At 37.7% G+C, this 72,089-nt stretch overlaps 3 protein-coding genes and 1 non-coding gene across 5 annotated transcripts; 2 read left to right on the top strand and 2 right to left on the bottom strand.

Moving 5' to 3' along the window:
* Positions 1-4,726: 4,726 nt before the first annotated feature.
* Positions 4,727-8,222, top strand: PRPL35 (Ribosomal protein L35). The gene is made up of 3 exons (XM_010267204.3): positions 4,727-5,045; positions 5,166-5,282; positions 7,966-8,222. Exons 1-3 carry the CDS (start codon positions 4,797-4,799, stop codon positions 8,041-8,043), a joined length of 444 nt encoding a protein of 147 aa, XP_010265506.1. The 5' UTR covers positions 4,727-4,796; the 3' UTR covers positions 8,044-8,222.
* Positions 8,223-14,558: 6,336 nt separating this feature from the next.
* Positions 14,559-14,747, bottom strand: LOC148802085 (U2 spliceosomal RNA). The gene has a single exon (XR_016083213.1). It is a non-coding gene; the product is annotated as a U2 spliceosomal RNA (small nuclear RNA).
* A 10,902-nt stretch (positions 14,748-25,649) lies between these two features.
* LOC104603230 (putative folate-biopterin transporter 2) lies at positions 25,650-66,252 on the top strand. Of its 2 annotated transcripts, none has more exons than XM_010267205.3 (5): positions 25,650-26,409; positions 64,450-64,715; positions 64,869-64,964; positions 65,056-65,226; positions 65,322-66,252. In XM_010267205.3, exons 1-5 carry the CDS (start codon positions 26,046-26,048, stop codon positions 65,901-65,903), a joined length of 1,479 nt encoding a protein of 492 aa, XP_010265507.1. In that variant the 5' UTR covers positions 25,650-26,045; the 3' UTR covers positions 65,904-66,252. The 2 variants fall into 2 exon arrangements, with proteins under 2 accessions (XP_010265507.1, XP_010265508.1); XM_010267206.3 differs by having other exon boundaries at positions 25,652-26,409; positions 64,456-64,715.
* A 1,309-nt stretch (positions 66,253-67,561) lies between these two features.
* Positions 67,562-69,803, bottom strand: LOC104603231 (aspartyl protease family protein At5g10770-like). Its single transcript, XM_010267207.3, has 2 exons — positions 69,503-69,803; positions 67,562-69,018 (listed from the first exon to the last, which is right to left on the bottom strand). Exons 1-2 carry the CDS (start codon positions 69,666-69,668, stop codon positions 67,751-67,753), a joined length of 1,434 nt encoding a protein of 477 aa, XP_010265509.1. The 5' UTR covers positions 69,669-69,803; the 3' UTR covers positions 67,562-67,750.
* Positions 69,804-72,089: the final 2,286 nt, after the last annotated feature.

Here is a 72,089-nt window from a genome sequence, read left to right as displayed (position 1 = left end):
ATTTGGTCTTTTTTTATTCAATTCATGAATTGCATGCAAAAGTCCCAAAGCGTAGTAAACCCAAGTTGCAATAAAAAATCCCAAAGTATAGTTCTAGGAATTGTTTGGTCAGTTCAGCTCTGAACTCCATTGCTGAAGTAATAAACCTTGGTTTTGCTTTTAGAAACTATAATGTCTCTTGTTGTTCTGATTGAATTAGCTAGACAGTCTTGTCCATGCAAAAACCCTTTCAAACATGGAATAAACTACTCATAAAAGATTATGAAAGGTGTGGGAATGCCTGTAAGGTGTTTGATACTCGTTCATAAAGGCACAAGTTTTGGGTCTTCAGTCACTTTGTCATTCAAACTAGACTAAGGCCCCGTTTGGTTCGCGGGAATAGGGGTTTGGAATCAGAATTGGAATTGGATATTTTGATTCCAACTGTTTGGTTGGGTAGAATTGGAATCTCATTCCCATTTCTGTTGAAATGGCATTCCCCCGTTTGAGGGGATGTCCATTCCCTGCTCCTCCCTTGGGAATGAAATCTCATTCCTGCTGATTTTAATTCCCATTCCCATTCCTATCTGAACCAAAGAGATTATGGAAGTGGACCATTCTGATTTCGATTCCAGAGAATTTCGATTCCGATTCCAAATATAAACCAAACGGACCTTAAGTCTAATCTAGATAAAGTTTGTAATTTGGTTTGATTTTCAAAGGGGGATTCGTTATTGTCATAGGTTGAAAGTGAAAGCTTTTAATTATTATAAGGGTAAACTTGTTGATAGTTTTCTAAGGAAGAATTCTCTGTTTCAGTTGAACTAGGGTGGAAATGGATTTGAGTTGAGGACTCTTCATAAAAATGATTTTCTGTAGCTTTGTTTAAAAAGAAAGTTCTTTGGTAAGGGGAGTATTATAAAGTTTTCTATTGAAAACCATGGTACTTCTCTAAAGAAGTGGTTTTTGGTGACTATCTTGGAACAATCACTAGTGTACCCATGAAGATAATCAATTAGAATTATCAGGATTTGGGGACTATACTCCCTAACAGTTCATGCATCTCAAGAGGTCATCCATAAGTAAAAACCTAATATAGTCTTCCTTATTTGAAACAAAAAAAAAAAAAACTCTTATGGATCCTTTAGGTTGGGCAGGTGGCATGACTCTACGAGTATTTTATCATACTAAAATTAACGATCATCAGAATGGTAAATGGGCTTGTTCTTTTACGTATGGGGAGTCAAAAAGGAAAAAAAAATGAAGAAATTTACGGATGATTAGGGTATTTTAGCTGTTGACTATGTAACATTGGGGATTTCAAATTAAATTTTTTGAAAGAAAAAAGGAGGAAGAGCTCGTAGGAATTAAGAGCTAAAACAGAACATAAGTTACGGTCTCAATTTAGTAAGGGAGATACTTGGTGTACCAAAAGAGAAGAAAGTGAGACTATTCAATAAGTGTTGGACAAAGCTTTATGTAATCTTGGGTGGATGTGGATTTTTAGTGAAGCCTATGTTTTCCACATTGTGTCAGGTGGCTTTTGACCGATCCTATAGCACTTTAAACTCATCCTCTTGTGTAGGAAATCCTTTTAGATTTGATAAAATGTGAATGGAACATGAAGATTGCCATAGGATGATTGGAAGTTCTTGGCAAGAGGTAGCTAGAGGTAACTCTCAAGGTCAGTTTTGTAGGAAAAGTAGGAATCTTAGATTTGAGTTGAACAAATGGAATAGAGAGGTGTTTGGTAAAGTTCAAACAAGAATAAAAGAATCCATAGAAAGGATGAATGTAAATGTGAACTCTGGTTAAAAGGGGATCAGAGGAATCAAAATAATATAGATGAATTAGAAAAGGAGTTAATCGAATGGCTTAAAGGGGGAATGAAATACATTGGGCCCAAAAGTCGAACGGTTGAGGTGGGGAGATAAAAATACAAAGTACTTCTATAAGTAGAAGACCCAGAGAGCAAGGAATGGGATCATAAAATTGAAAAATAATGATAGAAATTGGATTGAGGACCCAAACGATATTGAGAAGGCAATTGTTGATTATTTTCAGTTAATTTTCAAATTACCCTACCAAAGTAACACTGACGAGGAAATAGATTATATATCAAGGGTGATAATAGACGAGGATAACAATGATCTTGATGAGAAGGTTACTAATGAAGAGATTGAGCTTGCTCTGAGGCAAATGAACCCTCACAAGGCCAGATGGCTTTCCAATTTTCTTTTTCCAAAGATTCTAGGGATTGTTGGAGAATATGTTAGAAATGTAGTGAAAAGTTTTTTGTAGGAAAATCACTTGAAAAGTGATCTTAATTTCACCTGCATCATCTTAATTCCCAAGGTCAAATATCCAAAAGAAATTAGACAATTCAAGCCCATTAATTTCTACAATACCACCTATAAAATTAGGGGAAATTTCTTAAAGTACCCTTATGATTTAGTAAATTGACTTATTCACCCCTAATGTTTAAAAATTGACTTGAAATATTCCCAAATTTTCTAACAATTGACTAAATCCCAATGGAAAAGACTATTTTACCTAAGATGGGCAGAATAGTTCTGAGAGTAAGAGCATGTCTTAAGTGGTTGGCGGGCAAACACACTCTCACAGATGGGCAAAATAGTTCTGATTAATAGTGTGTTGTCAGTCATTCCCTCCTATACAATGTCAGTTCACTCTTTTGCCTGTTCAAACTTGTGACCAAATTGAAAGTATCCTTCTTGACTGGGAAATCTCGGTTGGGGAAGGATTTAAAGGCTTGTAAGCCTAAAGATATGAAGGAGGTTTGGGTATAAGGAGAATTAAAACAACCAATAATTCTTTTTTCACCAAAATTGGTTGGCGTATATTGACTGAAAAGGAGTATCATCATTTTGGAGAAAGCTACTAATACAGAAATATATCAAACATTCTAATTTCTTATCAGCATTAGTTACTAGCACTTGCTCTCCTTTATGGAAGGTTCTTGGCAAAGTTAGAGGGATTTTGTGAAGTGGATGATGCAAGAGAGTGGTTATTGGGAGAATTATCAAAATATGGGATGATCCATGGGTTCCAGATATTGATAGGTTTTGTGGTGCAAATCCACCTTTATTTCTACAGATAATGTTTATTTTGTTGCAGATCTAATATTGGATACTAGACAAGGAATGAACTACTCAACTTAATTTTTATGCCCAAGGAGCAACAGGCCATTAGGAGAATTGGTTTACTTGTTGAAGTGTTTGAAAGAGGATGGCTGGAAATGGGTGCACTCCAATCTAACTGTCAAATCTGTTTATAAAAAGCTACTGATGGATGGAGCAGGGCAACATAATGTAGTTCGGTGGAGAAAATTCTGGAAGTTAAACCTTCTATGCCCGAATTAAGCTATTTGTTTGGAAGTTAATACATGGTTTGTATTCACAAAAAGTAGATGGTGAGGGGAACATGTTGATAGGAAGTGTGTGTGTTGTGTGGGGAGGAGGATGAATTTGCGGAGCATTTATTTTGGTGGTGTAATTTTTCCAAGGTAGTGTTGGTTTGAAAGTATTGGGTGGAGGCCAGAAGGACTTCAAGAAGATATAGTGGCAAAATGGCTTCAACAAATCATTCAACAGTTAAATATTCATGATGATTCATCTCTTTTTGTGTTGCAGATGCAAGCTACTGTGGGTGCTTTGGTTAACAAGGAATGAAATACCATTGAATGGAGGGAGTCCTTCACCTAATGCTGTGATTGAGAAGGTTCGAAGGATTGGAAGGGAACTAAAAGGCTTGCAAGTTAATTTAGGTGATGTTCGGCATCAATGCCGTTTTCTAAGAAAATTGCGCCAAGTAGGCATCACATCAAAGAAAGTGGTGCTTCAGAAAATGCCCAGCACCAAACAAGACCAATGTTGTTTACTTAAAAAACAGCCTATGTGACAGCATCAATTCCAAACAAAAAATAAGCACCATTTTTTTACATCTCCACATGCCCAGCACCATTTTTATAAGAACACTGGTGCACTATTCCCATCCCTAATGCCAAACACCTATTTACAAGATGAAAATACGGTATCACAGGTCAGATATCAATGGTGAATGGATTCTTACCCCATCTAAACTTTTAATGAAATAATTTTCCTTTTACAGCAAAACAACAAAGGGTTCAAGATATAGAAAAAATATGATATCCGAAAAACACCTAACCAACTGGAATCATAGATTGGGTATGAAATAATTTGAATCTTTCATACCATATTTTTTCCATATCATAGATTTTCCCAAAAAAAAAAGATATGTCACGGTCTGACCTGTTCGATCAGATGATCGAACCGATGAATCAGTGACTCGCGACCAGAGGCAAAACACTTCAGTTCCGGTTCGGTTATTAAAACACCGTCGTATTCCTGAGATTCTTTTCCATAGTCCAGATACATTATTTCAAGACGGAATAACCAATCCGTATCAGCAATAGTTTGGAGATCATCGAGAATCTTGGCCGCACGTCAGACGTCCAGACTCCAGACCAACTTTAGAAGAGCCAGAAAGCATGAAATGATGAAATAGTTAAGAAATCTTGATAATCCAGTTTCGACCATTTCTGAGCATAGGATTAGGATTTCCAAGATGGGATCCGTTGAATGGTAAAGTTTTTTTTTTTTCATCTCTCTCCGTGCATCGTGTATAGGACTGTAGTCCATGATTCGTCATAGACATCCTCCACTGGGAACATTGAAGAAAGCTTGGTGATCCCATCCTCGTCCCTTTTATCCACACAGTAGCTTTATGTTACGAAAGGGAGCAAATGAACGGATAGAATTCTTAGGGAAGAGAATATGGCCTCTGCAACAATGATGTCCATCGGTTTGAGGTTCTCCCTATCGTTTCCTTCGCTTCGGAGCTCCAATGGCGTTAGTCTTGCTTCCTTCAACAAGGCAACTTCCTTGAAGCTTAGTTCGTCGCAAAACATTTCTGGGTTTCTTTCAGTTCTTCCAAGCAGGCTCTGCACAATCACCTCTCGGCCTCAAAACCCTCAATCTCTGACTGTCTTCGCTGCAAAAGGTTACAAAATGAAAACCCACAAGGTATTTCTCCCAAATTTTCGTTTTTCTTTCCTCTAATCTCTGCTAACTACCTTTAGTGATTTGGGTGTTAATGAAGACCTGTCTTTTTTGAAGATTTTCTGTTGATTTTTTGGTTCTTAGGCTTCAGCAAAACGATTCCGAGTGACGGGTACTGGAAAGATAGTGAGGAGGAGAGCCGGAAAACAGCATTTACTTGCTAAGAAGAACAGCAAGAGGAAACTAAGACTGTCGAAAATGGTGAGTTCTCTTGAATTATCTGGGTTCCAAGAAAAGTATTATTGAGTTCCTTTTGTAATAATCCCCCTGTTTCCTAGTTAGTAATATTGCCTGATGCAATTTTAGAGGTACAGTTTTCTAAGTGTTATATTTGCAGTTAGAAAGCAGGTGTAGGTCTCGAAGCATCCATTGAGGAGAATAAGAGATGTGCAGAGCTTTGCAAAGAGGAAAAGAAAATCCTACTAGGAGGGAAAAGAGCTATCAATTCTAGGAATCCTTTAATTATATTCAGGGAGAAGCTTATTTCTAATCTCATTAAGTTAATACGCCAGCCTCCATGGGCCTGAGCTAGCTATCCTAGCCCACCAACATTGCCAATTCACCCCTCACAATTAATAGATGCTAAAATCCTTACTGACTACCGAGGTTTCCACAGAAAGGTTTAACTATAATCAGTTTAAGAACATGTTATCCGGATGTAGGATGGTAGCAGCAGTTCATTTTTAATAATGGTCAGATAGGATTTTTTTTTTTGTAATTTTTTGAGGTTGTGGTGGTTTAGGAAGATGATGTTAATGGTATCATTATATCTTACCTTTTGATTCAGTGTCTTCTAGTTTCTTTGTTATATTTTTACTGTTCTCTTCCAATGCTAGTAAAACTTGATCAATGCCTTGTTTCTTGTCCCTAGAAAGGGAGATTTTGATGTTTTGAAATTATAAACTCCAATTAGAGCCCTGGGGAAATTCTTGTTCTCCCATGTTCTTTCTGAGAAAGATTTAGTTTTTTTTTTTTTTAATGTTTTGTCAACAAGACTTGGCTTGTGATATGTTACCCGAACATACCATGGACACATGACCCATGCATGTGCCCAACTGCCCATGCAGCATAGCTAATTAGATTTTGGTCCTTCATATATGGTAACATTGTGCACATGTAAAAAATATATGCACAGGTGCATCTGACATGTTGGCTATCTTTGAGGAATACTTAGAATGTCAATCTAATACCACTTATTCGAATTATTCAACCTAGAGAGCAACAGCTCAACATGTAATGATCTCTACCCAGATTGTGTAGTTTATGTTTTGATTGTCAAATAAAAATAAATAAATTTTTGTATGGTGAATTACTGACTAAACTCATAATTTGAGTAGAGATCATTACATGTTGAACTGTAATGAGGAAATCCCAAAATGGGAGAAAATAAAAAGCAGAAATTCATGTTGAACATGATTTTGTGTTAAAAAAGAAGCTCAGCTCCAAGAAATTCTGTGTTGTACTATGTTGATGCTATTGCCTTATTGGTCTACATGTTTTGGAATATCTTTACATTTTTTTCTTCTAATAATCTTCTATTACTTGCATATTTCCTTTGAGATATGCTACCACTAAGATCAGATAAAAATCTTACAACTTTTGTTCATTTTTGGAATTTTATTACATGAAAAGGAAAGTAGCCTGTTCATCTTTTTTCTATTTAATTTGTCGCTACCAAATTCACATCGGAAGCTAAACATTTTTTTTCTTTTCCTGGAACTTTATTTCATGTAAAGGGTGCAACCTAATAGCATCTTCTTCTTAGTTATCTGTAATATAGTCTTTTCAATATAATCAGATTGGTTAAAATCTCTCTTTCATAACGTCCTCTTCGTATATGTTTCTCTTGTCAGGACCAATTTCCCCTTGTTATGAATGCTTTTCTGATATCTAATTCTTAACTCATTTTAGCATCCATTTTGTAGTAAAAGTAAAATTTCAATGACAAAACATTGGATCTATTAGATTTTTTCTATTTCTAATTTTTATTTTTTACTACCCTTGTTTTCTTGTAACCTCTCCACTGTTGCACGGACCATGTCATTGCTAATTTTGCCTTTCTCATTCAACCTATCAGAATGAACCTTCACTCTCAGTGGCATATCATATGGGACATCAGTCATCAAAGGGTAATCTTTTCCAATTGAGAGTCAAAAGGTTAATTGGCTTTAGAAAATCTATGAAGGAGTGATAAAGGAAGATGGATTAGGAGATTGAAAGGTTTGGTGGGAGGCCTAGAGAAAATGGTGTATTAGAAGGTCGATTTGAAAATTGAAATGACCAGCAGAAATTTGGGTCTGAGACTGAGTTTTGCAATGGGTAAGAAGTCCTCACCTAGATCTACATGGGGATAGAAAGAATCGAACTGAAAATCTGACTCAGGCCCAATGAACTCTTTCTTCCAATTGAATACAAAAAACAAAATTTTTAAGTGTAAAATCTTTCTTTTGCCTTTTTATCTTGTCTCAAGTGTTTCAGATTCTATGCCAAGAACCAAGACAGTTTTTTTCCCTTGATAGAGAAAGTGTCCCTAGCATAATAACCTTTATGATTTTGCATGCTTTGCATAGTGGTTCTTTATTTTTATATTCATTTTTTTAGCTGGGCTTTTCTAGTGCATGCTTGAGGTTTCTACTCTCTACTAGTATGGGGATCTTTATGTAAGTAAATTTCCTGGATGTTGTATCAAGAACTGCAATTGTATGGACCATGGACAGAAATACACTTGCATATCTAATTGCACTGTAAGACAAGTTTCAATGTCTGATTAATATGTGAATTTCAATATTTCCATTCAAGATCTGCCAGTGCCATGCTATCTTCTTTGTTAGGGCAAGTTCATAACCTATTTTTCTTACATGTATGTGATTTATATTATCCACAGCACCCAGTTAGCCGGAGTGACTATGACAATGTTATTGGTGCATTGCCGTATCTAAAAGTGAATCGACAAGCAAACTGAGCTAATTGTTCTCTTTTGGGATAAGTTTGGTGGAAGGATTCTTCTATATCCTTTTTTATTTTATGTTTCTTATTCTTTCCTCTCTCTTTTTATTTTTAATGACATGCTTTTTTTGTAATTAAAACGTTCACTTGAAGCATCTGCTGTTTATCTATCAGCATCAACATTCAAGAATGCAATTACTCTCTCTCTCTGTTTGTCTATTGCAAAATGCAAGTTTTCGTGCTTTCCTATTTTGGATAAATGGTTGTATGTTTTTTCCCTAATCTATATCCGCCTTTAGGTTTTCTCTTAAATCTATGTTTTGTTTTGCCGCAATAGGGGCCAGGAATTTTTCAATCTAAATATTTCAGCTTCCCCTTTATGGCCAAAATGAAGATTGGTGTGCGTAAAGACTGAAAAGGCCGAAAATTGGGAAGCTCAAATGAAGCTTTTGGTCTTTCTACATTGAAAATAGCCTTCCCAGTTAGGAATGGCAACGGGGCGGGGCCCCATCCCCGTCCCCATCCCAGCTAATGGGGACAAGGTTATATCTCCATTGCCATCCCCATGGGGATCTTCATTCCCCGTAAATTTGTATAATGTTAATAATTTTATTTTTGCTTTTGTTTTTTATTTTATTTAAAAAATAAAAATAAAATAATTAAAATTTACAATCTATTAAAAAAGATTCAAACATATTCAATTATATTTTTAAAACATTAATATATAAACGTATTTGTACATATATAACGTATACATATATACATATATATTAGTGGGGATCCCACGGGCAGGGATCGGGGTCCCCGCGGGGCGGGGAGTGTTCTCCCCGTCCCCACTAACGAGGATGAAAATTTCCCCATCCCTGTCCCCGTGGGGGGGAAATCATCTCCATCCCAGCCCCATTTGTGGCGGATCCCTACGAGGATCGGGGAAATGGGGAAAATTGCCATCACTATTCCCAGTTGTTTTAACAGCCCGGTATATCATGATGCAAACCAAACAGTCTTTGTCTTTAAAGACAGAACCCCAAAAGCTCAGTGCGTCTTCTTGTCTATTGGTCTGTTGAAAGATCTACTTAGAAAGACTTGTTAAACGGCTCTTAAGTTTTCCAATCCTTTTACGTTGAAACAACACAACTTAGGGAATGTTCTACAGCATGAATGCCTTTTGTTTTAATTTGTTTTTGGAATCGCCACATCAACAAAAAAAAAAACATTTTCTTGAACTCTGTTTTTGTTTTCAAAATGAAAAACAAGTTGTCTTTGTTGTAAAAAATAATACATATTTTTGAAACCAAAAAAATATTGGTTTTTAAAATGAAAACAAATCTTTTTAGTATGGAAATTATATAATTATAGAACATGATGCTGAATAATAAGATGAAAACATGTTTTTTAAACCAGATTCAAGAACATGTTTTTGGTTTCAGTTTTGAAAACAAAAAACATGCACACAACCAATAATATGTTTCTTATGTTTTTGTTTTAAGAAACAATATGTTTTCAAACAAGATCATTTTGATTTGTTTTTAGAACCGGCAATAAGAAAAGCAATTCACATTGTAGAATGCCCCCTTAAAGTTGCCTCATGATATAATTGGTAAAGAAAGGTTTTTGAAGCCCTTTTGATGCTATAGGAAGAGCAATGAGAGGTAAGGTTGCCAATCAGATTGGATTTGGTCTAATCCAATATTGGTCCATTTACAAATGGCTAGACCAAATCCATTCCAACATGAGAAATCCAGAAAATAAAAATAAAAAAACAAAGAACAAAAAATAAAACAACACCTACTACAATCCAATCCAATTAAAATGCAAATGGACCACCAATTTGGTCCAATTAAAATGTAAATGACTAGATTGGGTCCAAATCCAATCTAAAGTGAATAAATAAAAGTATTTTTATAAAAGTGTTTTAGTAAAAGTACTTTTGTAAAAGTGCTTCACAAAAGTGTTTTCTTAAAAGTACTTTTGTATAAGTACTTTTGTATAAGTGCTTTTATAAAAGTAATTTCATAATTGTTTTTGTAAAAGTGCTTTCATAAAAGTAATTTCATAAAAGTGCTTTCATAAAAGTAATTTCATAAAAGTGCTTTTGTAAAATGATTTCTATAAAAGTGATTTTATAATAGTACTTTCGTGTAAAAGTACTTTCACAAAAGTTTTTATAAAAATAATTTCATAAAAGTACTTTCACAAGGGTACTTCTGTGAAAGTACATAAAGATAATTTCATAAAATTACTTTCATAAAAATGCTTTTATAAAAATAATTTCATAAAAGTGATTTTATAAAAATACTTTCGCAAAAGTTCTTTTACAAAAGTGATTTCGTAACTTTTGAGTGTTTTTATAAAAGTAGTTTCATAAAAATAGTTTTATATTAAACTTGATCAAATCAAACCGCTTTCATTGTGATTCACATATTTAATGACTTTGGAATCAGTTTTGTCCAAATTCAGTCCACTATGTGTACAAACCATTTATATTTAGACTGGCTCGAGTCCATATAATCTTTTGGACCGTTTAACCCATCCAAAAGACATTTGGACTGGATGGGGTCCAACTTGAATCCAGTTCATTGTAGGAATGGCAACAGGGTAGGTTCGAGGCGGGGATAATATTCCCCGTTCCCAATCCCCACCGGGGATAAAATTTGTCCTCCATCCCCAATCCCTAACGGGGACCCAAATCCCCAAAATTTTTTAGATAATAGTATTATTTCAAAAAATAAGTTTACTTAAAATAAATAAAAATTTTAAATTATAAATAATGCTTTAAATATGTTTTGGTATATATATAATCGAGGACCTCAATCCTTATCCCCGACCCCATCGGGTCGGGGTGAGATATGTTTTGTGATATACTTTGTATATGCATTTACATTGTGGAAAAATTAAGATGTACATAAATGCACATGAACATTCAGGTGTAAATTGGGCCATGTCGGGCCAGCATAACACGACCTACGCGTAGCTTGTGCAAAGTGCAGGCCGAATTGGGTTGTACTTCCTTCCCTTTGGATACTTCAAGGGGTCGGCTCGGCACAGCCCATAGCCCAAGCCTGTGCGGGCCCATGCCGAGCCAGGTCATGCCGCGGAGCTGGGCTGGGCGGGTTGCAGGTCGTGTAGTAAGTATGGCCCGTGTTAGGTTGGGCTATGGGTTAGGCCTTAGGCCTAGGCCGAACCAAGCCAAACTTTGTTTTTTGTTTTTTTTTTTTTACATTTTGATTTTTGTTTTGCTAAAATACTTAACTTTCCTGAATTCAATAATTCCTTTGATCTTTGGGAACAAAGTGGAAAAATAGAAAACCTAACAAAGAAATTAAAAAAAAAAAAACTTAAATACTTAACAAAACACAAAATGAACAACAAATTGGAAAAATAGGAATTTTATTTCTTGACTTTGAACAATACGATGGTCAATGGACAATGGATGAATGAAATATAGAAAATGGAATAAAATATAAAAAATATAATACAATTATAAATTGGAAATAAAAATTGCATTGTTGAAAAATAAGAACTAATATAAATAAATTGAAAATATTTACAATAATTTTAAAAATTGAAAAAAAAATAAAACGATTGAAATAATGAAATATTAAGCATACAAAAGAATAAGAAATATTGACTTCATCATTTTTCTGCAAGTTCCACCTCCACCGGCATCTTCATCTAATCAATCATCTCCTTGATTGTCATCATCTGCTTTAGGTGAAACATTAGGTGTAATGTCATGCCCTCCTTTGTCTTGTAATCTATCTTTAGCATCCAACCAATCTTTAAGGTAGATGCACATCTCCAGACTTTCATTCAACCGTGTCGGGCCATGGCACGACCTTAAACTATCGGGCTGGGCCGGCTTAAAATCATGCTAGGCCACAGGCAGCCCAACTCGATTTACACATCTAAACATTCTATGAAAATTTAAATAAAGCTCAAAAATGCATCATCATCATTTATATTGGGTCAACTAAAATATTAAAAATAATGCATCAATTAAATTAAATCTAAATCTGAGATTGACTCATACTTCAATATTTTATTAATAAAATAATGATGATTTATTGAAAAATCCACTAAAAATTCTGAAATTAGAAAAAAAAAATCATAGACCAAAATTTTGAGATATTTTACCTGAAATTTCAGAATATTATTAAAAATAATATAACAACAACAATATTCAAACCAAAAAATAACAATAATATAAATATTGATAAAACAATGAAATTTTATAAAAAAGGCTTTTACCCCAAATTTCAGATATCAAAAGAAATTCATCATAGACCAAGTGGCCAAAATTAGCTAAAACCTATCATACTTAAATCCTTCTATATTGGTGCGCTCGGGATGCGTCGCCAAACACCCGGGTCACCAGTTTAATAATTTATATATTTCCAATCCTCAAAACTAAATAAAGAACATAGCTTAGTGGTGAGGAAGGGGGTCGAATCCTCAAGGAAGCAAGGTTAAAAATTATTATTTTGTTTCAGACAAATAAGAAAAAGAAAACAGATTTTGGGATTTGCAGAAAATAAGAAAATAAAATTTATTAAAGCTGAAATTAAATATTCAAAATTGAAAAAGACAAGAAATTAAATAAAACTGGAATTAACAAGAAAATAAATAAAAATATGCTGAAATTCGGATCTAGTGGCGGTAGCTTTTCGAGAAGACAAACTCCGAGTCGTCCACCTCCGTTCAACCCTCGAACCCCTCGAGACACCTTAGTCTTGAACTGGGCGAATTTAAATCTGCAAAAGACAAAGAAAAACAGAAATTAAATCAAACCAAAATCGAAAATTGCAGAAATTAAATTGATAGAAAAAACTAAATAACAAAAGGAAAGAAAATAAAACAAAATAAAAATGGTGGATCAGCTCCAGTGGCGGTAGTTGCAGGTTGGACAAACTATTTGCAGGAACCCCTCCTGACAAAAATTGGGCGTCATCCTTCCTATAACCCTTGAACCCCTCAAAAAGCCTTGGCCTTGTGAACTGGGCTAACCAACCCCTTCTCTAGGGCCCTTGGGGTCCTTCTTATAAAGAAGGGTGGACAAAATTGGGATTAGAGAGAAAGAGAGGGGCAGCTAGTGGGTTTATGCAGAAAATGGGTGCCCCTAGGGTTTAGGAATGAAGGGTTAGGATTAAACTAGAGGGATCCTACAGCTAGAGTAAATAGGAGAGAGCGCTTATAAGTATGGAGGGTTGGGATTTAAACTCCTAGGACTGAATGGTGGAGATTTGGGTGCTTAGGACTGAAAGATGGAGATTAAAAGGAGTGGGTGGTGCCCTAGGGTGAGTGGCTAAGATAGAGAGTGAAATAGAGGGCTGAGATGTAGTGGCTAAAGACTGAATGGTGGGGATTAGGAGTTAGGTGGCGGCTAGGGTTTGTTAGAGGTGAAAAGAATGAGTAGGAAGGCATCCTAGGGTTTGTTAAGGAGAGGGAAGTATGCTAATACAGTAAGAGGGGCGCCTTTCTGGGTTTAGCAAATAGGAGGCACTCTCCTGTGCACAGTTTTTCACAGAAACACCCCCTTTCTCAGCTGGAATTTTCACCAACTTCCCAAAATCTACAAAAAACTCTATAAATTTCCCAGTTTTTACTCAGAATTTGCACAGGGACCCTCAAAGGTCACAACATTGAATTTAACCGAAAAATTATGAGCCAAATGTTTTATAAACATAAAAAATTATATATATATATATATAATATTTTTTATTTGAAATTTAAAAAAAATAAGAATTATAAAAACTAGTTGTTATTATTATTATATATAAAAATAAAATATTATATTAAACATTTTTATTTTTTATTTTTTATTTAGACATATGCATATTATTTTCTATATGTATAATATTTTTATACTAGTATGTATGTATGTATGTATGTATGTATGTATGTATGTATGTATGTATGTATGTATGTATGTATGTATGTATATAAAAGCTTGATTAAGCTCGCGAGCCTCACAAGCTAAACTTTATTAGGCTCATGCTCATCTCAAAACTCGATTTAGAATGAGCCAAATCTATATTTCCATGAGTCAAGCTCGAATAGCTCATGAAAAGCTTAACTTGTGGTGACCCCTAGGGAGATGTTTCAAATGCACGATTGAAACATGCTATGTGGTCAGTGTGAGGTGCACTTTATAAGGAGCATATCCAAATTCAAGACAACAATGCATATATTTTGGGAAAGAATAAATGCTTGTCCTCATAAGTGGGCCCATGTGTATGATGCTCGGCCAATTGTAATAGGCCACATCAGCCTCATAGATGGATTCATACATCTCTAGACCTAGTTTTTATAGAGAAAACCTATGATGCCATAAAGACATGATTTCGAAAAGGTTTGATCAATTATAACCCCGTGAATTTTGATGAAAACCCTTGTGACTGAAAGTTTTTCCGGTATCATGTCTTTCCAACACCGAACCCTTGTTTCTGTTAGATAAAAAAGAATTTTATTGTATCTACTCAAGTCAACCAGAATGATTTTGTGAGGCCGACTAATATAAATCTACAAAATCAAGAATACAAAACTAATTTAGCAATTAGATTTGATAGGGTGTGCCAGGCCATAGCAAGCTATTGTCAAGGATCCTCACCCAAGAAAAGTTAATTTAATATCATGTGAGCCAATTGCCCACGTATTAGATATTAAACTGATAAGAACATATACCACACTTTATCTTAGCCAAAAGGTTGAGAAATGTATGATTTGTCTAGAGTCTCCAGTTCGCTTATATAGCCTTCTCTCCATTGCATCCTTTTATTCCTTTCCAATGTGGGATTAAAATTTAAAACTATCTACATGCCTGCACTGATTGAAATAAGGGTCTGTTTGGTTGTCTATAATAGGTGCCTGAAATTGGCCATTCCAATTCCCAATCGTTTGTTTGACAGGAATGGGACTTTGGTTCCCATTCTAGAGTTTGTCAAGAAGTAAAAAAGTCATGACCAATCCTCCAAATCCTAATATTAATATAATAATAAAATATTATTAAATTAGTAATAATAATAGAGTATTAATATATTCATAATAAAATAATTAATTATTAAAAATACTGGTATAATAGTAAGATAATATTAATAAAGTATAAATAAAATTTAAAACAATATTGAGGATGCACGATCTGGCACTCCCTACTAGCGAACAAATTGGACACTGGACTGAGTAGATCGCCTAGCCGAGTTGCAAGGAGAGAGGGATTAGAGTTTCTAGGTTGCTTGACCCAGGGTGGGCACTCCAATGCTTAAGTTAGAGAAGAGTTATGAGAGAGCCAGAGAGGTAGTGAACTGTGAGAGCTAAATCACACGTACCACATAAGGTTGGAAGTGAGATCTTTATATAGGCATTGTTTGGCGCGAGCTTCACGCATTGTGTTCAAGATCTCTGGGAAGACGTGGCTGACTGGTCTGAAGTCCTTGGAGGTAGTTTCACATGTAGACTAGAATTTTGTGCCTTCCTCCGCAAAGGAACCAAGAATGATAGGATGCATGCAGAGAAGGTCGGTGAGCACGTCTCGCAGGTCGCCACCTGGACCTCAGTCAGGTCGGAAAGTACTCGAAGGAGGTTGCTTCTCAAGCCGATGCCCTTTGAACCAATAACGACGAGGTACTAGAGGTACCACAAGTCGTTCCTAGACGAGGTGTTACTAGCTGCCATGCCAAGGTGACCGAGCTGTGTATGAGGTGCCCTACACTAATTCTGGGGTGTGTCTCCTTGACTTGGCGAGTAGGGTTGTCAACGGTATTCGAAAATCCAATTTCGAATTCGATATTCGATATAATCGAATCGAATTTGGATATGACTTGATTCGATTTGATAAATATCCGAGTTCAACTGATTATTTATTCTTATATATAATATATAAAATATTTTATATAATTTATATATTTATATACTTTATATCAATAAAATATTTATTTTATATATTTATCAATTATCTAAAATAATTAATTAATTGAATCGAATATTTAATCGGATTTGAATTTGGATATTAATTTTCAATATCCATCACATATCAAATTGAATTCGAATATCGAATTTGAATTCAAATATTGCCAGATCTTATTCGAATTTGATCCATTTACACCCCTAGACACGTGACTATCTGTGCGGTGCTGAGGTGTCAAGCGGCAAAAACAAATGCTACGTGTCGCTAGGTCAATGGAGGGCCAAATCACCCATCATCAAATATAATTTAAGTAGCAGTAGTAGTAGTAATAATAATAATAATAATAATAATAATAACAATAATAATAATAATAATAATAACAACAATTCATGAAATAATTATAAAACATTAATAGTTAAATAATAAAATAGTAGTATTATAATAAAAATATTAATATAATATAACTAAAGTAATAATCAAATACTAACATATTAATTATAAAGTAATAAACAAAAATAATAGAATATGAATTATATATTCATAAAATATTAATAAAGTAATAATAAAATAATAAATAGACTAATACAAATTAAAAAATTTTAGTTGATGTTGATTCTTACTCTAAATGAACCAAACAACAAAATTGAAATCTAATTCTGATTCTCAATTAAACGAAACAAGCGTCAGGAATAAATGATTCTGATTCCGATCTTATCCATGAACCAAACAGACCTTGAGATCTTATCTAACCTATGGGACATGGGAGAAGGGTTTTGAGAAGAATTGTCACCCCAAATCTCTCTCTCTCACCCTATTATCCAAAATTTTTCTATCCCTTCCATTACCTTTCTTTTACAATTTTTCAAATCTCTCCCTCTCCCCACTTTTCCTCCCCTTCCCCTCCCTTTCATGTATCTACCTCTCTAACACACATGTTACTTTCATCATTCCATTCTCTTGGAAAATAAACTCAGCAACCTTTGGTCATGCTATTATTCTTTAATAAACTTATAAAAATTTCTACATGCATCATATGCATGCATCTCTGATTGTTATTAAAAATAAAACAAATGTTGGGGGCACTATAATGATGAAGTAGAATACATTAATAATTATATTTTTTGCCTACCACCAACATGATAAAGGCAAGATTCAATCTCAAGTCTTTGCTACAGCCAACAAGAGACTTTATCAACAAGCTAGTTTGGAATCTTCAAGAATAATTATTATCATTCAAAGTATGGATACTATCTTTTTCTTTTTCTTAGCTATTTCATAAGAGGCTAAAGCTACATTTGACATTTCTTATTTGAAGGACTTATATCCTTTTTGCAGTTAAAATGCCCCTATGAACACTAAGTTTTTAATAGTAAAAAGGACATAAGTCCACAAAATAAAGAATGCCAAATGCAACCTAAGAACATGTAAAGCAATGTTTTAAAAAATGGCATAGAATTGGAACTTTTCTAGCCACCGATTTCTAGGTGGATGGTTCAACCGTTCGGTCCGAAAGGACGACCCATTCTGATAAAAAAATTAAGAAAATGGCCAAAAACCATTGAATGGGTCAAATGGTCAACAGTTCGATAGCCCAATTCAACAAGTCATTGACCAATTCAATGGTTTTTGGTCAAGGATCGAGTTTGGGTTAAAATGGAACTGGTTGCCTGGACAATTCCCAAGTCGAACAATCTGACTGTCCAGGTCAACGATGGTTCAAAAACCATGATGTAAAGACATCTTGCAGTTGATAATTGAACTTCTATATGCAGGATTCTTATATTATCGATAATAATAGTAATTCTTGGGGTATTTAAATGTGCACATATCTGTAAGGATTAGGATTAAATTTGAACTTCTAATTTTAGATGTAGGACATATAAACCACATTAGGGATTGAGGAACCAATAACTTGTCATTTCTACATTGTTTCAAGTATTAGGATTTATAATTAAGGTGATTAAATGGACCAAAAAAATAGCACCAAATGTTATCCTTATCATGCATTTTTATTATGAATATTTAGACAATAACGATAAGTACCAATGTTTTAAAAAATGACCCAAAACCAGAACTATTCTAGCCACCAATTTTTGGGTTGTTGGTTTGACCGTCCAGTCTAAGTGGACATCCTATTCTAACAAAAAAATAAAAATAATTAAAATAAAAAATGATAAAAAAATATTGAACGGGTTGATGGTTCAACTACCCGGGTCAACGGGTCGTTGACCGATTCAACGATTTTTGGTTAGGGACCAAGTTTGGGGTAAAATGGAACTAGTTGCCTGGACGGTTCCCAGGTCGAACGGTCTGACCATTTGGGTCAATGGCGGTTCAAAAACCATGAAAAGTACTATAAAAAATATTGAAAACCTTAAGAAAAGAATGCATGAACCAGATGACTCTAACTTTTTCCTGTCCTGCTGATTTTTTAGGTCCTCTCTAAGGTAGGATCAAACCAAAGGCGGTCTTGCCTTTTTAAATATCAAACACTTAGAAAATTATTGGTGCAACTACAAGTCAAGTTTACTAGAACAAGATAGTTCTAAAAGAATAATTATTTGTTTTACAATTTGGCAATGCTTATGGGGATAAAAAGTCTTTTAGCTTTTCTAAATTTTTTTGAAGTTCCACTAAAATTCATTTTCAGTCTATGGTACTAAAATATGCTAGGTTTATTTTACTTGTTCATTTGGAAATTTTGGCAAATAAAGTGTAAGTCTTAATGACTTTTAAATTGCAATATCTACTGGAAAGTATTTCTAAATACCTTATAGGCCTATTCTTTTGTTAGGAACAGTAGAGGTGCAATTTGGGTGGGCCTAGCCCGAATCTGAATCAACTCAACTCAAAATTTTACTTGGTTTAGGCTTGGATTTTTAGTCCTTGGCCTGGGTTGGGCCCAAGAAGTCAGGCTTTTTTATTTTTTGGGTCGGGCTAGGCTTTACCTCTTTATCAACAGAAAATGTGCAAGGCCGAGCCCAAGCCCAGCTTGACCATTGGGCCTAGATCTTGAGCCCGAGCCTGACCTGTACACAAGATGCACTATTTTAGTGCACTTTTATAAACGAATATTATATTAATTTAGTAATAATTTAATAAATTAATTTGTATTTCCTAGTAGTAATTTAATATTTATTAATAATTCAAGAAATAAATATATATTATATAACATAAATGTTTTTTTATTATATGTAATAGTATCAGGCCAGGCTCAGGCCCGGGCCAGGCTTATTTGAGAAAGCCCAAGCCCAAGGTTGTGGGCCTGAAGTTTTGTCCAAGCCCAAAAAATAACAAGTCGGACCGGGCTACCCAACCCATGAACAGGTCTAGACCCAACTATACACATACACACACAGCTACACCCACCCACCCACCCACATATGTATACATATTTACATAAATACATAAATACATATATAATTTTAGAGTGGGTTCATTGACCAACTCGAACCTGGCCTAGGCCCGTGCTAGCCCAAGCCAAGTGCATCAAATTATAATGCATCTGGCTGGACTTGGATTAGGAAGATTAGGCTTGACCTCAGGCTTGGTCCGGGCTTGGGCCTTAAGGCCAAATTGTAAGGTCAGGCCTGGGTTAACCATAAACCTGGCCCAACCTGCCTGACTTACACCCCTAAGGAATAGGGGGCTGGAAAGTTGGTCAACAAGGAAGTGGAGAAGTTGGTCAATGAGGAAGTTGGAAAACTCCCCCCCCCCCCTTTGTTTTTTTTGCAAAGAACTATAATGCCTATAGAAAATGCATTTTCCCTCATGTAAAATTTTGGGCTACTTCTCTAGGTAAGTTTTTCCCTTCTCCTAGGTGGATAATCATTTTCCCATTAAGGGGGGAAGTTACCCAATTTGTTGTGGGACTAAAATGCTCTTGCCAGCATACAAAACTCAAGGATAAAAGTGGTAATAGAGGGAAAAACAATTAATTAGTTGGGAAAGTGGCTATTGTAAAAACAGGGAACTCTTCCTTGGGTAAATGCATTTACTTGAATAAATATATTCCAACAAAGTAATGAGGCCATAAACCCCTCCTATCAACTAGCCTTTGAAGTATTATATATGTTTAATGGTATTATTACTTATCCTCTTAAGTAGTGTATAATTGTATATGCATGCATGTATTTATACATATACATACATAGTCAAGCTTGACTTGGGCTACCTAAAGGTTGGGCTTAGGCCCAACTCAAAAAATAGAAAAAGCCCAAACTGTTAAGTCTAGGTCTAGGCCCAAATCATGGGCTGAAAATCCAAGCCACCTTGTCTAAAATTGCAATCTGGGTCAATTCGAGCTTGAGTAAACCTACACAGTTTGCTTCCCTACGCTGATTACCAATTAGATGCAAAAATAGTTTTCTTTTTATTATTAGTTTACTTTTTTTTTTCTATTTCTGTCATTAATAAAAATAACTCTTATTTGCCATACTTATTTTTGTTTAATATGATGAATACATAATGTTAGAGATGCACCCAAATATTCTTTTTTTTTACAAAATATCTATATTTTGAATAATTTTTGTATCTCTATCTTTTTGAAAATTTTTATTATTAAATTATGATAGCATGGGTTGACCTATTTGACCAAAAAGGTTGAACCATTGACCCACCACTTGAATAGGAAAATGGTTTCATTTTTTGTTCAATTTTAAATCTTGTATTTCATTTCCATCATTAATAAAATACTTATTATTGTTTAATATGATAACATTAGAGATGTGCCTCCATTTTTTTACAAAACTTTTTGTAATCTTTTTAGTTTTGTTTATTTTTAATTTTTATTATTTTACTATGAGACCATTAGTTGACTCATTTGACATAGATGGTTGAACTACTTACTTGCCACCTAGACAAAAGGGTGATTTATTTTTCATATTGGTTTTGAACATAAGTTTTATATTATTAAAAATAGGGACATTTATAGTCTACTTCCACTCATAAATTTTTAGGGTAAATGACAAATAGGTACCTTGTACTTTGGGGCAGTGACACTTAAAGGCCTAAACTTTTAAGTTCAACATTTAAGTACCCTAAACTTTTTAGAAATATATACTTGAGTCCAACTATGTTAAAACTGACATTACAATGAGGATAAAATTACAAAAATGACCATATTTATATTTTCCTTTTCTCACTAAACTTTTATTTTACTAATTTTCCCATATATATGAAACCATCTTTATAATTCTTTTCAATAAATAATAAAAGCATTAATGGGAAAATGAAGAATAATGAAAAAAAATAAATCTAGGGCCCATTTGGTTTGCATGAATAGGGGTCTGGAATTGGAATGGACTATTTCGATTCTAATTGTTTGGTTGGGCAAAATCAGAATCCCATTTCCATTGTTGTTGGAATGGCATTCCTCATTTGAGGGAATGGCCATTCCCAACCCTTCCCTTGGGAGTGAAATCTCATTCCCGTTGATTTCAATTCTCATTTCCATTTCTATTTAAACCAAACAGACTATGGGAATAAATCATTCTGATTCCAATTCCGAAGGATTTCGATTTCAATTCCGATTCTAATTTTGGTCGTGAACCAAACAAATCCTAGATATGGTCATTTTTGTAATTTTACTCTCACTATAATGTTAGTTTTAATGTAATTGGACTCAAGTGTATATTTCTAAAAGTTCAAGGTACTAAAATGTCACACTTAGAAATTCAAGCCCTTAAGTGTCATTACCCCAAAGTATAAGGTACCTATCTATAATTTACCCAAATTTTGATTGGTTTTTCCAAATGTATTGTTTCATACCCCCACCTATGCTACACCCCCCCCCCCCCCCCCCCCCCCCCCCCCTTGAATTGTGATGGATTCCCCCCTTAACACTATTCCCAACTATATAAGCTTATAAAGATTTTTGAGGGAACTAAACAACAAAAACCCCTAAAAATATTTGACATAAATTTAAGGGAAAATTCCCAATTAGTACCCTATACTTTGGGCCTAGTGCCACTTTGGTCCTTAAATTTTAAAACACGACAATTCAGTACCCAAACTTTCAAAACATGTCAATTTAGTACCTATTGTTAATTAGCTGTTAAGTGGCATTTTGAAAAGACACAAATGCCTTTCGAGTGTCATATAATTTTCTTTATCAACCACCCAAATGTTGACAAAAAAATGAACAATCCCAAATCCTTTCTCTTCTACTCAATAAAGTTGGGGTCACATTTTAGTGGGCATTTAGGTGACCCCAACTTTCTTGAATAGAAGAGAAAAGGATTTGTGATTGTTCATTTTTTGTCAACATTTGGATGGTTGATAAAGAAAATTATATGACACTCGAAGGGCATTTGTGTTTTTTCAAATGCCACTTAACGGCTAGTTAACAATAGGTACTAAATTGACAAATTTTGAAAGTTCGGGTATTGGATTGTCGCATTTTAAAGTTCAAGGACCAAAGTGGCACTAAGCCCAAGTATAGGGTACTAATCGGGAATTTTCCCTAGATTTAATTAGTAGAATTTATTGACGAGAAACAAATATACTTTAAATAAAATATATAAGGAGAGAATGTGAATTAATACCTTAATGAGAAAGAATTGAATGTTGCATAAGATTATAGTACTTCAAATTAAATTTTCTACCCACAATCAAAGAGGAACTAAATTCTTAATAGGGGTGTTTTAGTTAAAAAAGTCCACAAAACTCATTTGTTTAGTGTACCTTAAATATAGTATTTAATGAGAGGGAATGCGAGTTAATACCTTAAATATGAGACTTAATAAGAGGGAATAGAATAGATTTAATAAAAGTAATAGTTCAAATTATGGGTTTTGCCTTTGTAATAAAGAGGAACTAAATTAAAAAGTAGAGATACTTTTAATAAAAAATTCCAAAGTCTAAATATCATTCACACTTTTAATAGTAGTATAGGTAAAGCTTTTATTATGTTTGCACTTTCATGAAACTAACTTTAATTAAATAGCACATTATGTCGAGTTATTTATAATCCTTTTCTCTTTTCATTTTTCTGCACTTCACCTTCTTATTACATGGTCTCTTATAAAGTGAATTAGTTTCTATACGCACAAAACTACCTAAAGTATTGTAAAAGAATTCCTTATTCTTCTTATTGTGGTGGTAAAAAATTACCCAAATTTCTTTCTCTCTCAACCAGACCAAGGATGGATGACCTATAGATGATCCAATCCTTGATAAGTTCTTTTTTTTTTTATTATTTTATGAAATCCAACCCTTGATAAGTTGTGTTCTAAAAAATTCCTTTTTTTTATAGCAATCCATTTACAGTACAAATACGTGGGAGTGCAAATGGCAAGAGTAAAATTTCTGTTTTTTCTATTACTTTGCTTTAGATTTTATCTTCATCAAGCAAAACTAAATAAAAATTTGCACTTCAAAGTCTTCAAACTACTTGCATTGCCATACTTCTAGATCAATGCAATATGAAATTGAACTGCCAGGATAAATATTAATGCAGTCATTCCAAACCCATTTAATTTTCTTGGGCACTTCAACTTGCCACCAACAGATAAAAGATTGATGATTGTTTTTGGACGTGATCTTCGAGGACCCTACTGTTGCCTCATTGGTTATCACATTATTTTAAATGTATTATATTATAGGTTATAACCGTTGTTTAGAAAATCGGACCAGACTGGCCGATTTAATTATGACCTCGCGTTCATATATAAGTGAAATTTTAAAATGTTGTTAATAAGAATTTAACTCAACCTCTTATTTTTACAGATTATTTAATTACCACTAATTCACCTCAACGGTTCAAAGTATCGGAAAAGCAAGGTGCATCAGAAAGACAATTTTAAGAGATGCATTGGGATACACTTTGGATATGGAAGAAAAAATCAAGATACGCATAAATATGGTAAAAAATTCAAATAAATCTTAAAAAATATATTACTAACTATATTTACAAATTTTATATGATTATAAGTAAGTCATTTAAATGTAAAAAACCATAATTTAATGGTTTATATAAAATGTGACATATTGGAACACAATTAGTAACCGTTGAAAAAATGATGGAATAAATAAAATGTAAAAAAAGCAAAAAAATTAAAATGTGAATGTTAATTTTCAAAAACCAATATAATTAATCTTAATATTTATTAGTATATAAATTTTAATAATTAATTCTAGCATTTATTAATAAAAACTTCTCACTCATTAAGAAAAGTGAACATTTACTTAAAATTAAAAATATCATAGCAAATAAATATATGTGGCTCATTGGCGAACTTGTGGTTGTTAAAACTTAAAATTAAGTGACCAAGGTTTGAATGTTGTTATAGTTAAAATTTGAAGTTTTTACACTAACAAAACGAAATTAATGATAGGGGACCATTAATTAAAGGAATTAATGAGAGAATTTGAATTAGGCGCTAAAATTTAAATTTGCCTTGGAGTAATTGGCTAATTAATGAAAGAGAAATTAGACTTAAATAAACAACATTAATGATAGATTCAGTACTAAATATGGATTAACGATACATATCCAAACTATGTGGACTGGGCTCGTATCGATTGATACGTTCGAAAAGAAACAGAACAAATGATTTATACACATTCCATGTATCGAGTTCTTTTCGGAATAATACGTATCGGCTGATACGTACCGATATATTACGAAATTTTGAACCTTGTCCACCTCTTAAATTAGGGCTGTTCATAAGAAGGCCCAACCCGACCAAACCGACCAACCCGAGTTGGCCAGGTTTTCATGTGCATGGGTCGGTTTCGGGTTGTGCAAATTCCTAAACCGATGATTCAGGTCGGTTTTGGTTTTCACACAAGAAAACCGAAACTGACCCGAACCGACCCGAACTCTAGTTCAAACATGAAGTTCCAAAGCCCATTAGGCCACCTAGTTTTTGAATGGTTGTAAGAAACTTTGCATTAGTGAATAGTGATTAATGAACAACTTTTGTGATTAACTTTTCATTTAAATTTTATCATAGGAGATGGCTTAAATGATGTTCAATTTATGACTATTTTTAAAATTAGCAAGATTTTATCACAGTGATGAACTTAGAACCGAAACCGACCCAACCCGACTCAAACCAACCAGGTCGGTTTTGCTTAACACTGGGTCGGTTTTGGTTTCTATGTCAAGTAACCTGACTAGGTCGGGTCGGTTGGAAAAACCACAATAAACCGACCCAACCCGACCCATGAACAACCCTATCTTTAATTGTGCTAATTAATGGCTATTTATTATACATATTACATTATTATGCACGTATTTTAAAGAAAATGTAAATTAAAAGACTTGAACACTAGTAATTTGTTTTAAAAATTAAGAAATTATCATCCATCCATCATATTTAAATACATTAAAAATTGTAAAATATATTATATATAATATTTATATGACCCATGCCACGTTATCACGGTTCGACCTCCAATTCGATTGGTCGAACCTATCACCCGTGAACCTCTCCGGTTCTATACCCAATCGGGTTCTCTGAACGTGGGTTATAACATAAATACCTTGCCAAAAAGTATTATAAAATAAATAATTGGACATAAAAAACATGTTTACTTAATACTTTTTGTTTTTGGAGACAGCTCTCCACACTCCCACTCCACTAAGCTTTGAGAAATAATATCCCAACTGTCCCAAGTTGAGGGATCCAATTGAAGTGCGCCACGTGTCCTTCAATGAACTCACAGCCAGATACTGATCCCACTGTCAAAATATTCGAGATCGGGTGTAAAAGATGAAAATGTTAAGGTTAGGTGGCTGAATCTACTGTGTCTGCTGTCTGCAACGCTGCAACCCCACCTTCTTTGACCTTTTTCGCCCGGTCGGAAATCTCTGAAACCAGTTTGTTTTGTTTTGCACCTTACCCATGGAATGGATATTTTAAATTTTCATCGGTTAATTGCAGATTCCGAATGTTTTCAATGCGTTTTCAGTGGAATTTTCAGTTCCCGTAGAGAATTTTTTTGGTTCTTTGTGTCATTTGGTGTTTTCTCAGAGATGGGTTTGTGTCATTTGGTGTCCGTTCTTGCGAGTAATTTCGATCAAACTCGAGATACCCATTTCAGGGAACGGTATTTTTAAATTGGGTTGGTGTTATTTTCTGTATTTTGTCTTAGAACTTAAAGAGAGAATGATGGAGGAAGAAAGCCTTTCACTCAGCAACGGAGCCGACGAGAAAACGAAACGAGAAAAAGGGTTTTGGGATTTCATCTGGGTTCCTTTGTATTGGTTCAAGATGCTTTCCGACGAGATGCATTGGAGTTTTGTATTTGGAGTAGTCGTGACGTATGGGATCAATCAAGGGTTAGGTGGAAGTCTGAGTCGTGTTGGAACGGAGTATTACATGAAGGATGTTCAGAAGGTACAGCCATCTGAAGCACAAGTTTATTCCGGAATAACTTCTATTCCTTGGATTGTCAAGCCTCTTTGGGGCCTTCTCACTGATGTTCTCCCTGTTGCTGGCTATCGGAGACGGCCCTATTTTGTTCTAGCTGGTAAATGATGTTATCCGTATTTTGTTATCATTTTATTTCAAGATTTGTGCTACATCATGGAGATTGTGGAATTTGTAATGCGATATCTTAAATATGTCAATTCCCTGGCTTAATTGCTGGAAAAATGTGTTCTTGTTATATTATTGAATTGTGCCATTGTGAATATCACTACATTATGGGAACCGTAGTTCCTCACTCATAGAGTGAGGGTTTGATTTGGTTTTGGTTTAAATCTTTGAGTTACTATGGTACACATGGTATTTGCTCTGTACTATGCTTGAAGGTGTTCATCTTTCATCAGATCTACTCTTGATTTTTCCTGCGGTTTCTTGGTTACGGCCATCGTAGAATGGTTGGTCTACTACATATTGCTTGTGAGCTCAAATCTGCTCTAACGGTCTAACCAACTTTGCATGATACTTTTTGAATTTGTTACTTTTTTATGTTTCTTCTATTTTACCAGATGCATACAAAAATAAATGGAGAATATTTAACTTCAGTGTTATCTTGAAGGAGAGCAAACTACAGAGTACTATTTGATGTATTTTTAGATTTCAATTAACCTGTATGACAACACATAAAAAGAATGAGACTCAAAAAATATAGAGAAAGGAGAGTTGCCATAACTTACACGAGTAAGCATCTGCCTTTGAAAATTACATGCTGAAATAAATAAGAGCAGCATGATTTGGTACTCTTATCTTCTAACTATAAGGAATATCTCTGATGGTTTCTACCAAGTTAAGTTCTTTTTTTTTTCTCTAAATCCACTCTGATTCTCAGAAGCACTAGTTTTTTTTTTTTTTTTAATTTTTTTATGGAGGTATTTTTCCAGAATAATGGATCAATAATACTTGAGTATATTTGCTTGATGAATTCTTGATTAAAGTTGGATAAAGGAGGAGAAACTCAGAAAGAGAGAAAAGAAACCCTAGAGAACAAAAAGAATCAGTGGGCAGCCAGTCCACTCACTAGTATTTAATTGTTTATAATATAAAAGTATAATGACAATAATGCCCACATACAAAGCTAAATTTGAATGTCAAACATAACCTAAATAACTCGAACACTACCCTTCGAGTTGAGCATAGATGTTAAGCATGCCCAACTTTGGTTAGGCATTTCTTTTGTGAAAACATCTGCTAGTTGGCCTTTTGGTTTTGCAAAAGGGATACATACTTCTCCATAAGTAACCTTCTCCCTTGTAAAATGCCAGTCAGCCTTTATGTTCTTGGTTCTGTTATGCTAGGTAGTATAGCAACTATCAGGGGATCACAACCCCACAAGGCATTGGGCCACTGGTTGACCATCCTGTATCTATGGAGCATAAGGAGTTGATACCAGTAGTGGAAGTGGTACTCCTCTGGAATTGGTGGGAAATGGTTTTGATTTGGCGGTTTTTGAGGAAGGGTTGGAGGGCACTACGGAGGTTGAAGTTGCAGATGTAGAACCTTTTCCAACCTTACTTGTTAATTCCCTGAACAATGGTAATGGACGCCAGCTGTGATCTTAATGTGTAGATGTCTTCGGATGTGACTCTGGCATCCGCCCAAAAGGGTGAGGGGGCATATAACTAGTTGTTATTGTAATTATTGACTTCTAGGGAGTTCCGAGGGGCGCCCTTTATGGGCTTAGAAGTAGAGACTAAGGCCCTCTTGGTGGCTACTGAACAAAGGGTCTTGATGGAAAAAGGTAGAACAGGAGATAGTTGAAAGAGTTGTTCAGATTGGCATGGTGGGTTTTAAAGATAATGCAGGGTACAATGCTAGCGAAGGCAGGGATAGCAGAATATAACTCAGTTATTTCATGACAAGTCTAAAGATTATTTCATGGAACATTAGGTGTTTGGCTCAGGGAGAAGAAGGGTGGTGGCCAGTGCTATTTTAAGTAAATGGGAAACCTGATTTTCTGTTGCCCCAAGAAACTAAGCTGGAACAGTTAATGTGGAGATGTATCAGAAGTATTTGGAGATTCAATAGTTGTAACTGGATTTATATACAAATGGTCAACAAAGTTGTGGGTGTAAGGGCAAGGACATGGTGATGGTTTGGTTGGTTTTGGATTCTGAAAGTTGGGGTAGTAATGAGACTGAGACTGAGGGGCGAGCTGAGATATCCTCATTTGGTGATCTGAGAAGCTGAGTTTGCAGTTCAGCTGAGGCTGAGTGAGGAAGAGTTGAATCTTCCTCAGTAATGGTGGAATGGGGATGAGTGCACTAGTGCTCCTGAAAGTGGTTAAGTCTGGAATGTTCTGAACTGGGGTTTGAGCTGATATTCTTCTTTCTATCCTTGGGATTTGATCCCTTATTTATAGTTTCTTTGGAAGTTCTTGACTTGGAAGTTTTTTGGATCACTTATTTATTATTTTGCCATTATTTGAGTAATAGAGTGGTTTTGAAAATCATGACAAAAGTTTGATTATTAAAGTATCTGTTTGTCAGGATGTGGCATGTTAGTTATGCCGTGTCAACTTAATCTGCTACAAGGAGAATCATGCGGGGATTTGGTACAAGGGCACACACCATTCCTAGTCCCACATGCGTCTCTTGAATATATTTGGTCACCTGCTGCTGTATTGACCCTTTTTTGCTCTTAAAACATGAACAAAAGAAAAAAGGTTGCTGTTTCACACTGCTGAAGTTACTAAAATGCCTATTTCTCGTGTCTTCTTGTACCTGATGATGGTATTTTGCATGTCTATGCTCATAGAATGGGGATTGCAAGTCTGTGGGATAACAGCTATTACAAGTTCTCTATTTTAGCTATATTGGGTATCCTTTGAGAGAATGTGGAATTCTCAATAACAATAGTGTATGAGCCTAATGAGGATTTTCTTAGGCTGGCACTATGGGAAGAGCTAGATGAGGTTAGGAGTAAGTGGTCGGGTCTCTAGGTCACTGGGAGTAACTTTAATATCATCAGGAGGCCATGTGAGAAGTCTGGGGGATGGGGGGGGGGAGGCTGGAAGGAGTTGATCAAATTTCACCAAGTGGATTGGGGGAAGTGTGTGCTCCTATGAGTCATGGTGGTTTAGGTATTGAAAATTTAGTCGCCAATATCTCCTTGCTAAGTAGCTGGTTTTAGTGTTTCTCTATGGAACCTGAAAGTCTTTGGAGGAAAAATTATTGAAGCAAAATATTTTATGCAAAAGTGGTTGGGATGTCCACGACTCAATACAACCTTATAGATGCTCAGTGAGGGGTACATATAAAGCCTATCCTCATTATATAAAAGGAGTTGGGTACAAGGTGGGTGATGGCAGAAAGGTGAACTTTTGGAGTGACATTTGGTGCTATAATATCCCTCTCAAAGACCTATTTCCGGCCTTGTTCTTGGTTTCTCTCACAATGGTATGGTTGTAGATTTCATGGAAATTGTTAATGGGAAGTGGAACAGCTGGATAAGTTGCTGCTATTGATTTAAAATCAACAACCTAACATCATAGTTCCAGATGGCAGAAAATGGATGTGGGAACAGAGTGGTCTGTTCTTTGTTGAATCTTTTCTGAAGCAGCTCAACTTTAGGGGGCAAGGCGACTTTTCTTATAAATCCATTTGGGGAACAGTTTCACCCTCCAGGGAGAAGTCACTGATGTATGTTGCAGCCAAGGGGCAAGAATTGTTGAACTTTTGTTAAGGAGTTGGTTTATAAGTGGTTTGAGCAAAAAAGGGTTAGTGGTGTGGACTGTGGAACTATATCCCTCACATTGTTCTGTGGGCAATTTGGATGGAGAAGTATATGTATTTTTGAACAAAAGATCTGTGTTAAAGCTGTGATTAATTTTTGTGTGGAGCTATTGTCTTCTTGGCTAGAAAATCTGTATATTTTCAGGGTTTCCTCCCTTTCAACTTCAGCTTCCCCTTGAAAAGCTATTCATGAGGTATACCCAACTTTTCTCAATTCCATCCATTTTGATGTGGGAAGGGGTGATAAAGTTCACTTTTGGGAAGACCTTTGGCTTGGGGAATCTCCACTCAAAACACAGTTCCCCAAGCTTTATGCCCTTTCAAACCTTAAAGGTGAATATGCCTCTCTTATACACTTGCTGAGTCTTTTGGAGACAATGATCTTGGATCAAGATTTTGAGGATAATAGGATTTGGCTAGCCTCTCCTAATTGTTTTTTTTTTTTGATTGGAAGCGGTAACTTCATTAATACAATTTAAGAATAACTTTCCAGAGTTAAGTACAGCTGTCAACCCCTAAACAGGTGTTGAGCCTCAGTAATCTTTCTTACAAAACTGCCCAGAACATTCTCTCCCTCAGTCCCTTGTTTAGCCAACGTGTCAGCTAAACCATTAGCTGATCTCCTTGTCCATTTGAAGCATGCACTGATCTCCCTTGTTGTGTTGAGGATTTCCCTTATGGGCTGTCTATAAATCTAGGCTCCCAATATTTCAGATTCCGGCCACTCAATCAACAATTTAGAGTCTCCCTCTATCTCAATTTGGTGTAACCCCAATTGTTTGGCATAGCTTACACCTTGAAGCAAGGCCATCACCTCCGCTCTCAATGAGTCCCCCACTCCTATTGGTCCTGAAAACATAGCCACAATTCTGCCATTTTCATCTCTGAATACTCCTCCTATACCTGAAGGGCCCGGGTTACTTGTAGAACTCCTGTCGAAGTTCAATTTCACTCCTTGTTGTGTTGGTGGGGACAACAATTCCTGCACAATAGGTTTTATGGAAGTTGTAGATGCCACCACTTCCCAATTCCTGTAAATGTCTTCAGCCGAGAAGTCTTTAAACAAATCCAAAGTTTTCAACCATTGAATAGTCATAATGATTATCCTTTCTACAACTACCTCCTTGGATTTCTCCACTCCTTTAAAGATTCTATTCCTTTCTTCCCAAACTGACCATAAGATAGCTGCTGTTGTGGCTCTCCACATTAATCTTCCACATCTCTTCGATTGCCTGAAAAAGCTTGGGTCAAAAATGCTTGCCACATTTGGGGGAGGTGTCCACCTGCAACCAAATATAGAAGAGAACCAGGTCCAAATAAAGCACACAAATGGACAAGAAATTAATAGGTGTGTGATCGTCTCACCAGAGCCCAAACAGAGGCTACAAACATGGGGTGATAGGCATACATTCGGCCTTTTTCTTTGCAACATATCTAGAGTATTGATTTTTTGGAGAACCACCTCCCAACAAAAAGCCTGAATTTTTGGGGGTACAGGTTGATACCAAATCTCCTTTGAAGGAAAGCTCCTTGTAGGGTTTGATGATTGAATGAGGACATCAAATAAGGAGGAACAAGTGAAGATGCTAGATGGGGAAGGCTTCCAAATTCTACTGTCCAAACAAGATTGATCCAGGTAGGTTGACCCAGAAGGTTAATTAATTCATCCACCATTGTCATTTCCGACTCCCTTAGATCTCTCCTCAAACCCAAGTCCCAAGAGTTATTAGTAAAAACTGAAGAGATCACTTTTCTTTTATTTTTTGATAGTGAATAAATAGAATGGAACCTTTCATTAAGGGGAATGTCTCCAATCCAAACATCTTCCCAGAGCAACACTTTATTTCTTGCACAAGCATCAAATTTGATGTAAGGAAGGAATGAAGGTAAAATACCATGAATAGCTTTCTAGGGAGAGCATCGGGAAGCCTTGGGGTCGACTCCTGCATCCCAACCATTGTCTGCCAATCCATGAATGCTAATAATCAATCACTCTGTGCCAAAGTCTGTCCTGTTCCAATGGCAATCTCCATAACCATTTACCCAATAATGTTGTGTTTCTTAGCCTAAGATTTCCTATCCCTAGGCCCCCTTCATCTCTACTTGTAGAAACCACCTCCCACTTCACTAGGTGGTCTTTTTTGGTGTTTCTTGGTTCCCAAAGGAAGTTCCTCATAATCTTCTCTAGTTGGTTTGCCACTTTCACCGGTATCCTAAAGGTTGATAGGAAGTGCATTGGTAAGTTAGCCAAAGTTGACTTTATTAGGGTTATCCTACCTCCCAAAGAAATGTAGTTTCTCTTCCAATTCGCACGTCTCTTTGTAAATCTCTCAATCACTGGATACCAAAAACTATCTATATTAGGACTTCCCCCCAATGGTAGTCCCAAATATTGTAATGGCCAATCCCCTACTTCACACCCATAGCCGAGTCACCTCTTCACTCCCTAAATTTACTCCTACCACACAACTCTTGCCCCAATTAATCTTAAGGTTGGAAATCCTCTCAAATTTATGGACTATCCTTTTTAGGTTCATAAGTTCTTCTGTTTTCCCTTAACAAAACAAAATAATATCATATGCAAATTGTAGGTGTGTAACCACCACTTCATCCCTTCCAACTCTCTAGCCTCTAACCATATTGTTGGCATATGCCCTTATGATCAACTCACTCAACACATTAGCTACCAGAGTAAAGAGGAAGGGGGATAGAGGGTCTCCTTGTCTTAGGCCCCTTTTGGTAGGAAAAAATCTCTTGCTACTCCATTTACCAAAATTGAATAATGACATGAAGAAATGCAACCCTTCACCCATTTACACCATCTCTCTTCAAAACCCCTATGCTTAAGAATTTCCAACAGAAACTCCCAATCCACCATGTCATAATCTTTCTCTAAGCCCAAGCCTATATCCTAATTGTCTAAGCCTCTCCTTGTCTAAGCCTCTCCTAATTGTCTTTTCACTTGCCCCTCCTTTTTCAAAAACCTCACCTTGCCTATATCCTCAGACCTTGACTTCCTGGTGAAAGAGATTTGGAGTAAGCCCATTCCACCTAAGATTCAAGCATTCTGTTGGGAAATTTTCCTTGGAAAGATTAATACTTGTGATTTGCTGTTAGAAAAGAAGGCCTAACTCTTGCCTTTCTCCTCATATGTGCTTCTTATGCAGGGCTAGTGGTGAAACTCTTTCCCATCTATTAATCCCCTGCTCTTTTGTGAATTCTATCTAGGAATATTTCTGTTCTCTCTTTGGTTGCAGGTGGATCCTCCTCAAGATGTGGTTGGCATCTCCAGTTCTAACTTCTTGAGGCAACCAAAGAAAAGGAGGATTTTAAGGAAAGTAGCAAAGGCAACAATAGTCTGGGTTGTTTGGGAAGAGCTCAATGGAAGAATCTTCAAGGTAAAGAGTAGATCTTTGGAGGAGGTAATAGACAACATAAAGATAAAGGCTGCACATTGGGTGAAAACCTTGGATAGCTTTCAAAACTTCTCTATAAATGAAATAATGAGATCCTGGATTGAGGTGGCACAATCTTCTAGAGTAAGAGATACGGTAAGGATGGTTTGTGTTGAAGATTAATCAGTTTTATGATGTTTTTCTGACTAGATGTTTTATGTTAGTTGTTAGATAGGAGGTGGGGACCACAGTAGTTATGTGAGTCCAAATTTTATTATTTTTTTGTGTTATATATGCTGTTTTATGTTTGATGCCCTATAAGGGCATAGTTGTCTTTTACTGTTCTATTATTTTTAGTATAAATAATAAGTGAAGGGGGCGGCCAGATCATTGCTCTCTTTTCTTTCCAACTTCTCTTCTTCTCCTTCTCTCTTCAAGAAACTACCTTTCTTTCATATTTTTTAATTCAACAGATTTCTACTTGGTACCGGAGTATCGGCTAGGGTTTCTTGAAGCATTCTCATGCAGCCCTAGATCAGCCGATTGCATGAAGTAGTAAAGGGTTGATTGATCTGCTATAGATTGCCTAGTTTTTGGATTTTTTGGTGGGATCTAGTCATCAGGAAGGTGATCTACTGTTCGACATCAAAATCTGGAAGAACTAGAGTACAGAGAAGAGTCCCAGAAAAATTGGACTCTTTGTTTTTGATATGATCTTGGGTGCCCAGGTATTGTTAGTTTTCTTTTGATTTTCTGAAGAGGGCGGTTTGGTTTCTGGAATTTTCTAGGCCGCCCGGAGTGATTGATTCACTTTTCTCTCTGTTGGGAGGCGTGGGGAGGAGAGAAATTTTCCTCCAGCTAGGGTTTTCTTCTTCCAAAAGGGTTGGTTTTGTGTGTGTGATATTAAATTGTTTTTTGAAGGTCTCCAGCCTATTTTTTCTTACTATTGAACTATTTGAAGTAAGATGGAGAGTTGGAATACCGAGATGAAATTTACCGGTACTGTGGGACTGGGTGTTGGAGGTAGTAGTGATATTTTTGGGTCTGGGATCATTACTATAGTAAAGCTTGATGGTACAAATTATTTGGAGTGGGCCCAATCAGCTAAAATGGCTATTGGTGCTCGTGGAAAATTAGGGTATCTCACTGGGGAGGAGAAGAAACCTGATACAGACTCTTCTCGATGGTGCAGGAGAATTACATGGTAATGTCCTAGTTGTGTAATTCTATGTTACCTCATATTGCAAAAAATTTCTTATGGGCTAATACTGCTAAGGAGATTTGGGATGGAGTGACTGAAACCTACTCTCAGAAGCAAAATGAAGCCAAAGCCTATCAGTTAAGAAATTAGGTGATAAGTATGAAACAGGGAGAAAAACCTCTTGTGTATTTCTCCATGCTAAAAACCCTATGACAGGAAATAGATCACTTGGAAACTGTGGTATGAGAAAGTGTATATGATGCAACAACTTATCACATACTAGTAAAGAGGAATAGGGTTTTTGAGTTCTTGGCAGGGCTGAACCCTGAATTTGACATTGCTAAGTAGCATATTCTTTTTAGGGAGGGTGTGACGCTCTCTCAGGCCTATACCTTTGTCTCTGGAGAAGAGAGTAGGAGGAATGTAATGCTGAGACAGCCTGGGATTGACCAGTCGGCTATGGTTGGTACAATAAAACCTAAGCCGAATGGAGACAGGGGGAGTAGTGAGACTAGAAGAGAAGATAAGAAGGACTTGGTGTGTGATTATTGCAAGAAGCCTATGCATACCAGGGACACTTGTTGGAAGCTTCATCCAATTCTTATGCCTGCTCGGGTAAGAAACAAGAAGGGAAATGCAAATGTAGCCACTACAGGAGACTCTTCAATCTCTCTTTCCCAAACTGATTGGGAATCCATTGCAGTAGTAGTAGTGAGAACAGAATTGGAGAGGTTTGGACAGCTTATGAGTAAGAAAGATTCACCTAGCTCTAGCCTTCCAGATGGACAACAGAATGTAGGAGCCAACTACACCACTTCTTTTGCACATACAGGTAGTTCATATGTAATTGCAAATCTTGCATCCACTTCAGGTAAGGAGGGACCTCCCTGGATTATAGACTCAGGAGCATCTGAACATATGACTAATGCCCCTACCATTTTCAGTTCCTATCAATTGTGTTCTGGTAGAGACAGTCTCTACAGCAGATGGTTCACATATGCCCATTGCTGGGAAGGGGATAGTTAGAGTGACCAATGATATAACTCTGTCTTCTATTTTACATGTTCCTAGACTTCATACCAACCTACTGTCTGTTAGTTCTTTGACAAAAAATTTGAATTGTTCCGTGACCTTTCTTCTTGGTAATTGTGTTTTGTAGGATCTGGAGTCAAAGAAGATGATTGGGAGTGGTCGTGAGGTGAATGGAGTCTAACTTCTGGATGAGATTCCGAGACATCAGGGCCATCATGTTAGCAGCAACAGTAGTAGTGGGTTAGAGTCAGTGAACCAAATTATGCTTTGGCACAATTACTTGGGACATTTTTCTTTTAGTTCGTTGAAATGTCTTTTCCCAAAGTTGTTTGAGTCTGTTCAGTTATCTATTTTGGAGTGTGAGAGTTGTCAGTTAAGAAAGCATTGTAGACAGTCTTTTAAACCAAGTAATAAAAGTACTTCTACTTTTAATATTGTTCACATTGATGTATGGGGGCCATATAATATCCCTTCCATGGGATGGTTCCATTACTTTCTCTTGTTTGTGGATGATTATACATGATATTCTTGGATATATTTGATGAGATCACGTGATGAGGTTCCTAACTTGGTACGACAGTTCCACCAGATGGTTCCCATACAATTTGGAGTGAGAACTAAGGCTTTTAGATCAAATAATGCCAGAGAGTACTTTGAGAATAACCTGACCATGTATCTCTTAGAACATGGTGTAGTTCATTAGAGTAGTTGTGCATATACACTGCAACAGAATGGAGTTGTTGAGAGGAAAAACAAACACATTGTGGAGGTCGCAAGGAGTCTTACGGTGTGTGCTTCAATTCCTGTGCAGTTCTTACAGCTGTGCATTTGATTAACCGTGTTCCTTTACGAACTTTGGGGTTTAAGGTGCCATTTAGTCTTATTTTTCCAGATGGGGAGATATTTCATATACCTTTGAGGGTTTTGGTTGTGTTTCTTTTGTTCACATTCTTAGCTCTCATCGCAAGAAATTAGATCCTAAGGCCAAGAAATGTGTTTTTCTTGGGTGTGCTCAGAACCAAAAGGGGTATTGTTGTTATGACCTAGTGTCAAGGAGTAGATTTGTCACTATGGATGTTACCTTCTTCGAATCTACTTTCTTCTTCTCGAGTGGTTCTCCTCAGGGGGAGAGTTTTGGGGAGGAGAACTTACAATCTGTTCCTCTTCCTGTTTCTTTGGTGCCTCCATCAGTTCAGCTAGCACCTGCACCTCCAGTTTCATTACTTGAGCCACTATGGGTAGACTCATAGAAATATCAGCGCCGACAGATGATGGTTGACTCCACACATCCTCAACCCACATCACTCTCTGTCAGTCCTTTTGAAACTCCAGATTCGACAGATACAGTTCCAGGTATTCCTCTTGAGCCTGAGCCTGAGCCTGTTATGTTTTCTGATGATAATGTCTCTGTCCCTAACACCATTGTTGCAGCTGATCCCATTGATCTTGATCTTCCTATTGCATTTCGTAAGGGGAAGAGAAAGTGTACAACCCACTGCATTTCACACCATCTTTCCTACAGTGCCTTATCACCCTTCTACCGTGCTTTTCTTTATTCCTTAGATTCTGTGTCTATACCCAAGAATGTTATTGAGGCTCTCTCCAAACTTGAGTGGAAAACAACCATGCAAGATGAAATGGATGCTTTGGTCAAAAACCATACTTGGGAAATAGTTGATCTCCCCCCAGACAAGGAGACAGTCGGATGTAGATTGGTATTCACAGTGAAGTATAAGGCCGATGGCAAGATAGAGAGGTACACGACATGGTTGGTAGCAAAAGGGTATACTCAGACCTATGGTGTTAATTATCTAGAAATCTTTGCACCAGTAGCTAAGATGAGTTCAATTCGTATTCTTTTATCTCTAGCAGCCACCTATTCATGGCCCTTGTTCCAGCTTGATGTCAAAAATGCTTTCCTCAATGGTGATTTACAGGATGAGGTATATATGGACATTCCAACAGGCTTTTATGAAGATGTTGGTAAAGGAAAGGTGTGTAGACTCAGAAAATCTCTGTATGGACTGAAACAGTCACCTAGGGCTTTGTTTGACAGGTTCAGAGGGGCACTCATCCATTTTGGATACACATAGACACAGTCTGATCACACCCTCTTTGTAAAGAGGAGAGATGCTCTGGTGTCAATTCTGATTGTGTATGTGGATGATATAGTGGTGACAGGAAATGATCTGGAGGAGATTGATGATCTCAAAAAATAATTGCAGTAAGAATTTGAGATCAAAGATCTTGGTGAGCTCAAATACTTCTTGGGGATTGAAGTTGCAAGATCTAAGCTTGGGATCTTCATTTCATAGAGAAAGTATGTACTTGACCTACTACAGGAGATTGAGAAGTTGGGGACCAAACCAGCAGACACTTCTATTGATCCAAATCACATAATTAATGATGTGGATGGTTAGTTGGTAAAGGATGTGGGGAGATATCAAAGAATGGTGGGCAGACTACTGTATTTATGTATGACACAACCAGATATTTCTTATGCTGTCAGTGTTGTGAGTCAGTACATGCATGCACCTCGGGTTTAGCATTGGGAAGATATTGAGAGAATACTTGCATATCTGAACAAGCACCTTGGCAGAGGCATTCTTTTCACAAATCATGAAAAGCTGAAGCTATAATCCTATACAGATGTAGATTGGGCAGGATGCTTAGATGATAGGAGGTCTACATCAGGAGTGTGTACCTTTGTAGGTGGAAACTTGATTTCCTGGAAGAGTAAGAAGCAAACGGTTGTGGCAAGGTCAAGTGCAGAGGCTGAGTATAGATCCATGGCTCATGGTGTCTCAGAACTTCTTTGGGTTAGATCTCTTTTGAGTGAGATTGGGGTGAAAGTAGAGGAACCTATGATGTTATACTATGACAATCAAGCTGCAATCAATATTGCCCACAATCTAATTCAGCATGATAGGACAAAACACATTGAAGTTGATAGACACTTTATAAGAGAAAGGGTAACAACCGGAGAAGTTTGTTTGCCTTATGTCTCTTCAGAGTTGCAGCTAGCTGATGTTCTCACTAAAAGGGTGTCAAAGAACAAGCTTGAACATGATCTATGCAAGTTGGGAATGTGCGACATTTACTCCCAACTTGAGGGGGAGTGTTGAAGATTAATCAGTTTTGTGATGTTTCTCTGAGTAGATGTTTTATGTTAGTTGTTAGATAGGAGGTGGGGACCACATTAGTTATGTGAGTCCAAATTTTATTACTTTTTTTGAGTGTTATATATGTTGTTTTATGTTTGCCGCCTTATAAGGGCATATTTGTCTTTTACTGTTCTATTACTTTTAGTATAAATAATAAGTGAAGGGGGTGGCCAGATCATTGCTCTCTTTTCTTTCCAACTTCTCTTCTTCTCCTTCTCTCTTCCTTCTCTTTTCAAGAAACTAATTTTCTTTCATATTTTTTAATTCAACAGATTTCTACTGTTTGGAAACCTCCGGAACATAACAAGGTAAAACTGAACTTTAATGGAAGTTCTTTTGGAAAGGGCATGTAGGAGTAGGAGCTGTATTCCAGAACAGAATATTATCACTATATTCCGGCCCTATTGGAATGGGAAACTCTTTGAAAGCTGAACTTTCGGAGTTGCTGTAGGGTCTAAGACTAGAAAAACAGTTGGACTATAGACAGATGGAGGTGGAAGGGGACTTAGTTAATTATTTCTTGGGCAAGTTGCAATAGACACATCCCCTGGACTGTCAGGCATGCATTTAGGGAAGTGGAAGCATTGCAAAGGACCTTGACGTTCACTTCAAGTGGGTGAGAAGGACAACAAATGGGATGGATGATGCCATTGCTAAACCAAGGGGTGTTGAGGCAACAACCTTTTTGGGCTACTTTGTAACTCTGTTCTAGATTTGGGTCAACAATCCTATTAACTGAATGTATTTACTCCACTTATCAATTTAATAAAATTCATTCCCACTAATAAAAAAAGATAGTAAAAGAAAAGAGGATGCATGATGATTGGGGAAATAGTAGTATAGTGCCTATATTTAAGAACAAAGATGATATTCAAATTTGTAATAATTATCAAGGGATTACACTCATGAGCCACACTATGAAACTTTGGGAGAGAATAATTGAACAAAGATTGCAACTTGAAACAAGTGTATCAGAGAGCAATTTGGCTTTATGCCAGGGAGATGAACCATGGAAGCTATTTTCTTTTGAGACAATTGATAGAAAAGTTTAAGAGAAGAAGAAAGATATTCATATGGTGTTCATTGATCTAGAAAAGGCTTATGATAGAGTTCCTATAGAAATAATGTGGTACATCTTGGAAAGGAGAGAGGTTCAAAATAGGTATATAGGCCTAATTAAGGATATGTATGAGGGGACAACAACTAATGTTAGAACACTGGGGGGGGGAGAAACTTGAGATTTTACAATTATGACGGGTCTTCACCAAGGTTTAGCACTTAGCCCTTAATCTATTTGCATTGAGCATGAATGAATTGACTAAACATATTCAAGAAGTTCCATGGTGCATGTTGTTTGCGGATGACACTGTTTTGATTGATGAAATTAATGAAGGATTAAATGCAAAACTAAGCTTATGGGCAAATGCCCTAGAAACATGAGGTTTTAAAATAAGTAGGACTAAAATAGAATATATGACATGTAAATTTAGTAATAATAGGAGTGTAAATTAGGATACACTTAGGATTGGAGACCAAGAGATAACTCAATGTGACCCTTTCTAGTAACTTGGTTCAATAATTCATAACAAGGGGGAGATTGAGGAGGATGTCACCCAAAGAATTAGAGGAGTATTCAGAGATGAAATTGAACTTTGATGGGAGTTCAAGAGGTAACTCGGGCCCTTCAGGTATAGGAGGAGTATTCAGAGATGAAAATGGCAGAATTGTGGCTTTGTTTTCAGAACCAATAGGAGTGGGGGACTCATTGAGAGCGGAGGTGATGGCCTTGCTTCAAGGTGTAAGATATGCAAAACAGTTGGGGTTACACAAAATTGAGATTGAGGGAGACTCTAAATTGTTGATTGAGTGGCTGCAATCTAGTAAGTTGGGAGCCTGGATTTATAGACAGCCCATAAGGGAAATCCACAATATAACAAGGGAGATCGGTGCATTCTTCAAATGGACAAGGAGATCAGCTAATGGTTTAGCTGACACGTTGGCTAAACAAGGAACTGTGAAGGAGAGTATGTTCTGGGCAGTTTTGTAAGAAAGATTACTGGGGGCTCAACACCTACTTAGGGGTTGACAGCTGTACTTAAATCTGGAAAGTTATTTTTAAAGTTATTTTAATGAAGTTACCGTTTCCAATAAAAAAAAGAATTAGAGTAGTAGGTTAGGCAAATTTATGTGATAGGAGGATACCACTTAGATTTAAAGGAAACTTCTATACAACAGTTGTAAGACCAGCTATGTTGTATGGAGCAGAGTGTTGGGCAGTCAAGAAACAACATGATCAGAAAATGGGTGTGGCGGAAATGCGATACTAAGATGGATGAGTGGAAAAACTATAAAGGATAGGATCAGGAATGAAGCCATCTGTACAAACCTAGAAGTACCTCCAATAAATGATAAAATGAGAGAGAGTAGACTAAGATGGCTTGGTTACAACATAAAAAACCACCAACAGCTCCGATTAGAAGTGATTTGTTACAAATGTAAGGGGCTAGAAGAGCTAGGGATAGACCAAAAAGGACATGGGTAGAAGTGATAAGAAATGATTTAAGCACTAAAAATTTAACAGTGGATGTAGCTTTAAATAGAATGGATTGGCAAAACAGGATTCGTGTAGCCAACCATATATGGTTGCGATAAAGCATTGATGATGGTTATTTGTATGAAGGCGTTGAAGATTTTCTCTCCTTTCTCAATGGATGTATTGTAAGAAGTTGGAAGATTGTGGTTGTCTCATCCTCATCTAAAGCAGTCCCCTCTCTATTTGGACAGGTCAGGTTAGTTGAAGCTGAACCTTGATGGTTGCAGCCTGGGAAGCCTTAGGTTGGTAGGTATTGGAAGGGTTTTCAGAAATGGTGATAGAAACAGGCTTTGTTATTGGGTCCCATCCAGATTGGAGACCCACTCTAGGCAGAAACATGGTCAATTCTTTATGAGATGAGACAGGCCAAAACTATGAACCTCAAAAACTTGATTGCTGAAGTGGACTCTAAAGTGGTAATTGGATGGATAAGTGGAAGTCCTGAGATTCCACGGAAATATAGATATGCTATTTTGAGAAATAAAAAACATTGTATGTGAATTGAGAACAAATGTGACCTGGATACTAAGATCTGCAAATGGGTCGGCAAAGCAAGGGGCTACAAAGGATATTATGTACTGGGGTCAAGTGATGTAATTGTACTGTTTTCTGGTGGGTGTTAGACAAGACTAACTAACCCATTGGGTGTTTGCTTTGAGCATTGTACTTATTTTAAATCTTAATAAAATTCTGTTAGTTACCATAAAAAAGTAAAACTAAATATAAGGCATATGACAAATCTCACTAAAGAGGGAGAAAATGGGATTTATAAATTGCAAAGACGAGAGAAAGAAAAAGAAGAGATTTAGATCATGTTAGATGCAAGAAAGAAGAAGATCAAAGGATCTTGGTACTAGGTAAAAGATGGAGGGGGGATGCATAAGTGAGTTGTTGAAAAATAAGGAAGGTTTGAAGATCATGTCGGTGAAGATGTTTGGGAGCAGGAGGCAGTTCAAACTTTTGAGAAAAATGCGGTGTTCGAATTAGAAAGGCTTAATGACTGTTCTAAGTGGTTAGGATTAAGTGATCATATGCCAAATATGGTAAGAATATTTAGGAGTAAGAAGCAACTTCAAACTGTTCGAGTTTTCAGATTCTTTAATAGACTGAAGATGGGTTTAATGGGGGTGGTCCCATCTAGAAAATTAAGAAAGCCAGGAGGCAGAAAATGCATTGTCATGACTAAGGAGGGGTTGCAAGGTGGTGTTTTGGTTTGGAGTTGGGTGTTTTTTATTGATAGGTTGTGATCTTTGGTTCATGTCTGTGGGTTGTTGGTGTTTTTTTATTGATAGGTTATGTTTTTTCGTCTTTTTTGTTGGGTCTTGGTTAGCAAATGGGTTTAGCAATGGGGGTTATTTTTGTTTTAGTTCTGGTTTGTTAGGTCCATGTTTGGGGTTCTTGTTGAGGTTTTGATGCCTTGTTGGTGGTGGGTGATGCCTTATCACCTTTTGGTGTAATCTTTTTTTTTTAATAAATATTATTTTTTGTTTTATCTTAATAAAAAAGATGAAGTAAAGGAAAGATGGAGAAGCTATTTTAAAAAATTTATTAAACGATGAACATGTTGAGGATTTTACAATTAACAGCTTGTTTCTATTTATTATTTGTTTAGTTAGTTAGGACCACAACCCATTATTTAGAAGCTGTTAGAGTAGTGTGTTTTTGTTTCTTTTTAAGTTGTTAGCATCAGCCACCCTGTTAAGGGCATATTTGTCTTTGTACATGTTTTTTGCTTAATGTATGAATACTAATGGAAGAGGGCGGTCAGCATTATTGCCTTCTCTTCCTTTCTTCATTCTTTCTCTTCATCTTCTCTTCCTGTTCTCTTCTCTCACAAAACTCTTTCTTTCTCTTCTTTCTATATTTTTTTATATTTCAACTAATTTATACTGTATGGAGGGTACTAGTGGGGGAGGGATTAACAAGTATTATTCAAGTAAAAATAAGTACTTTTATAAAATTAAAGCTTCTAAAGTGAATGGAGCTTTAAATGAGATGAAGAATGAAGAGGCATTAGGATCTATGGTATTCAAATAAAAGTCTAGAACAGTATGGGAGAGATAGGCCTATTATGGCTAACTAATGTATTTTTTTATCAATAACAGAAACTCATATATTAAAAAAAACAGGATTACATACAACACTCCAGGGAGAGATAAAATGATCTAACTCTCCCCAAGAGAACAAGAAAGAAATTACAAGTTAGCCCAAAACCTTTGGTCCCTTCCCATCCCCTGCTTTGCCAATGTATCTGCAAATGCATTTGCAGTTCTCTTCACCCAATGAAACTGAACTTCCAACCCCCTGGATAACCACTTAACCTCCCTCCTTTCATCGGCAAATTTCCAGAGTCCACTGTCCTTCCCTCCTTTCATTGGCTCACTAAAGTATTCAATAATATGATGACAGAAAATGTCAAATGCATAGAGAAAGAACACCATGGTGCCTATGTTTAAAAACAAAGGTAATATACAAAGTTGCAATAATTATCATGGGAATAAACTTATGAGTTATGAGCCATGCTATGGCATGGTTATCAAGGCATCGAGCTGATTTTGGGCAATAATGGAGTGCCTAGTTGCCTCACTTAGGTGCACATAAGAATTTATCAAATAAGAAACTAAAATTTGGTATAATCCCCTAGTTTTATATACCATTCAGCATGCATATTATTTGAAAAATAGTAATTCTCTTTATTAAGAACATTAAATTTGCTCTCATAACATGGAAAATCATTGTGTAAGATGGAAAATCACTTTCCAGGGTTGAATTGGAACTTTGGATTTAACAGGAACCTTAGAGAATCTGAACTTCTTGCAGTGTCCGAGCTGTTAGGATTGTTGAGTTCAGTTTGTTTGGGGGAAGGTGGGTCAGATTCTAGAATTTGGGGTCCTAATGCTGAAGGGTCCTTTTCTTGTAAATCCTTTCTACATTCGATGGTTGCCACACAATCTTCTTATCATTTCCAGTCAAAGAAATTTGGTGCCTTCCTATCCCCCCTAAAGTCAGCGCTTTTTGTTGGGAAGTTTCTCATGGTTGTATTAACACCTTTGATGTACTTCAAAGGAAAAGACCAAACTGGTGCTTGTCCCCTAACTGGTGTGTCCTGTGTAAATTGAATGGTGAGACTGTTTTCCACCTTCTTATATCTTTCCCTTTTGTCAGTTTTATTTGGAATTGGTTTACCTCCCTTTTTCGGTGCAGGTGGTCCTCTCCTAACAGGGTGGAAGGCTTATTCAACCTAATGGTATCAATGGTATGACAAGGAGGGGAAGGATTCTTTGGAGATGCACTAGAGCAGCAATACTTTGGACCATATGGGAGGAAACGATAGGATATTTGAAAGTAAAGAAAAATGCAAGGAAGCTTTAGTTGAAACAATAACATTGAGGGTGGCTCATTGGGTAAAAAGTTTGAAGCTGTTTTCAGCTTTCAAGGTTGAAGATTTCTTCAGGGTTTGGGGACTTATTGCTGCTTCATCATCTATGAGACGATAGTTTGTTGAGACTTGGTCTCCTCCAACAGAGGGTTGGGAGAAGCTAAATTTTGATGGGAGTTATGTGGGTAACCCATGCCCTTCAGGTATTAGGGGGGCCATTAGAGATGAAAATGGTTCCATCATTGCCCTGTACTCCGGTCCTGTGGAGGTAGGTGATGTGACAAGGGCAGAGTTTCTAGCTGCAGTATATGGGGTTGAGAAGGCTAAAGAGTTGGGGATCAATAGACTGATCATCGAGGGAGATTTAAAAACTGTGATAAAATGGTTGCAGAAAGGGGAAGGGGTGACATGGCAGTTGAAGAATGAATTCAGAAGATTTAAATGGATGTCAAGGAACTTGTCAGTTCAGGTGGGATGGCTAAGGAGATCTGCCAACAGTTTGGCAGATAGCTTAGCAAAGCAAGGGGTTCATAGAATAGATATGTTTTGGGCACATTTGTAATTCTGTACTGGGTCAGCTTACTATGCTGATATCTTTTGTAACTTATTGTTGTAACCTAAAGTATTTTAATTAATAGAAGTTATTGATAAAAAATAGTATTTTAAATATTTTAAAAATAATACTAATATATATTTAAGTATTTAATAGAGACATTTCATGTTAAATTAACAACTAATGTAGGCTATAATTTTATGTTAAAAAAGTTAAGATAGAGAGCAAGTAAAAGAGAAAAAGCACAAAGATGGGACCACTTTTTTAGTTAATGGAAGCGAGAGAATACCATTGGATTTTATGCATTTACCACTATGGAACTTTGGAGAGGAACTGAGCAGTGGTTATAACGTGAATAAGTGTATTATAGAACCAATTTGGTTTTACGCCAAGGAGATCAACCATGAAATCTTTTTATTGAGATCAATACTCATTTATCTTGGGAAGGCATATAATAGAGTTCCTGAAAAAATAATATGGTGGGTTTTGGAAAAGGACTACCAGATACTCAAATAGGTATGTGGACTTATCAAGGATATGCATGAAGGTGAAATAAACAATATTTGAACACCTGAGGGAGAGGCATCAGAGTTTCTGGCTAGGATCGGACTTCACCAAGGCCCAACACTTAGCCCTTGTGTTATGTATTTGCAAAAGTCATGATGAATTGGCTAAAACCATTTAGCAGGAAGTCCTATGATGTATGATGTTTTCTGATTGACATGGTATTAATTGATGAAACTGGAGAGGGATTAAAATGCAAAGTTAGACTTATGGACAACTGTCTTGTCAACAAGAGGTTTTAAAATAACTAGGACAAACAGAATATAAATTTGACAATGATAGGAGTGGAAATTAGGGTACGTTTAGGTGGTGTTTGGTAAAACTTAACTTGGGAAAGAAAAAAAGATCTGATTCTAGCTTTGGACTCTAAATAGCTAGGATTTACTTTTTTTTTGCTTTTATTCTTTAAATGCAGTTGAATTGTTTGAATGTCTGAATGTTATTACATCTGAAGAGAGATTGTTTTACATCTTTATCCCTATGAATTTATGTTTTATTTTTCTCGTAGATGAAAAGGAAAAAAAAGAAGGAAAAATGGGGAAGAAAATGGTTTACTAGTAGCACTGGCCCCACCAAACAAAGAGAAGCAAAAGAGAGATTGGTGTGTGAATGAGAGGTAGAATTGTAGGTAAGGGTGCATTTCTTTCATAGAGTGAGGTTACTTTTGGAACAAAAAAGTTATAAAACACCAAATGATCCAAGCCAGAAGCCACTACGAGAATCTTTAAAATTAAGAGTCCAGACTCAGATGTTGCACCAAATGATCTAGGATGTCTGAAAATTCATTTTTCCATACCTGAGACATCCATTAAATGCAAACAAAGAGATATCTCAATGTAACGTCCTTCATTACCTTGGTAATCCATGACAAGGGAGATTGAGGAGAATTTTGCCAAAAGAATTAAAGCAAGATGGTTAAAATGGAGGGGGTTTATCCGGAGTCCTATGTGATAGGAGAATACCACTCAGGCTCAAAGGAAAATTTTATAAAACAATTACAAAAAATTTTATGGTATGGTGCATTTAAATGAATACAACACCTTGACTTTTTTCTCAAAAACAAATGTTGCATGGAGTTGATTGTTGAGCAGTCAAGCAGTCAAGAAACAATGTCCAAAATGAGTGTGGTATTTTCTTTTTATCATTAAAGGAGAGTTTTATTTGAAATTTGTTAACAGCTGTTATTTTTTCCTATGTATAGTACCGCAGGGGTACTATTGTACTTTTACTCCTTTTTATTTTAGTTGCTGTCAAGCTAGTATATATATTAAAAAAACTGCGCCGCCAGCAGTATCTTTTTGCTCTCAGTTCTCTCTTCTCTCTTCTTCTCTTTCTTTTCTCTCTTCTTCCATTCTTCTCTCCTGCATAACATGGTATCAGAGCGGGACTTTCAAATCTGAAAGGAGAAGTCGAGTGAACAGTTTTTTTTTTTAATCCTCAGAAGGAAAAACATTTTATTCCAACAAACCAACAAAGAAGAAAATCTTATCCCCAAACGAAAGTACTGCCACTATATGTTCAACAATTCCCTGAAATTAAACATGTCCATTACAAAACAAAACATGATGTCCCTTGTTGCGTCTCTACAACAGTTATAAGACCATATTGATAGATTGCCGTAGAGTTTACTTCTACATATGCCATTTGGTCTGTAAAAAGAGTTCAGGCAACACACCAGAACTTCTACAGAATTTAGAAGGTGGACCCATTCCATCCAAAGTTGGAGCCCTTTGTGTCGTAGAATTTGAGGAAGAATCGTGACTTAGGAACATACAATTTGGTTTCAAGAATTGTTGCAATTTGCGCCACTCAGTTTCTTTTTTTTTTTTTCTTCTTCGCACCAGATTTCCAGATCTGCCACCCTCATCTGCTGTTCGGCTGATTGAAGATCTCACACACTGAAGTAACTTTTCTCTCTCTCTCTCTCTTACCTTTTTTTCTGGTCGTGTGCCAGGGCAGAACTTGTACTAGGTCTGCCGGTTGGATGTGAGGTGATCAACATCTCTTTCTTTCCTTTTTTGTGGGGTCGACTGATCCCTGTGAAATTGTAGGTCATGAGGACCTTTCTTGTGTGTTGTAACAGCAGCTTTTATGGTGAACTGTGGGTCAGAAAGTGACCAGTACTTGCTGTAACAGTAGTCCTGTTGATGCGTAGGTCAAGAGATGACTTGTATGCACTGTGGCAACACTTGTGTTGAGCTTGTAAGTCAAGGGATGATCTGTTAGTGCTGTAACAGCACTTTAAGGCTGTGTACCCCATTTAAGAGTTGTTTTTGAATCTGAAATCATGAGTGGTGAAGATTCTGCTACATCCGGTGTTTCTTCAATGCTGAATGGAATGAGTGGGGGTGTGGACCTATCCTTTCCCATGGCATGGCTGTTATTCCTCTTGATGGTTTAAATTATTTAGAGTGGTCAAGAGGGATCAAGTTGTACATCACTGCAAGGGGAAAGATAGGCTATATTAATGGGAGAATCAAAGAACCACATTCTGGGAGTGCTGAATATGACAGATGGAACTAGGAAAACAGCATGGTCATGTCTTGGCTTTTGTAGAGTAGAAGATCAAGACTGTAATCAGTCTTGAATCCTAATAGGTTTTAGGTTTACAAAACAGAAGAAAAGTGAGAGAAAGGAGAAGGAATAGAAGAGAAACAGGAGAACACAAGGGGTTGAAAGGAGGGACAGATTCTTACAGATCTGCCGCCGCCACTCTCTTATTATTTATAGGTTATGTTCAGTACATAATGGAAAGGACAGATCTGCCCTTAGTACTTACATGATAAATAAAGTAAATAAAAACTGAATTAACAAACTGACCCAAATTGACACTACTATAACTGAAACAAATAACTACACATGCTGTCCTACGAACACAGTGGGGACCACTGCTGTGGGGCTCACATCAGTGTTCTCTATACTCCCCCTCAAGTTGGGAGTAGATATCTATCATGCCCAACTTGGATAGGTCTGTCTCTAACTTCTTCCTTGGTACAACGTTGGTGAGGATATCCGCGAGCTGCATATTAGATGTGATGTACGGAAGACACACTTCTTGTGATGTGACCCTCTCTCGCACAAAATGTCGATCAACTTCGATATGTTTAGTTATGTCATGCTGCACTGGGTTGTGGGCTATATTAATAGCTGACTGATTATCAAAATACAACATTAAGGGCTTTTCATAGTCAATACCTAACTCTTCAAGTAGTGACCTCAGCCATAAGATTTCAGCCACTCCGTTAGCCATTGACTTGTATTCCGCTTCAGCATTGGAGCGGGAAACAACACTCTGCTTCTTACTCCTCTAAGAGATAAGGTTACCTCCCACAAGGGCATAATATCCAGAGGTAGACCTTCTGTCATCAACACTCCCAGCCCAATCGGCATCTGTATAGACCTCCACCCTCATGTGATTATTGTTCTTGAGCAGTATACCTCTACCCGGGCATCTCTTCAAGTATGCTAATATTCTCTCTGCCGCAAGAAGATGAGAAGTTCTAGGGGAGTGCATGTACTGGCTAACAACACTAACTGCATAATTGATATCTGGCCGAGTGAGGCAGAGATATAGGAGCTTTCCAACCAACCGTTGGAACATAACTTTGTCTTCAAGAGGCTCCCCGCCCTCTGCACTAATCTTGTGATTTTGTTCAATGGGTGTATCAGCAGGCTTAACACCCAACTTTCCAGTTTCCGCCAACAGATCTAGAACATATTTTCTCTGAGAGATAAAAATCCCCTGCTTGGATCTAGCAACCTCAATACCCAAAAAGTACCGTAGTGCACCAAGATCCTTCACCTCAAACTCTTGATGAAGGAGCTGTTTGAGGGACTCAATCTCATGGCTGTCATTTCCTGTCACCACAATATCATCAACATATACTGCAAGTAGTGTCAGAGAGGACTCCACCCTCTTGATGAATAGTGTATGATCTGACTGGGCCTGTACATAACCAAACTTTCCAAGGGCTAATCTGAACCTATCAAACCAGGCTCTAGGTGACTGTTTCAAACCGTACAATGCCTTGTTCAGTCGGCAAACCTTCTTACCTGTCTCTGTATCATAGAATCCAGGAGGCAACTGCATGTAGACTTCTTCCTGTAAGTCTCCATTCAGAAAGGCATTTTTAACATCCATCTGGAACAAGGGCCAAGAATGATTTGCTGCAAGGGATAATAGAACTCGGATGGTGGTCATCTTGGCTACTGGGGCAAAGGTCTCCAAGTAGTCTATACCATAAGTCTGAGTGAACCCCTTTGCGACCAGCCGGGCTTTGTACCTTTCAATAGAGCCATCAGCATTATGCTTCACAGTGAACACCCATCTGCATCCCCCCGGTTTCTTTCCTTTTGGTGGGTCAACCAGTGCCCAAGTATTATTCTTCAACAGGGCATCCATTTCGACTTGCATTGCATCTTTCCATTTTGGAACTGACAAGGCTTCTTGCACTGTTCTTGGAATAGGGACATCGGCAATGGAAGTGAGATAGGACCGGTAAGATGGAGATAAACGATCATAGGATAAGAACTGTGAGATGCTGTGAGCTGTAGAAGTGGTGCAATGTCGTTTCCCTTTGTGAATGGCAATAGGGAGATCAAGATCATCCACAAGAGGGGAAGTGGCAACAGTGGGAGGTGTCTTAGTAGGCTCTGGATCTAGAGCCACAGAAGGAACTGGAGCTGGCCGGGACTACCGATGACTAGGATCAACCTGCCTGCATCGCCTGTGATAGACTCTCAACTCCTGCTCCCTCTGACCACCCTCACCACTACAACCTTCATTACCCAGTGGAATAGGTAAAGGAACAACCCCACTTCCACCAGCCCCACTACCACTCTCACTGCTCTCCCCCTGAGGAGAAACCCTAGGATAATAGGGTGTCTCCTCAAAGAAGGTGACATCCATGGAGACAAACCTTTTCCCTGAAACCGGATCATAGCAGCAATAACCCTTTTGAGTTTGTGCATAACCGAGGAAAATGCATTTGGAGGCCTTAGGTTCAAACTTGGAATGATGAGGCCCAAGAAGCTGAACGAAACAAGTACAACCAAAGGTTTTAAGGGGAACAATGAACAACTCCTCATCTGGGTATAGAAGGGAAAAAGGGGTTTTCATATCAAGAACCCGGGAAGGAACTCGATTAATGAGATAAATTGCCGTGAGGATAGCATCACCCTAGAAGCGAATAGGTACATTGGAGGTAAACATAATGCTTCTAGCCACCTCCAAGATATGCCTATTCTTCATTTCGGAAACGCCGTTCTGCTGTGGTGTATAAGGGCAAGTGCTCTGGTGAATAACTCCATGGCTAAGAAGGTAGGAGGTCAATGGCTGAGCAAAGTATTCCTTTGCATTATCAGATCTAAGGACTTTGATTTTGGCCCCAAACTGAGTGAGAATCATCTGATGGAAGTTTTGGGTCAGAGCAGGAACCTCATCCCGAGAACGCATAAGATAGACCTAAGAAAAGCGGGTATGGTCATCAACAAACAATAGAAAATATCTGTACCCACCCATAGAAGAGATATGATATGGCCCCCAAACATCAGTATGCACAATATCAAAAGAGGAATTACTCCTTTTATTACTTAAAGAATAAGAGGTTCTACAATGTTTGGCAAACTCACAACTCTCACACCTCAACTTTGATAACTCAACAGACTCAAATAAAGCAGGAAACAAACTCTTCAAAGACTTAAAAGACAAATGACCTAATCGGTTATGCCAAAGCATAACCGGACTCACAAACTGGGAAACAAAAGACTTCTTATCCACTGACTCCTCTCGACAAGAACTCTCTCCAAGCAGATAGATCCCGTTCGTCTCACGGCTAGTCCCAATCACCTTCCTCGTCTCCAAGTCTTGAAAAACACATCGGTCAGGGAAAAAGGTTACTGAACAATTCATGTGTTTGGTAATACTACTAACTGAAAGCAGGTTAGTATCAAGCTTAGGAACATGCAAGACAGAAGATAAAGGGATAGTATCCGATAGCTTGATGTCCTCCTTGCCTGAAATGGGAACAAGAGAGCCATCAACAATGGATACTCTATCTCGGCCAGAGGACAAGTGATAAGAAGTGAACAATGATGGCAAGCTAGTCATATGGTCGGATGCACCTAAATCTATTACCTAGTAGTGGTCATTATTACCTGGAGCTGAAGCATGGTAAGCTGAGGCTCGAGTACCTGAATGTGCAAATGCAGATGTGGCAGGAGCTGATGGTGACTGAGATGGCTGAGCTGAACTCCCAACTTCCTTTTCCAACTGTATGAGGGCAGCCCGAACAACGGCTAAAGTCTCTAGGGATGTGCCTGTTGAGGATGCTGAATCAGTGTTCACGACCACATGAGCATTACCCTTCTTATTTCTTAGTTTTGTTGGGACCAAGTGAGGATGTAGCTTCCAACTAGTATCTTTTGTGTGCTTGGGTTTCTTGCAATGTTCACATACCAGATCCCGTTTATCTTCCTTCTTCCGGTCCCTTTCTGGATCACCCCCTGGCTTAGGTTTAATAGCTGTCAGGGCTGGGAAAGGGGGCTGAGGCTGTATCATGACTTTCCTCCTGGTCTCTTCACTATGCACCAGGGAGTATGCTTGAGAAAGGGTCACACTATCTCTTGTCAATATCTGTTGTCGCACAATGTCATATTCTAAATTCAAACCAGCCAGAAACTCAAATACCCTATTCGTCTCGACTTGCTTTCTGTGAGTCTGTGCATCTTTGAGACTCTCCCACTCAAGGGTCTCTAGATGGTCAATCTCATGCCACAAGGATTTCAAGGTAGAGAAGTAGACAGAAACTAGCTTCTCTCCTTGTTTAAGGCTGTTCACCTCACACTTCAGTTCATAGGCTCTGCAACATTAAGGGGTTGGGAATAGGCTTCTTTCACAACATCCCTTATCTCTTTGGCTATCTTTGCCCACAAGAAATTTCGGCTGATATGTGGTTGCATAGAATTACACAGCCATGCCATAACCAAATAGTTCTCTTGAACCCACTTGGTGTATGTTGGGTCCTCCTTGGAAGGTTCTTTCACATCTCCCAAGAGGTAACCCAGTTTTCCCCTTCCTCCAATAGCCATCATGGCTGATTGAGCCCATTCCAAGTAATTTGACCCATCAAATCTCATAGTTGTAATCTGAAACCCGGTTTCAGATACACTACCATAACTGTTGTTTCCAAAACTACTTTCTCCCTGACCCTTAAACTCCATTTTTGATCAAGAATCAGTGGTTACAAACTGTTAGAGCCACTATACCAAAAAACAGAGTAAAATCAAGCAGGTCTGAAATCTGATCTGAAACCAACACAAATCTGATCTGATCTGATCTGAAACCAACCCAAATCTGATCTGAAATCAATCGCCTATCACAGTATATGCAAGAAATCAACTCAAATCTGATCTGAAATCAATCGGCATGCACAGTACCAGGCAGCCTGTCAATCTGAGATGCTATTTTCTGAAATCACTACTGTGGGGCCCATTGCTGCGAGAGCAGAATTAGGGTTTCAACTGTAGGTCTGAAATAAGTGCTCAGCTGCACTCTCCAAGCAGTCCGCACAAGTGGGACTTAAAACAGTCAATCTCTGAGAGGGGGGGGGGGGTTCGGCCCAACAGTCAAACCCTAGAAAGAAACTTAAAACAGTTCGGCCTCTCCTAGATAGGTCCAACCTATCTCGACTGATTGCAGTCTCTGAAACTAAATAAAAAAAGACTTATGGATTTCGGTTTACTGCCTTCTAGGGTTACTTGAACCCTAACCTTCGCTACTTCTTCCTGATTACCAACTCTCTGCAAGCCACGGCAAGTCCTCAACTGCTGCGAACCTCTCCTGGTAATCTCCAAGATTCAGCCGCCGAATACTTCTTCACAAGCTTCCAGCCCTAGCTAGTCCTCATGTGGTCGGCTGGACTAGACGCACATGAGAAGCCCTAGATAGGCTCTGATACCAAGTAGAAGATCAAGACTGTAATCAGTCTTGAATCCTAATAGGTTTTAGGTTTACAAAACAGAAGAAAAGTGAGAGAAAGGAGAAGGAATAGAAGAGAAACATGAGAACACAAGGGGTTGAAAGGAGGGACAGATTCTTACAGATCTGCCGCCGCCACTCTCTTATTATTTATAGGTTATGTTCAGTACATAATGGAAAGGACAGATCTGCCCTTAGTACTTACATTATAAATAAAGTAAATAAAAACTGAAATAAATAACAACTGAATTAACAAACTGACCCAAACTGACACTATTATAACTGAAACAAATAACTACACATGCTGTCCTACGAACACAGTGGGGACCACTGCTGTGGGGCCCACATCAGTGTTCTCTACAGCTTTTAGTTTCTATGCAACCTCAAATAAGAAGGAATTTCATGTGGGCTGAAACGGAAAATGAGATATGGGAACAAGCAAAATCAACATATTCGGAACTGCGACACTATGCAAAAATCTACCAGCTACAGGCAGAATCGTCTACTTGTAAACAAGGGGAGAGGTGTCTATCTGTGTACTACTCAGACTTGACCTTTGTCTGGAAGGAGTTATATCATTATCGGAGTGTGGATTGGAAGTGTGATGAAGATGCAAAACTGTACAAAAAGCTTGTCTCCCAACAGAGAGTGTTTGCTTTCTTACATGGTTTGAACCCTACATATGAATCTATCAGAGTCCAGATCCTAGGTAGCAAAGATCTTCCACTAGTTCAAGAAGTTTATGCTCTTGTACAATCAGAAGAAAGCAGAAGGAATTTGATGAACAATTCTGGAGGATATGCAGTTGTGTTGGCAGCGAAAGGGAGTGTTACTACCGGTGGGGGAAATACTTCTAAGAAGGGGGATCTTCAGAAAAAGATGGATGACAAGGACAAATTGTGGTGTACTCATTGCCATAAACCCCGACACACCCGAGACACATGCTGGGATCTTCATGGGAAGCCGAAATGGGCTCAAGATCTGAATACGAAGCAAGGTTTAGATATGAATAAAAAGTCCGGACAGCAAGGTACAAGAAAACACACTATGGCAAACATGGCTACTCACGAGAATCAGCCCCCCATTCATACTATGACTCAGACACATTCATTTGGATCTGACCCAAGGGAGGATATTATAAATTCCTTCCGTGACCATTTAGAGCTCTATGGTAGAGCAATTCGTCAAATGGATGCTCCTCCCTCAACTTCATTTGCATCTCAATCAGGTAACTCTGCCACAACTTTCCATGTTGCTTCTCATAACCCTGACACTCCCTGGATCATTGATTTTGGAGCATCAAAACACATGACTGGTACGTCCTCTTTCAAACCTATCACCTTCAAGGTGAGACTAGCTGATGGATCATATACTACCATAGCTGGTCAAGGAACCATTTCTCTCCCTCTCGGCCTTACCCTCTCTGATGTTTTACATGTTCCGAAATTTCCCATTAATTTTTTCTCTGTTAGTAGTGTTACTAATTCCTTAAACTGTTCAGTGACCTTTTTCCCTTCTTACTGTGTGATCCTGGATCTGGCATCGGGGAGGATGATTGGTAGAGGATGTATGGTTGATGGACTTTACATGCTGGAGAATAAGGCTGGTCTTCAAGTCAGAGAGTCTAAGAGTCGGTCCTATAAGAGTCAAGTTTATTTATGGCATTGTCATCTTGGTCATTTATCTTTTGGGTCTTTGAAAGTGGTGTTTCTAGAGTTGTTTAAGTCAGTGTCCGTTTCAGGTTTCTCTTGTCAAACTTGTCAATTGAGTAAGCAGTGTAGAACTCATTTTCTTTCAAAAAATAATAAATCTGAATTTCCTTTTCACATTGTTCATTCTGATGTGTGGGGCTCTGTTACTTTACCATTTGAGAGTGGCTATAAGTATTTTATTACCATTATTGATGATTATTCTAGATATACATGGGTATATCCCATGCGGACCAGGGATGAAGTACCAAAAATTATCCAAGATTTTCAACGGATGGTCTTCACCCAATTTCAAACTGAAATCCAAATTTTTCAGTCAAATAATGCCAAAATATTTTCATAGTGATCTTACAGAAGTTTTTGCGTCATGTGGTTCACTTCACCGTAGCTCTTGTGCCCGAACACTACAACAAAATGGTATTGCTGAAAGAAAGAACCGACACCTCCTTGAAGTGGCTCGGGGTTTACTACTCCATATGAATGTCCCAAAACGCTTTTGGCTTGAGGCTGTCCTTTGTGCTACCTACCTCATCAACCGTATGCCCTCTCGTTGGTTAGAGTGCAAAGCCCCACATCAGTTTCTCTTTCCTAAGGCCCCCCTTCCCATTCCTCGTGTGTTTGGTTGTCATAGCTTTGTCCAAAATTTGTCTCCCACTCGTGAAAAATTGGATCCTTGTGCTATTCCTTGCATATTCCTGGGGTACTCCTTCACTCAGAAGGGATACCGTTGTTTTGATCCTGTTTCTCAAAAATTCTATGTTTCCATGGATGCCTCTTTCTTTGAGAGTGAGCCTTTCTTCCCTGTTTCTCCTCAGGGGGAGAGTAGGAATGAGGAGAAATTGGTTCAACTCCCTCTTCTTCCTGATCCTCCTTTTTGTGTCTTCTTCCGTCGTCACAAAGGCCAACCAAATTCAAGAACTGTGGAGAATCCAAAAGTTGTACCTCCAATGCCATTAAACTCTTCGGGGGCGGATCATACTCACTCAGGTATCTTGGTTCCCATTGATGTCCCTGACCCCATTGCAATTGATACCTTTGTTGCTAATGACCTTGACCTTCCTATTGCTCACAGGAAAGGTGTTAGATCGTGCACCACTAAACACCCCATTTCCCACTTTGTTTCCTATGAAAACATTTCACCCTCTTTTTGAGCCTTTCTCACATCCATTGATAGTGTCCCTATCCCTAAGAATGTGGTAGAAGCTCTTTTAGTACCTGAATGGACAAATGCTATGAAGGAAGAAATTAATGCCCTTCATAAAAATGGCACATGGGAACTTGTAGATCTTCCTAAGGGAAAGGATCCAGTTGGATGTAAATGGGTGTTCACAGTCAAACATAGGGCTAATGGCACGGTGGAGAGGTATAAAGCTCGTTTAGTGGCAAGGGGTTTACACAAGTGTACGGAGTTGATTATGTAGAGACTTTTGCACCCGTTACCAAGATGAACTCCATTAGAGTTCTATTCTCTCTTGCTGCTAATCTTGACTGGGATCTACATCAGCTTGATATTAAGAATGCATTCTTGAATGGTGACCTTGAAGAGGAACTTTACATGATATAACCCCCTGGTTTTCAGGCTCAAGGCAATGAACAAAAGGTGTGCAGGTTGAAGAAGTCTTTATACGGGCTGAAACAATCACCGAGAGCCTGGTTCAACAGATTCCATGCAGCGGTTCAGCAGAAAGGATACAAGCAATGTCAATCTTATCACACATTGTTTGTGAAAAGAGGAGAAGGTAAAGTTGCTGCCTTGATAGTATATGTTGATGATATAATTATCACTAGCGACTGGAAGGATGAAATCCAAAAGTTGAAGAGTTTTCTTGCCACACAGCTTAAAGTAAAGGATCTAGGTCCTCTAAGATACTTCCTAGGAATTGAAGTTGCCCGCTCAAAAAGGGGTATCTTCATTTCCCAAAGGAAGCATGTCATAGATTTACTCCAGGATACAGGAAAAATGGGAGTGAAGCCAGTTAATTCCCCTATTGATCCTAACCATAAATTAGGTGACAACCAAGGTGAACCTATCAAGGATGTGAAACAGTTTCAGAGACTTATAGGGAGATTTTATATCTTTCTATGACCCGCCCAGACATTGCTTATGCAGTTGGTGTCCTTAGCCAGTTCATGCATGCCCCTATGACCACTCATCTTGAAGCAGCAGAAAGAATCCTCCGATACCTTAAAAGGTTTCCAGGTACTGGCTTGTTGTTTCAAAGGCACAGACATTTGAAAGTTGAAGTATATACTGATGCAGATTGGGTAGGATCCCTAAATGACAAAAAGTCAACTAGTGGCTACTATACCTTCATAGGAGGAAATCTAGTTACCTGGAGAAGCAAAAAGCAAAGTGTGGTAGCTAAATCCAGTGCTGAAGCTGAATATCGAGCAATGGCTCATGGAGTGACTGAAATTATGTGGATAAAGAATCTATTGAGTGAGTTGGGTTTTCCAGTGGACAGACCTATGACCCTATTTTGTGATAACAAAGCAGCCATAAACATTGCTGCTAACCCTGTGCTACATGATAAAACTAAACACATCGAAGTCGACAAGCATTTTATCAGAGAGAAGGTTATCACAGGGGAAGTGTGTACTCCCTATGTCAACTTTGAGGATTGACTTGCAGACATCTTTACAAAAGGACTACACCACTCACGACATCATGATTTATGTGACAAGTTGGGCATGATTGACATCTATGTCCCAACTTGAGGGGGAGTGTTAACAGCTGTTATTTTTTCCTATGTATAGTACTGCAGGGGTACTATTGTACTTTTACTCCTTTTTATTTTAGTTGCTGTCGCCTAGTATATATATTAAAAAAGCTGCGCCGCCAGCAGTATCTTTTTGCTCTCAGTTTTCTCTTCTCTCTTCTTCTCTCTTCTTCCATTCTTCTCTCCTGCATAACAAAATTAAAGTTAAAAAGTTTTACAACAGTGTATGGGGCTAGAAGTCCCACACTATTACATATTTCTGTCCCTTTTTACATTGCAGCCCAAAACATTTGTTGCCTCAAAGCCCCTTGTTTAGCAAGATAATCAGCTAGCCCATTTGCACTCCTTCTAACCCATTTGAATTCTGCCTCTATCTCCCTTGCAACCTTTCCCACTTCCTTTATCACTTGTTTGAAAGTCCACAGAGTAGTTCTATTGTTTTTAGCCCAAGAGATGATCACCTTGGAATCCCCTTCAACCTCAATATGCCTCATTCCTAGTTGCTTGGCTATCTTCAATCCTTGTAGCAATGCCATTACCTTAGCATTTAGAGAGTTGCCCATGTTGATAGGTCTAGAGAATATTGCTAATATTCTCCTTTTAGAATTTCTAATTACTCCCCCGATACCTGACAATCCCGGATTTCCAAATGAGCTTTCATCAAAATTCAGTTTAATTCTGTTACCATCTAGAGGTTTCCATTCCATCCTTACTCTTTCTTACACTCTTGAAGATTGTGCTACTTCTGTCTAGGATCTTATAATTTCTATGATTGAAAAATCTTGGAAAATATGCAAAGATCTTACCTAATGAACTACTTTAGCTTTGATTGTGTCAATTACCTCCTCCATTGTTCTACTCTTATCGAAGAATATTTTGTTATTCCTTTCTTCCCATATCACCCAACAAATAGTTGCCTTTGTAGCTTTCCACATAACCTTCCCTCTTTTCTTTGATTGCCTCAAAAAGTCTCAGTTGAAAAGTCCTGCCACATCTTGAGGGGAAACCCACCTGCAACCAAAGAGAAGACAAAAAGATTCCCAAATATGATGCATAAAGGAACAAGATAACAATAGATGTGTCAAGGTCTCACCACTTACCTTACAAAAGGAGAACATGTGAGGAAAAAGGCAAGCAAAAGGCCTTCTTTTCTGCAGCATATCACACGTGTTAACCTTGCCAAGGAAAAATGGCCCAACAGAAGGTTTGAATTTTTGGGGGGATAGGCTTACTCCAAATTTCTTTTATAGGGAATTCCCCAACCGGGTTGCTAGGTGTGGCCAGAACATTAAAGGAAGGGGAACAAGAGAAGAGGCCATCTGAGGAGCCTTTCCAAATTCTAGAATCTTCCAAGGATGGGTCCAAATGAACTTGTCCTATTAGATTCAGCAGTTGAATTAAAGAGGCGCATTCATTTTCCCTAAGGCCCTTCCTGAAACCCAGATTCCAATTGACCCCACTTAGGCTAGGATTACCCAAAGTGCTTACTGTTTTCCCTTTGAAATTTGACTAAGTGTATAGATTAGGGAAGAGGTCTTTGAGTGGACTATCTCCCACCCAAAGGTCTTCCCAGAAACGAACTTTATTACCCTGGCCCACATCAAACCGAATGGAATTAAGGAATGTTGGGTAAATTTCATAAATTGCTTTCTAAGGAGAAGATGAGGAAACATGAGGGGAAACTTTTGCATCCCAAGCATTTCCATCCAAACCATGAATACTCACAATGACTTTTAATCGGGGATCGGGGGTGTTTTTAGAGATGAAAATGGGGTCATCTCTGCTATGTTCTCAGGCCCAATTGGAGTGGGTGACTCCCTTAGAGCTGAGATATGTGTAGTTATGGAAGGAGCCCGGAAAGCTAAGGAATTGAACATCAAGAAACTTATAATTGAAGGGGATTCAGAGGTGGTGATAGAGTGGCTGACTAAAGATCAAAATGATTTATGGAAGTATAATAATGAGAAGATGAAATTCAAATGGCTGGTGCGGGAGATGGAAGTTAAGACATGTTGGATTAAAAGATTAGCTAATTCCCTAGCTGACGGTTTAGCAAAACAAGGGGCAGAAAGGGATTCTTTGTTTTGGGCTAAGTTGTAACGTTAGTGTCTTTGTATCTTTGTATTTTCTTTTTTCATTTCTTGAAGTTCTTTGTGACTCTTGGAAGATAAGTGTGTTTGTCTTCCACTTGTAAATTTTCTACTGATGAATTAATGAAAGTGTTATTGATAGAAAAAAAAAAATACTCACAATGACTTTGTGCCACATCCTATCTCTCTCAAATGGGAATCTCCGCAATCATTTTCCTAACAGAGCTATGTTCCTAATTGAGATGTTTCCTATTCCCAAACCCCCTTTATCCTTGGGCTTTCTAACTTGATCCCAATTAATCAGGTGATCCTTCCTCTCCTCACCTGGGTCCCAAAGGAAATCTCTCATGTATTTTTCTAACCTCCTTGCTACTCTATAGGGTATTCTAAAGGTTGAGAGGAAGTAAATAGGGAGGTTTGCCAACATGGCTCTAATCAATGTTATCCTTCCACCAAGAGAGATGTAATTCCTCCTCCACAGAGCTAGCTTCCTAGCAAATCTTTCAATGACTGGCTTCCAAAAACCTTTTGACCTAGGGTTCCCACCTAAAGGTAACCCCAAGTAGTTAATTGGCCAACTTTTAATCTCATACCCCAAAATCTCTGCAAATCTATTAAGTTCCCCTTCCTCCAGATTGATCCCTGCAATGCCTGTTTTGGTCCAGTTTATCCTTAAGCCTGTCATTCCCACAAAGTTATCCAATAGTAGCTTTAGATTAACCACACCTTCCTTGTTACCTCCCTCACAAAAGAAGATTGTGTCATCTGCAAATTGAAGGTGGGTAACAACCTCTTGATTTATACCTATCCTCCACCCTCTAATCAAACCTTGGAGGTCGGCTTTCGCCACCATTCTGCTTAACACCTCAACCACTAAAGTGAAGAGAAAAGGGGATAAGGGGTCTCCTTGTCTAATTCCTCTCTCAGCTGGAAAGAAATCCTTTGCTACTCCATTAATAAGAATTGAATAATGGGCAGAACGTAGACATCCTCTAATCCAAGACCTCCATTTGGTTCCAAAGCCTAACATTTCTGACATTTGAAGTAGCACTTCCCGGTTAACCTTATCATAAGCTTTCTCTAGGTCCACCTTACACACCAACCCTTTTCCTCTACCCTTTCTTTTTTTCGCAACACACTCATTGGCTACTAAAATTTGATCCACAATCTGCCTACCTTCCACAAAGGCACCTTGGAATGGTGAGTGAGTGAGTGTGGTGTAAACACAAATGCTGAGATGGATGTTTGGGAAAACTACAAAAGATAGGATCAGAAATGAACTTATTTGAAGGAGCCCAGGAATAGTTCCAGTAGATGATAAAATGAAGGAAAGTAGACTGAGATAGTTTCATCACATGGAGAGAAGACCATCTATAGAATCGGTTAGTAAGTGATCTTCTGCAAGTTGAAGGGTCTATAAAAACTAGAGGCAGGCTGAAAAGCACATGGATTGAAGTAGTGAGAAATGATTTAAGGGTCCATAACAATTCTAATTCCGGTTTTGGATGGAATCTAGGGTTGAGGAGAACAATAAGGGATACGGATTTGGGCTGCCTGTCGTCTCCACTAGCCACCCTTGAAAATGTTTTCTTGGACCCGAGTAAGGATGACTCCAGAATTTGGACCCCGTCCTCCAATGGTTACTTCTCCTGTGCATCGTTTTTTGAGACCTTGGTCCATCCTCCTGCTCCCTCTGGCCTTTCCTTCCCTGTTAATGAGATTTGGAGTAAACCCATTCCTCCTCGGGTTGGTAGTTTTTGCTGGAAAACTTTCTTGGAAAGAATAAACACAACCGACTTGCTTCAAAGAAAGAGACATAATTCTTGCTTACTTCCCAATAGGTATGTTCTTTGTAAAGCTAATGGGGAAACGGCTTACCACCTTATGGTTACTTGTCCGGTTACTAAGACTATTTGGGAATGGGCTTCATCCTTTTTTGGATGCACTTGGAATCCCCCCGTGAGTTTGCAAAGCTCGTTCTCTCCCTTGTTCTCTAGATGGCCTAAGAAAAGAGGGAAGATCATGTGGAGAAGCATTAGAACAGCTGTGTGCTGGTCCATATGGGAAGAGAGGAACTCTAGACTTTTTTCAGACAAGGAAAGATCTATGGAGAATTTAACTGAATTGATACACTTAAGGGTCAGTCATTGGCTGAAATCTTTGGAGCTTTTTTCAGAGTTCTCCATAGCTGATCTTTTGAGAAAGTGGAAAGAAGTTGCTACCTCGGCTCAATGCAAAAGGACCTCTAGACCTTCTTGGTCCCCCCCTCCTTCAGGATTCATGAAACTGAATTTTGATGGTTGTAGTTTAAGGAATCCTGGGCCTTCTGGGATTGGGGGAGTTTTCAGAAATGAGGCTGGGATTATTTTTGCTATGTTCTCTGGCCCTATTGGTGAGGGTGACTTTCTTAGGGCAGAGATTTTAGCAGAAATGAGGCTGGGATTATTTTTGCTATGTTCTCTGGCCCTATTGGTGAGGGTGACTTTCTTAGGGCAGAGATTTTAGCAGCTTTGGAACGAATCAAAAGAGCAAGAGAATTAAACTTTCGGTGCTTGATCATTGAAGGGGACTCGGAGGTGGTAATTAGGTGGTTGAAGGAAGATAGCAATGGTTGTGGAGCTACAGAAATGAAAAGAAAAAGTTTAAATGGCTGAGTAGGGATATTGAGGTGAAGTACAGTTGGGTGAAGAGAAGTGCTAATTCCATGGCTGATGGGTTAGCCAAGCAAGGGGTGCTTAAGGATTCTTTGTTTTGGACTACTTTTTAGCTTTCCTTCTTGTTCTCTGTTGTGGGGGAGTTAAGATATTTTACCTCCCCTCTCTTGTACTCAAAGTTTCACAATTTTTATAATCTAATAAAGCATTCTGTTATTGATCAAAAAAAAAAAAAAAACAATGGATAGTACTGAATAGAGCTGAATGGTAGAACAGGATTTATGTAGCTGACCCCATATAATTGGGGCAAGGCTTCGTTGGGTTCAGTTCAAATATTAATAACGACCCACTGATACATCCATTTCTCTCTAAAGCCAAACATCCTCTCTCTCTCTCTCTCTCTCTCTCTCTCCCTATGTACATATGCACACAGAAACATACACCAAATTCCTAAACTTCAATGTCCTCCTAATATATGAACAGTAAAGTTTATTATTTGCAAGTTGCATGCTTCCCTTAATCATTCCCATTTAGGCTAGTGAACAAAAATAACAGATCCCAGCCTGAAATAGATATAATCAATACAACTTACTCTTAGAATTCACTAAAGGAGGTAGATGCTTTGATCATTAGGGCCCTCTCTCTAGTCTCTGGTGAAGCAATCATCATCCCTAATTGGAAATAGGATTAGAAGCAATTGTTATCTATCAAAAAAACGGATTAGAAGCAATACATAGAGCAACTTGATTATCATATTAAAGCTTTATATGAAGAGCGAAAGCAAAATCAACTTTCTTGTAAGGTGTTTCTAACAAATTATCTTATAAGCTGGATGCTCCATAGTTCAATATTCAGCCAAAGTTTTGCTTTCTTTACTTTTCCATTTGACTAAATTTCTAGGAATGCACAATACCTCATAGTGGACCTTCCATCTGAAGCAGATTGTGTCTAATCAGCTTTTGTATGCTCCTCAACCTGCAAATGCTCACTATCCCTACAAAGTAGGCTATCACTAGGGGCCTCTTTGTGTATATTGTTTTTGTTGCTTTGTCAAAGCATTTCTCTCTTTATCTCCTATCTTCCTTTTACTGTGTTTTTTTCTGGGTGGATAAACTTTGGATTTGGCCTGCCCCTTCATTACCTATACCAAAAAGATGATTTAGTATCTCTATGTCTGCATTCAAATGCTAGTGAGATAATCAACAAGAAGAAAATAATAACGTCCTAATTTATTGTTTACTAAATTATAGTATTCTATCTGAAAAATCCCTCACTTGTCAGTTCTCGAAGTAACAAGCTTGATGAGAATTTTGTCTTTGTAAGTTTCAGGTTTTCTAGGTGTGATTTCCATGGTCTTTCTATCTCTGCACAGGAAGTTGCATATTGTTCCTGCATTAATGTCTCTTACAGCTGGGAGTGCTGGAGTAGCAATAGCAGATGTAACAATTGATGCCTGTGTTGCTCAAAACAGTATAAATCATCCCTCTCTTGCTGCTGACATGCAAAGTTTGTGTGGACTGAGCTCTTCCATTGGGTCACTACTGGGGTTCTTCATCAGCGGATTTCTTGTTCACCTAATTGGCCCTTTGGTTTGTTCTTGTCACTCATTCTACTGATATTTCTAATTTGGAATTGTTTAATGCTTACAATGAATCTTTTCTTGCTTTGTTTATTTGTAATTATTGTGGTGCAAGGCATAGACTGAGTATTTGGTAAACAGAGTTATTTTTTTTTCCTGACAGGGGGTATTTGGCTTGCTTTCTATCCCATTTGTGCTGGTCCTTCTGGTTGGAATGTTGCTTAATGAAAATCGCATGCCAAACTTTTCCTATGGACAGGTATTATATATTCACTATACTTTTTCTTTTTGTTATTCTATGACTTCCCTCTTCTATAGCATTGTATTCTTAAGTGTTATTCAGAAACCAGGTACACCAGAAGTTGTTGGATGCCAGTAAAGCTATGTGGACTACACTGAAATGCCCAGAGGTATGGAGACCATGTGCATATATGTATCTGTCGCTTGCATTGAGCTTGAACATCCTTGAAGGAATGTTCTATTGGTACACAGATGCAAAAGCAGGTCCATCATTCTCTCAGGTACTTCAATTCTGTTTTTGTTGGGAAGCCTATAGGACAAAAGGACTTGTCGTAATTTTAGTCTGTCAAACTAATATTCCCTTTTCTTCATGCAGGAGATTGTTGGATCCATATTCTCTGTTGGCTCAGTAGGGTCCCTTCTTGGGGTGCTACTCTACCAAAACATTTTAAAGGACTATCAATTCCGTGACATGCTTTTCTGGACTCAGTTACTTTATGGTGTATCGGGGATGCTGGATTTGATGTTAGTGCTGAGGCTAAACCTGAAATTGGGCGTACCTGATTATTTTTTTGCTGTAATTGATGAATGTGTTTCTCAAATGATTGGGCGTCTGAAATGGATGCCCCTTCTTGTACTCAGTTCCAAGCTTTGTCCCCCAGGAATAGAGGGTACTTTCTTTGCTTTGCTAATGTCAATTGATAATGTTGGCATACTCACATCTTCATCAGGAGGGGGCCTCCTACTGCATATATTGAAGGTTACCCGTGTACACTTTGATAACCTTTGGCTGGCCATCTTGATCCGCAACATAATGAGAATTTTGCCACTCTCTTTTCTTTTTTTGGTGCCTAGAAGTGATCCCACATCGTCCATCCTTCCAGCTGAGATGTTAACGACAATAGAAAGCCAAGAAAGTGAGAACATTGAACTGGCTTCCCTTGTCAACAACACCTGATGAAAGCCAAGGTGAACTCTAACTACATATCTTTCAACCAAGAATGACAGTTGAACAAGGATTTCCTACTTCCTATCCATCTGAACTTACATGACACGGTGTTGCTCAAGCATTTCAATTTATCTCCCTGGAATGTGGAGTGACTGAAGAAACCTTTGCTTGTCCACTGACTGAGATCACAGTGGATAAGTCAGAAATTGTTGTTGTTCCCTGCTTCCTTCTTTGTTGTTCCTTACAGATTACACTTTTATTGCAAATTCATTGATTGTTAAATGGCTAGAATACACTAGTTTCTGAAAAAGTGATTCAACATTAATTGCAGATTTGAAATTGAGTAAAAAGTTCCCAAGTTTAGAATACAGTACCAATATTGAAGGTGAGAATCACATGCACTTTTTGTAATATTCTTTTCATTTTTATGTACTACACATCTTTCATCTTAATCCCCGTTCAATTTTACATTATGTAAGTAGTCTTACCTAAGATTTCTATTTTATTGTCTTGTATTTTATCACCTTTTCTTCTCAAAAAATTGAACAAGCCTCCAAGGAGATAGAGTGATCTTTATCTTTCCTTCTCAGTTCGTCAGCATGGGACATCTTTGCACTGGTTACGAATTATGGATTTCCTACCTTATCTCGGTAAATAAGAGATGCAATTTGTAGTGCAAGATAAAGAATTGGCTTCTCAGTTCTCACGTTAGAGTAAACGAGTGTTTAATGCCCAACAATTAGTGGCAGCTTTGGCAGGAAAGAGGGTAAAACCTGATGGATAGGGATCTCTGTCCAACTAAACTCATTATAGAAGTTGAGCTGGAAATTCAATTTACTACTCTTATCATAGCTCTAATATCATGCAAATATGAATAGCTACAGATAGGGATGTCAGTGGGTCGGGTTAGGTGGTAAACCCGCGTTGACCTGATCCTATTGGGTTAGGGTTAGGTCAGCCTTATTCATGTTTCGGTTGAGATCGCCCCATGCCAAGCCTGACCCATTGACATAGTAGCAATGGAACTGTAAGCATAGGAAAGTTCAAAGTATCTGTTTTTTTTTTTTGTCAGTTTGCAGCTTTACAAATGAACTTAGTAAAATGGGTTTAACGTTGAAGTCATTAAAGGTTCAAACTTAGTGCTCTCTTCAATAAATGGGTGGGAGTGAGTGAAATAGTGCTCTCTTCAATAAATATTTAGCATTCAGTAGAGTTTAAATTTAAGTCAATAATATAAGTGCAATCACACTGAAACAGCATGAGAAACAACCTTATACCTCTCTAGGAATGGAATCTTCTTCAATATGAGTACTGATTCTTGTAACAAACCCAGCCACCAACATAAAAAGTAAGCATGGAGAGGTAGGTGCTTTTGTGAAGTACATATTACAGGAGGGTGTTTTTAGTAAGTGTACAGTGGTGTTTATATCCTGATTAAAAGGAACGAGAATTTTTCCTTCTGGTCCCAGACAAATGGGTTGGAATCAATTTGTCAATACATGACAGGGGCAGTTATTTCCTAGGCATGGTAGCCTATTCCAAGCATCAACTTTTGGAATACTCTCTATTTTTGAAGTTTTATAGAAAAGATTACTGAATCTTTTCCTTATCTACATTAAAGAAGTAAATATGATGCCAAACTACTTTACTCAACGTCTACAAAGACATACAATGAACTGCAGTTCTCTCCACAAAAATTAACAACAATATGAACCAACAATTCATTATAAGCTCCTCCATGATAATTTAAAATAATATGAAGAAGCTGGCACTTAATGATTTCAAGGCTATATACTGGCTTTTGCCTCAGGGTAAATATATTCACAATTATAATTCCATTCCTGTCGGTTATCTATTTAAGTAAAATTGCAAATCTCTTCTGCAAATCCCAACCTTGTTTGCTTACTATCATAAACAATCCTCAGATTTTTCTGCTGAAAATTCCCAATAATCCCAACCTGATCTTCATAAGCAAGGCTAGCCACAGCCAAGCAGACTTGAGAAGCATCACTCTTAACAAAATAAAAGATCCCTGAAACATCTACATTCACCTGAACATCACCCTCAAAATGCATTTTTATTGTGGGAATGTTCACTTCTTCATACTCACTGAGGTTAAAGCATGTATTCAAGATGGAAAAACCTGGAGCTGGAGGGAATCCTGAGAACTGTTTCAGGAACTCAGATCTCAGAGCCCCGTAAACTGATGGCTTTAGTCTTGTAATAACAGTTCCAGAATCAATGAGAATTCTACCTTGTGCAAAACCTGGAGCTTCCAAAGCCACCCCGCCAATACTAATACCGGTGAGATTGAGAAAATAGAAGCTCAAGAGCTGTGGATGTGAAATCATTCTGGTATAAGAAATGGGTGTAGAATTCTTATAAACAGAAGAATCTCCACCCAGAGTTAATGAACCAGAAGCATCAGCTTCTGATGAAGGTAAACAGTAGGAGAAAACTCCACCAAACTTACTGAAAGTTTGAGAAACCAAGGAGAGCTTAGTCCTGCCCAAGCCCATGAGACCAGAAGCTCCCCCAAAGAGACCTTTGTTGTTCCGACCACAGCCGAAGACAAAACCTTCCATGACAGTGCCACCAAGATCAAGTCGCTCTCGTCCTAGCTCACCTCGAGTGTAGGACCCGTCTCCATACCTAACAAAATAGTTGCAGGTTCGTTGATCAGTTCCGCATACTCCCGAATTGCCAGTAGCTAATTGCAAAGTTTGGCAAGTGGATGTGTTACACAAAACCGACTGATACGAAGGGGAAATAGAAGGCTTGAAGAGTGGGTCTTGTTGGCCATAGCATGATTTGCAGGGGTCACACTGGACCCATGTGAGATCACTTCCAGTGTCGACGATCACTGTCATGTTCTTACCCCCCAATTCCACAGTAACTATGTAGTTTAGAGTCTGAAGTTTTATGCCAGAGGTCAGAGGGAGTTGAGCTTCGGAAAAACCTTCAGTCCTGCCAGAATCTGCTCTTTTGATTTGTGATTGGAGTGACTGAACCCGCAGGTCATCGGAAATTAAGTGCTTCTGAAGTTTCTTGTTCCAGTCTTTGACCAGTCCGGAGCAGTAATCCCGGTGCTTCATCTCCAACATTGTCACTCCCTTCTCTTTTCCTAAAATCCAGAACAGAAAATGAAAATCTGCTTCAGGTCCTGAAGTAGTGCAACCATCTCTCTAGACATGGATTTGAGTAGAAAGCTCCATTAGTAGAGCAAATTCTTGTACAGAATAAATAATTTCATTTCTGATGTTCTTTTATCCAAAACAAGTAGTTTCCATCAAGACAACCTTGAAAAGAACAAATTAAAACAGAAAATAAGACCCATAAAGCACATATATCAATTAATCCAGACAACCCAAAATTTAAGTCTCAGGCCCGAGCTTGATCCAAAGTAGTTGGGTTCCCTCAAACAACCTCGAAAGAAGAAAAATTTTGAAAGAAGGAAACAAAAAAATTGATTCACATAAAGCACGAGAGACCAATGATAGAACACAGAACCCGAAGTGGACAGTGAGTAAAATGTCAAGAAAAGCTATTAGCAACCAACCCAACGAGACTTGTATATCATGTGCTCTATGTTCAGACTTCAGACTTACTTGATTTCTGAGGCTGACAGCTTGAGACATGGTTTACGTCTCTCCATTGAAACTTCTTCAGATTGACCACATTCACCTCTTCAAAGCAGTGAACCCCTTCTCTCATACCGACAAGCAGAAAAGGAAGAAAGAGCATCAATGGAAGAAGACTTGATCCTTCTGACATTTTCAAGTTTTGTTGGAGAAAAGTACAGAAAGATGGGTTGCAAAGGAAAGACGAGAGACACAAAGAAATAAGAGGGAAAGGATAGAAGAAGGTTGGGGGACTGCAGAGATTCTCAGGTGTTGGAGTTTGGTATGAGAACAAAAGCAGAAGTGCTGGCCTCAGGACCCACCGGTGCATGGGAATTATTGGTGCTTCACGTGCTCATACACAACAAAAATCTGCTGCTCTCTTCAGCTGGATTTATGGTCTCGTGATGTGAAGACGGTAGAACATCACCCATCAGCTGTTCTATAATCCCAATGCTTAATATAGAACTCATTTTAATTTGTTTTGTATAATCAGAGGACTGCTGGGCGAGTCATGTAGCAAAGAGATTTAACAGGTGGTGACTGGAAATGGCTCCCACCATGTTGCCCAAATCATCTGATCATCAAGTTGCCAAGCTTCACCTGATAGAACCACATGGAGAAAGAGAGGTTTCTTTGATGGGGATAATATGTCTTAAGCAATTAAGTTCAAATTGACTCTAATGGCTGATGGCTTTCACTGCAGTCCAATCTATGGTTTATTATACAGAGCTCACATGGACATGGGCCCTGAAAGTGTCTAAAGTTCTTGGGGGGTCATCTATCTGACAGATGGTTTCGATTGGAAGCACAGCTTTCTGAGAACACTTGGCCAGAAGGCGATGGTAGTTGGCGAAAAGATCCGAATACAGTTGTTCAGGATTCATGTAGTCGACCCCATAGGCTTAGATGATATTCTTTTTATAAATATACTATTATACAGCATTCCATGGATGATTCCATAAAAGAAGAGAAGAATACCAATATATCATATGCAAGTCTTGATACAACAATTCATCAGGAGACTACAGTAAGTGTAGCCCTAAAACACCTTGGCAAGCTTGCTTATGGACAGAAGAATATTGATGTGTCATGATCAGCCAACTTGTCAAGAAAACCACAGTACCATGGGCCAAGAAGGTCAAAGCTCTTCCTCATCATCAAGCCTTGTCCCATTCTGTTCAGCGCCAAACTCATTGTTAAATTATGAGTGCTTATCAGAATTCACATTTGCACCCCACAGCATATTTCAACCGTGTATTGGAAACATTTTCCACTGACAATCGTGTATCGAAAAATGTTCCCAATGCATACTGAGATGTGCATGTGGGGTTTTTGTGAGATGCCCTCCGTGGGACGCAGATGTGAATTCCACTTATCCATGTTAAAAAGCTGTTTTTTTTTTTCCTTTTGGTATTGGTTTGTGATGCAGTTTTAGCCCCATAGGGACCTGGTGCTATACCTAGTCAATGGGAGGATGCCCATAAGGTCCATTGGCACACAATGTGTCGAGCCTCTCTTTTTAATCTTGCAGCTCCACAATATAAAGATGCCTTACAACCAACTTGACATTGAGTGGATTGGCAAAATTTAATTGAAATTTATACAACTAAGCTTGTTTAGTAATTAGTAACAACATAAATCAAACTTAATGCCTTGGTTCTAAATGAAGGACAAGATCTATGCCAATTTGAGTGGCACCTATGTCGTCCTTAAGATGGTAGAAATTCAACAACCAGAGCTGTCATGTTAGTACTAACCTACTAGGTGGGAAATTTTGGTTTAGATTAAACCATAAATGAGGTTAGGGTTAAAAAAGAATAAAGAGAGACCAAACTGCCAATAGAATAATCAATCAAATCATGGATGCATATATAGCACTAACTAGCTTGTGATAGCCAAGTTCAATGTGTTTGGCATCTGAAGAAATGGATTCACGGCCATTTTAATAGTGGTATAGGAGGGTAAAAATAGATCAGATCAAATAAGATGTACCTAAATCCAACTTCATTTATTAATTAACATCTTGATTCAAAATGGATTCAGATATTGAATAACCTTAACAAATTAAATTAGCAAAACTATCATATCATTTATATAATTTAATAAATGAACTAAAAATGAGTAAAAGACTTTGATCAAAACGACTTATAGGTATATATTAATTTGATGTAGATATAAGCGTATGCACATCTATTTATATATCATTCGAACAGATGGTACCAAATTGGATTGGGGTTAATTCAATATTGATCCAATTATAACTTCCCTCTACTCCCCTCTCTACTAACCCATTAAAATTATTTCAGCTGTCACTAAGTCCTATCTAGTGTAACGATTGACTAATGCCTTAATTAGTCCCTCCGTTAGATACTATTTCAAAGAAACACCTATTTTTATGCATTAATTAAATATTTTTAAAAACAAAAATATAATAATTGTGAGTGGTCTGTAACTCTTTTTTCCGATGCATGAATTTGTTTTACTAGGCTTAGAGAATTAATTTGCATATAATTAAAGAGAGAATGAGAAATTTGCATACAATTAAAATAGATATTTTGTTTTTATTTCTTTT

Source organism: Nelumbo nucifera, chromosome 2, assembly GCF_055504915.1.
Source record: "Nelumbo nucifera cultivar China Antique chromosome 2, China Antique-T2T, whole genome shotgun sequence".
NCBI lineage: Eukaryota > Viridiplantae > Streptophyta > Magnoliopsida > Proteales > Nelumbonaceae > Nelumbo > Nelumbo nucifera.
The sequence above is the reverse complement of the archived record's forward strand: the minus strand, read 5'-3'. Positions and strand labels throughout refer to the sequence as shown.

Coding starts and splice junctions, on each gene's coding strand:
- PRPL35 (XM_010267204.3), top strand. CDS start 4,797: ATGGCCTCTGCAACAATGATGTCCATCGGTTTGAGGTTCTCCCTATCG. Junction 5,046..5,165: donor ACAAAATGAAAACCCACAAG/GTATTTCTCCCA, acceptor TTTGGTTCTTAG/GCTTCAGCAAAACGATTCCG. Junction 5,283..7,965: donor AACTAAGACTGTCGAAAATG/GTGAGTTCTCTT, acceptor TATTATCCACAG/CACCCAGTTAGCCGGAGTGA.
- LOC104603230 (XM_010267205.3), top strand. CDS start 26,046: ATGATGGAGGAAGAAAGCCTTTCACTCAGCAACGGAGCCGACGAGAAA. Junction 64,965..65,055: donor CAAACTTTTCCTATGGACAG/GTATTATATATT, acceptor TTCAGAAACCAG/GTACACCAGAAGTTGTTGGA. Junction 65,227..65,321: donor CAGGTCCATCATTCTCTCAG/GTACTTCAATTC, acceptor TTCTTCATGCAG/GAGATTGTTGGATCCATATT.
- LOC104603231 (XM_010267207.3), bottom strand. CDS start 69,668: ATGTCAGAAGGATCAAGTCTTCTTCCATTGATGCTCTTTCTTCCTTTT. Junction 69,019..69,502: donor CTGTCAGCCTCAGAAATCAA/GTAAGTCTGAAG, acceptor TCTGGATTTTAG/GAAAAGAGAAGGGAGTGACA.